At 43.8% G+C, this 72,089-nt stretch overlaps 3 protein-coding genes across 3 annotated transcripts in view; 2 read left to right on the forward strand and 1 right to left on the reverse strand.

Annotated features, from left to right (window-relative positions):
* Positions 1-21,805, reverse strand: part of MYDGF (myeloid derived growth factor) — a 22,321-nt gene extending 516 nt beyond the window's left edge. The window contains exons 1-5 of the mRNA XM_018573367.1: positions 21,661-21,805; positions 16,054-16,104; positions 3,856-3,917; positions 3,675-3,756; positions 3,476-3,530 (exon numbers count right to left, since the gene is read on the reverse strand). Coding sequence (XP_018428869.1) covers positions 3,476-3,530; positions 3,675-3,756; positions 3,856-3,917; positions 16,054-16,104; positions 21,661-21,795 — 385 coding nt within the window. The 5' untranslated portion in view covers positions 21,796-21,805. The remainder of the gene's footprint in view (positions 1-3,475; positions 3,531-3,674; positions 3,757-3,855; positions 3,918-16,053; positions 16,105-21,660) is intronic.
* An 18,242-nt stretch (positions 21,806-40,047) lies between these two features.
* TAF5L (TATA-box binding protein associated factor 5 like) lies at positions 40,048-56,715 on the forward strand. Its single transcript, XM_018573366.1, has 5 exons — positions 40,048-40,115; positions 41,190-41,334; positions 45,887-45,991; positions 54,548-55,275; positions 55,892-56,715. Exons 2-5 carry the CDS (start codon positions 41,193-41,195, stop codon positions 56,693-56,695), a joined length of 1,779 nt encoding a protein of 592 aa, XP_018428868.1. The 5' UTR covers positions 40,048-40,115; positions 41,190-41,192; the 3' UTR covers positions 56,696-56,715.
* Positions 56,716-67,795: 11,080 nt separating this feature from the next.
* URB2 (URB2 ribosome biogenesis 2 homolog (S. cerevisiae)) overlaps positions 67,796-72,089 on the forward strand; it is a 68,336-nt gene continuing 64,042 nt past the window's right edge. The window contains exons 1-2 of the mRNA XM_018573368.1: positions 67,796-67,849; positions 69,793-69,937. Coding sequence (XP_018428870.1) covers positions 69,812-69,937 — 126 coding nt within the window. The 5' untranslated portion in view covers positions 67,796-67,849; positions 69,793-69,811. The remainder of the gene's footprint in view (positions 67,850-69,792; positions 69,938-72,089) is intronic.

A 72,089-nucleotide genomic window follows, 5' to 3' on the forward strand; every position in this document is an offset into this window, starting at 1 on the left:
ATCGTACAGACTGGACAAATCTGGGAATTGCACATTTTTAAAATACTTTTGACATGCATGCAGATTTGCCTGGTTTCAGATCACTCCAGTCATTAACCGCAAAAGACGGCCTGTTAGCCCCACCCACTGGCGGGAGTAGGAAACTGCCCGGATTTAAAAAACAGGCAGCGAAGCCTGTTTACATACAAGCGATCCGCCGGCTATAGAGCAGGCGGATCGCTTGTATAAAGTACCGGTGTGTGCGGGCAGATCTCTGCTTCATCAGCTTCTTTTGGGGGTCCCTAGGTGACATTAGGTATCTTGGAGACCCCTGATGTCTCCATAAAGAGGACCCTTCACATCTCTTTGCCATCACAGGGTGGCATCTTAGCCCCCTATGTGATAACAATAAAGTTAAGTACAAAAAAAATAGGAAAATCAAAAACATTTTTTTTTTAAACTCCACACCCATACATACACGCGTGCAAACATGCGTCGGGTGCGCATACGCGTGAAAACGACGATAGTGCCCATTACGCCGCACATGTTAAATATTGCTGCGAACGGCGCAGTGAGAGTATTAATTCTAGAACCATTAATCACTGATCACACTAAACTGATGAGCGGTAAAAGCTTTTAAAGCATCAACAATGGTCAATTTTGGGTATGGTAGTTTTTTGCGATTTTCGAGGGTGCGTGCAATTTTAAGGCTTGACATGTTTGGTTTCTATTTACCTGACGTGACCCCATCTTTTATATTTTACCAAAAAATTGGGTAATAATAAATGTATTATAACAATGTAAAAACAAAATTATTATTTTTTTACCAAATTTTCAGTAATCTTTCCTTTATAGTAAAAAATAAAAACCCCAGTTGTGATTAAATAACACCAAAAGAAAGCTCTATCTGTCCCCAAAAAATGGTACAAAATGTATTTCAGTACAGCGTTGCATGACGGAATAAATGTCAGTCAAAGTACTGCAGCGTTAAATACTGAAAAATGGCCTGGCCAGGAAGGGAGTGTAAACACCTGGTCTTCAAGTGGTTAAAGCACAAATAAAGCCACCTTTCTTTCTTCGGGTGTTATGCAGTCAGGCTACATAACAAGAATAAGCCATTATCTTTTTTTATTATGCGTTTGTGTTCAACTATACCAAGTTGCTATGTGGCAGCAGCAAGCTGGAGAGTTGCTCTGCAGCTCTCACATACAGTGCGCAATCCCACAGCCCTCTTCTCAGTACTCACTCAAGTCATTGCCTGCAGACTCTCTTCTGGATTCTGAGAGGACCCCGGCACTGGACAGCCTACAGGAAGTGTCCATGTCATGCAGGCATTTATGAGGACTCCAAAAGAAGGAACCCTACTCTTGTACATGAAAGTGAAAAGACTAAGGGCCCGAAATGTGTGGGTTTTTTTTTAGGCGAGTAATAGGGGCTTTTTAGGTAGTTTTTTATGCCAGTGATTAGTTAAAGGCTAGCTAGTGTTAAGTGTGCAACCCCTTCCTAACCGATGACGGGATTATTCTGTCACATTTGCTCAGTTAATTAATGGCCGATGATGGGATAATTCTATCATGCAGTACAATGAGCGCTGCTCCATGGAGGGACCAGCACTCATTGAGTTTTGTTATTGATGGGTCCCTCAGGGTCCGAAGCAGACCCTCAACAGCAGATTAGGTGATCACAGAGCCGTGACAGCCACAAGCCGGCAGCAGCTCATTGTGTTGTGCGGCTGTGTGTTACAAACCGATAAAAAGTATCTCTGAGGAGAATACTGTAATCTCCTCAGATATACTATCAAAGCACCTGTAAATTTAAAAAAAAAATAACCCCTTAGTGCCCCCAAGTTTAAAAAAAAATAAAAACATACCACATTCTAAACTAAAATTGGATTTCACTCCTTGCATTTGTGACCTATAACTCCCAAAATAAAATGAAATCCCAGACATATGATATACCCTATAAAATCAGGACAAATAAAATAATTTATTATGAATTTTTCTGCTAGCTACACTAATTATGTACACATTATTATTGTGGCCAAAGCTGTGAAAAATAGGGATGCACTGATATATCGGCCGCCGAAACATATAAGCCGAAAATGGCACTTTTGGTTAAATGCCGCTCGGCTGCCTATCACAGTGCGGCAGAGCGGTGCGGGGGCGGAGACAGCGCTGTCACAGGAGGCTGAGCCCTCCTCTCGCACCACTCACTCCTGTGACAGCGTGTCAGAGAGGAGAGCAGGCTACAAACACTGATCGCTGCGTGTATTGTACATAATTGAGGATACGGTATGGTTAATATATCCTTAATTATGAATCAATGGGAGTGATCTATATCCACTCCTGTTATTTCATAATTGTGGTTATAGTAAACATACTATATTCTCAAGTTATCAATGAACAGGAACACTCATAGACGATTCCTGTTCATTGATAACAGGGGATACAGAAAAAGAGATTGAGAACTCTGTGTTCTCAATCTCTTTTTCTATTTTAAAAGGGAAATATCAGGGGTCTGTTTAGACCCCTAATATTTCCCTGAAGCCCCTAAAAGTAAAGTAAAAGATTAAAATATTTAATAAAAAATGAATACATATAAAAAAAATTAAAAGTTTATAAAAAATAAATAAAAATTAAATATTTAAAAATGTAAATAAAAACATTTTCGGTATCGGTTTGGCCTGACAATTTTTTCTATTTCAGTTTAGTTTAGTTTTTTTAATTTCTATTTCCGTGCACCTCTAGTGAAAAATGTGTTTGTTTTTTTTCATTTTGTTTGCATTTTTTATTTAAAAAAAAGAATTTATATATGCATATGTCACATCAAAATAAAGTCCATTTTGTCCTTTAAAATGGTATATAAATATGTGTAGGTGCAATAAGTGAAGATGACAATTATGGTTAAACAAACGCATAGCAAAAATGGCAAAATTGCTCTGGTCCCAGGACCGAAAATATTTTCTTATCGGGTTAATTGGGAGCATTTACTGCTAATATGAAAAATTAGGCAAAACAGCACTTAAAGCATCTCTATGCAAAACAGTTTTTGTAGTTTTAGATAGAATGGGGAAGGGTTACAACTGTGCAGTTTTTATTGTTGTTTATGTCCCCAATGGGGAGATTCACCACTCTATATGTACTAGAGACTATTGTCACCCCAACAGAAGGTGAGGGGAAATCCAACATTTTAGAATTGTCCACAGAACAAAAGTTGAAGGGAAATTTTTTAATGTGGGCACTTGTTCCAGGGATACCCATCTAAGAGATCAGAGATGTCTACTAACTTCCTGTTGCCTCTCTGGGACAGGAAGTGAAGGGAAATTTCCCCAATGGTGCACAGAACTCAAAAAACAACCAGTCAATGTTTTGTTTTTAAATCTTCCATACTCTATCAAAAATAAAAAGTTACATGCAATTAAAAGAGTGCTTTAAAGGCTAGAAGGGAACATTAGTATTTTCAATTTTTGTAAAAATAAGTTAAATACAGATCTTACCTGCAGTATCAGTTACATCATATTCAGATTTCTTCAATGGTTTGTTTTCCTGAGACTAAAACAAAATTTAAATTAACTAATTGAGTAATTTATCATGTTTAAATAAAAGTATGTTTTCTGTATTTGACTGCATCACCTAAATCAAAGTTCATGGGTTTGAAAATGTGGTAAAATTATTGTTGTTTTAGGTCAGACTTACATAAGCTTCACAGAACTCTATTCTCCCTCCTGTTACTTCCACTTTGAATTTCAGAAAAAATAAATAGGATGTCCCCAGAGGCCTGAAAAATGACCACAGCAGTTGTGAAAAGCAAAATGTACTTGCAATATACACGGCTATGCTAGCTTGCATAAGATGATGAAGCTGTATTCTTCTTTACCTCCATATTGTGCAGAAGAAATATTGTTTATCCTCATTCATCTCAATAGTCATCTGCCATTTCTGTTGAGAAAAAAAATTACATTCAGAGAAGTACAGACTTCTTAATTATGCTTATTTCTTCAGTGTAAGCATTATGCGTATAAGAGATTTTACTTAAATATACAGGTCCATGTTAAATTTAGCATAATACCAATAGTCACATCCATAAATATTAACATTAAAGGAGAACTATGGGGTTAGGGCTTTTCCCCATAGTTCTCCTTAGGGTAACGGGAGGACACAAACTAGCGTCCTCCCATCACCCTAAGCTCAGTATACCGCGAGCTGTAGCTTGCGGTATACTGAGACGCTGCAGCGGATCCCGACAATCATGTCTGGATCCGCCCAGCTGCGTGAGTGACAGCTGGCTCTGCCTATCTAGAGGCAGAGCCAGCTGTACCAGCCCCCTCCCCCGTCCGTTCAGCCAGTCAGTGCTGGAGGATCGGAGCAAGGAGGGGGGAATCCAGCCCCTCCCGTGTCACGGCAGAGAGCCGTGACAGAATCGAGAAGTGAGCGAACGCCGGTATGCGTTCGCTCACTTCCCAATCTACTAAGCCGACCTGTGACAGTCTCATTGTCACAGGTCGGCTAGAACTATGAGGTGAGTGAAAAGCATAGTTCTCCTTTAAGCGTAGCCTGAAGTGGCCGAACACATTTCTAAGGCAACAGTGATGACTTGTGGTGCCAGCAACTGCCTGTGTTAGTCTTCAGACTAGGCTGCAACCAACTAATCGATAATGAGAATAGTTGTCAACTATTCTCATCATCGATTAGTTGGTTGGATCCCCTAGGTCTCTCCTTCACGCTTGGAGGAGGGCACAGCAGGCATCGGGTGGGTGCAATAGCCAGCCTGCTATTGGCTATTGCAATTTTAAATGGCCAATAGCAGGCTGGCTATTGCACCAGCCCACTACCTGCTGTATTTACATTCAGCTGCCGTCTGCAGAATCTTGACACTGGCAGCTGTCATTCCCTGGCTGAAGCTATTCAAGCGCCATGTGCTTACAACACAATTATTAAAATGATAAAAGGTGGGAAAAATTAATTTTTGGTTTCAGCCTGACAAATTGTGCTGCGGGAGGTGCGTTGCAGTGCCATTCATTTCATTGGACCACAAACGCGCCTCCCACCCACAGTGTGATGGCACGCACTGGAACGCACGGTACCGCAATGCCGTGCGATTGCAAAAAATTGTACATGCAGTTTTATTCTGAAGTAAACTTTATGTTTGCAACACTGCATTTGTGTATTTTATTTTAAATTAAGGATGGTATTAAAACAATAATTTATCCGATTAAATCGAAAAAATTATTGTCCAACGAATCGATTATTAAAATAATCATTAATATGACATTTGCCAGAAAATAAGAAACGGGTGAGGCTTAATCTCAATTTGACTAGAATCACAATCATCGATGAGCCCCAGCCTCGCATTCAAGGTTCTCCTACTGGGACCCATGGATTAATCTGAAGAAACATTTTAGGCTAGTTCACTTAAGAGCGCAAATCTAATATTATAGCATTAACGTTGTGTAAAGTTGTGTTCTCAGAATTAGATAAACATTGTTAACTTCTTTCTTGAAACTCCCTTAAAAAGGGACACCACAATGGTCTTGGATTAATTTTATTTTATTCCCTTTGGAATAAATAAAAAAAAGCTAAGAATCTAAATATAAAAAAAGATTTGTTATTTAACTGCCAAAAGCAGGCATATGCCCCCTTTAGGCTCTTAACATACACTATATTGCCAAAAGTATTGGGACGCCTGCCTTTACACGCACATGAACTTTAATGACATCCCAGTCTTAGTCCGTAGGGTTCAATATTGAGTTGGCCCATCCTTTGCCGCTAGAACAGCTTCAACTCTTCTGGGAAGGCTGTCCACAAGGTTTAGGAATGTGTCTATAGGAATGTATGACCATTCTTCCAGAAGCGCATTTGTGAGGTCAGGTACTGATGTTGGACGAGAAGGCCTGGCTCGCAGTCTCCGCACTAATTCATCCCAAAAGGTGTTCTATTGGATTGAGGTCAGGACTCTGTGCAGGCCAGTCAAGTTCCTCCATCCCAAACTCGCTCATCCATGTCTTTATGGACCTTGCTTTGTGCACTGGTGCGCAGTCATGTTGGAAAAGGAAGGGGCATCCCCAAACTGTTTTACACTTGTCACAATGCAGTCAGGCAAGTACGTTCTCCTGGTAACCACCAAACCCATACACGTCCATCGGATTGCCAGACAGAGAAGCGCGATTCATCACTTCAGAGAACACGTCTCCACTTCTCTAGAGTCCAGTGGCAGCGTGCTTTACACCACTGCATCCGACGCTTTGCATTGTACTTGGTGATGTAATGCTCTGATGCAGCTGCTCGGCCATGGAAACCCATTCTATGAAGCTTTACGCACTGTTGTTGTGCCAATCTGAAGGCCACATGAAGTTTGGAGGTCTGTAGCTATTGACTCTGCAGGCAGTTGGTGACTTCTGCGCACTGTGCTCTTCAGCATGCTCTGACCCCACTCTGTCATTTTACATGGCCTACCACTTCGTGGCTGAGTTGCTGTTCCCAGTTGCTTCCACTTTGTTATAATACCACTAACAGTTCACTGTGGAATATTTAGTAGCCAGAAATTTCACAGAACAACTGAATCCAATGATTCGGAGGGGTGTCCCAATACTTTTGGCAATATAGTGCAAATACCTAATGTTAGAACTTACATTTAGCCATGTCTTGCCAACATTTAAACGTGCAATTGACAAAAAAATATTTTTGCCACAATATTGTTCATAAAGGTTGTCATTAAAGAATAAAACTATAGAAGAGCGCACCTGCATAGTGTAGTGGTTCCATTTATTAAGAAATATCAATTTAAAACAAATTGCACTCAGAAGTGTAGACCTGGCAAACCTGGATATCTCCAGCTTGGTGGCTCAGGAATCCAGCCAACTCCAGGAGTCTGGAAAATCCTACCTTCCTCCATACTGGAAGATTCGTACGACGGATGCCAGCCTGATAGGTATGTGAGGAGTCCTAAACACCCTGACAGCTCAAGGTACTTGGACGCAGGAAGACGATAGTCTTGCCATCAACATTCTGGAGCTCCAATGGATTAACTTGTCCCAGATCAGTATTCAGTCAGACATCACCACAGGATTGTACCTTCTTATCCCATGCAGCCAGAATGTTGAGTTGCAACAGTCTGCAGTGGAACTGGGCAACTCTTATGTAGAAGCAGCGAGTCGGACAGCTGCTGGACTGTAGAGTCTAAATCTGGGAGCGGAAGTCTGTCTGCGTATAAAAACTTCAGATTGAGCAGTATCCCGAATGACACCCATAAACACCAAACGATGGGTTGGTTACAGCACTGACTTCTGAAGAATCAGGGTGAAACCAAACTTGGACCCTGATTCTGGACAGTCCGTTGGACATTGTCTGACAGTTTGTGAGAACTGTCCTCTCAACGGAGGGTCCTTTAGGAATTGTACTATGAGAATGCCCTGGGAGCATAAGAGAAATAGCACCTAGTATCTTTATTAATCACTCGGGTGAAGAAGAGGTAGTGTTGATGTGCTGGAATGATGGGGACATGCAAGTATGCATCCTTCATATCTACAGAGGCTACAAAGTGTCCTTGATGAAGGAGACTATGAAAGACCGGGTAGATTCCAAATAAAATTTTTGCACTTGAATGAACACATTGAGTGCCTTTGACTTTTGAGAACAGTGAATAGGTTTGGTCAGACATTTTTAAACCTTTCTGCTTCTGGAACAATGGCAGCATGGAGGGCTGTTAGCCTCTTCGGAGACAGGTGGGAGGACATGAAGTGGAGTGGAGGCAGAGACTGAAACTCTAGCTTTTAACCCCTGGACACCATTACCTTTACCCATACATCTGGGATGTTGTTGGTCCAGGTGTCTATGTGCCCCAAATTTACAAAAACACTGCACTAATACAACGTGATATCATTCCAACTTCTGTGAAAAAAAAAATAGAGTACAAATCCACTTACAGTAATACAAATATTTGTTTGAGACAAAAACTAAATGCCTAACCCTACAGAATAGATTCCACCCATTGATTGATCATCAAAACACAAACTGGATCCCAGATAATCAGATAATTTTTTTTGTGAGACAATTGGGGTCAGCCACCAGGATTGAGAGGGACCAATTATACTAGGGATGTCCCGATGCCACTAGGAGACTGCCAGATGACACCGCTCGGAGCGCCGCCCACCAGAGCAGCAGTGACGCGACGCTCGGCGAGGTAAGTAAGAAGAAAAAAAAAAACATAGCGCAAGCTTCGGCGCTAGGCATCGGGGGATTTTGACAAGTAGAAGTACTTGTCAAAATGCCCTGTATCGGGCCCGATTCCGATGCTAGCATCGGTATCGGGACATCCCTAAACTATACCCAACAGGGGAGCATCGACAAAGGAGTTTTCAAGAGAGGGGGGTAGAAGGGCGGTATGGAAGGAGGGATTTCACAGGAAGAGAGGATGTAGGGGTGGGAGGAAAGTCAAAAAGGAAACATAAATTTTAGGGACAAGAATTTTTAACTTAAGTTGTTATAAGTGGCCTATAATCTGTGCAATTCATTTAAAATCAAACTGAAATCTTTAAAGGGGGAAAAAGTTGAAAAAAAAACTTACAATAATGTGGCTGTATAAATATGCACACCCTTAAACTAATACTTTGTTGAAGCACCTATTTATATTATGACAGCATTCAGTCTTTTGGAGGAGTCTATCAGCATGGCACATCTTGCCTTGAGAATCTTTGTTCACTCTTCCTTGCAAAAGCTAGGTTGTGAGGGCATCTCCTGTGCACAGCCCTCTTTAGGAGCTCAGCGAAGCTGGCCCCCCTTCAATCGGCACAAACAAAAACTCCAGTGTGTTTCTTTAGTGCTATGTTTGTGCTGTTTTGTGCCGCAAAAATTAACATTTGTGCTGCTTTTATTTTAAAGATAATAGCAATTGTTTGTTTCAAGATGATGACATCACCAGCCCCCCTACAACAGCAAAAAGACATGAAACTTGCTGGATGGTTAGTGCTGGTTTGTGCCATTTAAATCTCCATTGTATCTCCTTTCGTTGTCAAGTTAATAAACATTTATTAAGAGGTCACCAAAGGTCACCCAGCCCCCCACCACAGCCAAAAGACACGAAACCGGGCTGGATGGTTAGTGCTACGTTTGTGCCGTTTAAATCTTCATTCTACCTCCTTTTGTTTTTGAGTTATTAACCATTTATTAAAGGTCACCAAAGGTCACGCAGCCCCCCACCACAGCCAAAAGACATGAAACCGGACTGGTTGGTTAGTGCTACGTTTGTGCTGTAAAAATTAACATCTGTGCTGTTTTTTTTTTAAGATGATGAATTGGTGATGTCATCATTTAAAAAAAAAACAATTGCTATTATCTTACAAATAAGAGCAGCACAGATGTTAATTTTTACAGCACAAACGTAGCACTAACCAACCAGTCCGGTTTCGTGTCTTTTGGCTGTGGTGGGTTGCTGGGTGACCTTTCAATAAATGGTTAATAACTCGAAAACGAAAGGAGATAGAATGAAGATTTAAATGGCACAAACCAGCACTAACCATCCAGCCCGGTTTCGTGCCTTTTGGCTGTGGTGGGGGGCTGTGTGACCTTTGATGACCTTTTAATAAATGGTTAATAACTTGACAACGAAAGGAGATACAATGGAGATTTAAACAGCACAAATGTAGCACTAACCATCCAGCAATTTTCACGTATTTTTGCTGTTGTAGGGGGGCTGGTGATGTCATCATCTTGAAACAAACAATTGCTATTATCTTTAAAATAAAAGCAGCACAAAACAGCACAAACATAGCACTAAAGAAACACACTGGAGTTTTTGTTTGTGCCGATTGAAGGGGGGCCAGCTTCGCTGAGCTCTCTTTAGATCCTCCCACATATTTACAATTGGATTCAGGTCTGGGCTCTGGCTGGGCCATTCCAAAACAATGATCATCTTCTGGTGAAGCCTTTCTTTTGTTGACTTGGAGGTATGCTTTGGGTCGTTGTCATGATGAAAAGTGAAATTCCTCATTTTCTTTTTTTAGCATAGGTTTGAAGGTTTTGTGCCAAAATTGACTGATATTTGGAACTGTTCAACTGTCCCTCCACTTGGCACTCCATAAGCCCTAGTTCCAGCTGTAGAAAAACAGCCCCAAAGAATAATGCTGCCACCACCATACTTCACTGTGTGAGCCTTGTGGGTGTGTGCTGGGCACAGCACACTCTTAATTGTTACGACACACAGGGACTTAGATTACAGGGACGTGTCAGACCAACTCTGGGATGTCCTAAATTATATGTTTTGAGTGTGGAGAAGGAGATTTGTTAATAGGGCGTTGGTCTGACTTGTATGTATTTGCATAATCAAAGAAACTCTGATAAGCTTATTACAATAAAGAGGGTTCACTGTCAGCTGTGGTCACTAGAGGAGATTCGTGTGAGGAGGACTATTAAGGAATAGGTGTTGGTTGACACTGCATTTTTTTGTGAAACACTGGAAAAGACATTTGATTTGACACTGAATATTCTTTTTGACCACTTCAAGACCAGGTGTTTAGACCCCTTTCCTGGCCAGGCCATTTTTCAGTATTTAACGCTGCAGTACTTTGACTGACATTTTGTACCATTTTTTTGAGACAGATAGAGCTTTCTTTTGGTGGTATTTAATCACCACTGGGGTTTTTATTTTTTACTATATTAAGGAAAAATTATTGAAGTTTTTTTGGGGGAAAAAAAAAAAGGTATTTTTTTCATTATGTTAGGAAACAATGATTATTACCCATATTTTTGGTAAAATATAAAAGAAAATATAAACTACCATACCCAAAATTGACCATAGGCGACGCTTTAACCCTTTCCCTGCCAAGACCTCCGGAACATTTTTCAATTCAGCTGGCCAAGCCATTTTCGCAATTTTTCCCATTGATTTGATTTTCTGCTGCGTTGCTAGTGTTTGTAAAAGATCCCCCAAACCATATATTTTCTGAAAGCATAGGCCCGGTAGAATAAAAAGATGGTGAAATTGGTAGGCCTTGTGATAATTGCGCGAATGTTTCTCAAATTAATATTACACCGATAAAAATACACAATTCAATTGATAAAACACACTAAAATCAGTATCCGTCCACAAAAATAAATGTTTGCACATTTGAAATATGCGCCTTTTTGCGAAAAGGTAAAAAAATTAAGGTACGCAAAACTGTAAAAAAGCGACTTATGTTAAAAATAGTCGCTGGTGTTTGTGTTGTGGTAAAATGATACAGGCGTATATTTAATTGCAACACAAGGTATCAGAACGCACACGGCAATGCGTCACAAAGCTTTGCCATGCGCTGCCACAGTTAATTTAATGTTTTTTTTTAAAGAAAAAAAATAAATAAAACAAATCATGCACTGAGTTCTAGAAAGCCTGTTCTAACAATGCACTGCAGCGCATGTGCATGGCATACACCAGAATATGTGTATGTTATGTGGGGGGAGGGAGGGGTTGTGCTTTTTTTATATAATTTTAATAATTTAATTTAAAAAAAACATTATTTTAAATTTCTTTTTTTGTTTTGTTTTACTGTTGGAGGGGGCTACGGTGAAATCTCTGGGGTCTAAACAGACCCCTGACATTTCCCTTTTGAAATAGAAAAAGAAATTGAGGACAGAGTCCTCAATTTTTTTTTCTGCAGCCTCAGCACTCAATGAATGGGAAGCACTCAGTACAGAGGCTTCCCATTCATTCAGACACTGCTGATAGTAAGATATTTACTATCATGCAGTTTATGAATGGGGAGAAGCCTCTATAGTGAGTGCTACTCCCTATTCAGAAATTCATGAATGAATAGGAAGTGATGTAAATCACAGCCTGTTCATTCATAACTTGGGACACATAGTACTATGGGGGTTATTCACAAAGCTGCCGGGTGATCCTTCGGCCCCAGGACCCCTTCAGTTCAGTAGAACCGAAGGGCTGCTGTACGGGCTATTCACTTTAGCCCGTACAGCTCCCGAAGTTGCCCGAGTGGCTCAGTCGAGCCGAAGGCATATGCTTCGGCTTGAATGAGCCGAGGTAAAAGCCGAAGCTGGCCAAGCGGCCGGCCGACAACCTGCTACTGACAGCTTGGTGGAGCCATCCGTCATCTCACGGCTGGCTCTGGCCACTTGCATGCAGAGACTGATCAGCGTCCCTGGTTACCCGGTAATCGGAGCGGGGAGGGGGAATCCAGCCCCTTCCCTGTCACAGCAGAGAGCCGTGACAGGATCGAGAGGTGAGCGAACGCCGGTATCTGTTCGCTCACCTCCCGATCTACTGAGCCGACCTGTGACAGTCTCATTGTCACAGGTCGGCTAGAACTATGAGGTGAGTGGAAATCACTCATCACATAGTTCTCCTTTAAAAATTGTTTTTACACAGTGTTGGTTTTTGTGTTGTGATAAAATGATACAGGCGTATATTTAATTACAACACAAGGTATCACAACGCATGGCAATGCGTCACAAAGCTTTGCCATGCGCTGCCACAGTTATGTTTTTTTAAAAGAAAATAAATAAAATCATGCAATGTGATGCGTTCTAACAACGCACTGCAGCCCATGTGCATGGCGTACACCACAAAATGTGTATGTTATGTGGGGGGGAGGGATTGTGCTTTTTATTAGGTTTTTATTTTACAAATTTTTTTATTAGTTTTTTAAACATTTTTGTAATTATTACTATTTATTTATTTTCTGTTGGGGGGGCTGCGGTGAAATATCTGGGGTTTATCTGGGGTCTGCACCCTGGCTTCTTTTCTGCCATGGTCTTCGGGGTCCCCCCCTCTTGTGGGGGACCTGGGATCAGGCAAATTAGATTAGGTTACAGCACGGAGCTCCGTGTGTGCAGTGATACAGGAATGCAGCCTTCCTACACCCCTGGAATAGTATTGAGTTTGCCACACATCTTTATTCCATACTCCTAGAGTCTGACAAATCGACATGTTAGCCATGACAGATGGCAGAACAGGGTCTGCCAGGGAGCTATTGGCCGAATTTCGGCTGGTTTTTTAATGTACCAGCCAAAATTCGCACAGTGTGTGGGGCTGTCGGCTCTCTTTCAGCCGGCATTCCTCGATCAGCTGATCGAAGGAGCCTCCAGGAAAATGGCGATTCCTCGATCGACACGCTGTTTGTGTTGATGAAGGGATTGCGTCAATTATTTTCGTTCAGCCCACGGATTAAATGAAAAAAAAAAATTATAGGTGTATGGCCAGCCTTAGAAAGGGCTTCCAGTTGCTTGTCAGTCTTTTACCCTTTTGCTGCCAAAGCCATTTTTGCACAAAGTAAAAATTGTAAGCTTGAAAATTAATCAGCACACCAGTTTATGAAAACCAAATATTCCATAAAAAATGCATTCAAATTAATTTTAGTGCACACAAACACAATACAATACCCGATTGTTTGGTAAAAGATAAAATATGAGGTTGTATCAAGTAAACAGGTACCCAACATGTCAAGCCTCAAAACAGAAAAAAAATTCAGCAGCCCAAATTGTCCTTAGGTGACGCTTTTAAAGCCCATACAGTATGTTTCCATTCATATGTTCATGCACACGGAGATTAGGGGGGTACATATTTTAGGGGTTTTTTTAACATTTATTTTATTCAGCTCTAATTTTGTAAAACTTTTTGTACACTTGGAGTAGTATTAAACTCTCAACTTTTTTCAAATCAAATCACTTCTACATGCAAAGCTGACAGCTGCTATTGCAGGCAGGAGTGTGTTACGACCCTGGCAGCAAAAGGGTGACAATTTGAGCTGTGCACTTCTTAATAAAGGTCTCCTTAGACAGATATTGCTCGGCAAAGCATACACACACACACTTCAGGCTGATCTATCTGATATGTTAGGAGTCACTGTGGGTGTAGATTTTAGCTTGAACTTATGAGGGAAATTTATCAGAACTGGAGCAGACAATATCTGGAGCAGTTTCCCATAGCAACCAATCAGCTTCTCTCTTCAGTTTATTCACTTAACCACTTGAAGACCATGGTGTTTCACCCCCTTCCTGGCCAGGCCATTTTTCAATATTCAGCACTGCGGTACTTTGACTGACGTTTATTCCGTCAAGCGAAGCTGTACTGAAACGAATTTCATACCATTTTTTGGGGACAGATAGAGCTTTCTTTTGGTGGTATTTATATTTTTATTTTTTACTATATAACAAAAAAAAGTACCCTATATTTTGAAAAAAAAACATGTTTCCCTGTAAAATGTTAGGAAACATTTATTATCACCCCAATTCTTTGGTAAAATATAAAAAAGACGGGGTCTCGTCGGGTAAATAGACACCAAACATGTCAAGCTTTAAAATTGCGCGCGCCCGCAAAATCGCAGAAAACGAGCGCAACCAAAATTGACCATAGGCGACACTTTAAAAGTTTTTACCGCTCATCAGTTTAGTGTTATCAGTGATTGATGGCCCTAGAATTATTGCTCTCACTCTGACGTTCGCGGCGATATGTATCATGTGCGGCATAATGGCGCAATCGTCGTTTTTGTACTTAAGCGCACCCGACGCATGTTTGCGTGTGTATGTAGGGGGGCGGCGGACTTTAAAACATTTTTTTTATTATTATTTGTGAATATTTTTTTTAGCTTCTTTATTTTTTTAGACAACTTTATTGCTATCACATAGGGGACTAAGAAATCCTTTACGTGATAGCCAGTTCACCAAATAGGTCCTCTTTATGGAGACATCAGGGGTTTCCAAGACCTCTGGTGTCACCTAAGGACCCCTAGAGAAGCTGATGAAGCAGAGATCTGCTTCATCAGCTTCTCTCCGGTGTTCCGCACCGGAGAGTGACACTGAATGCAGGAAGTAATGTAATATACATCACTTCCTGCATTCGGGGACAGGAAAAGAGATCAAAGGGAGATCGAGTACTGATCTGCTGCATCGGCCACAGCGGATCACGGGACCGGCAGCGAGGAGACGGCGGGACAGAAGTAAGGGGGAGGGGGGACCCGCAAGCGATCGGGCGTTTCTAGAGACGCCTGATCGCTTGTATGTAAAGAACCATCGCTGGCTGTTTACACGTCACAGTTTTCTCTCCCGTGTGCACGCTAAGCGCCGCACACGAGAGGGGGGAGGGGCAGGACGTCTTAAGACGCCCTCCTGCTCCTAGCAGACTCCCGTCCGGCCATTCATAAACAGCCATGGATGGAAGGTGGTTAAGATTTAAAAATGACAGAGATAAGCTGATTGGTTGCCCAGCTGCTCCAGATTTTGTCTGCTCCAGTTTGGATAAATTCCCCTCAATGAATGCTATAAATGGCTTTTACATCAAAAGAAGAAAAAGCATGGAAAAAGTAAAAGAAGCTTAAAAGTTCCACCTGCTAGATCCAAAGTAGAAAGCCTAATCAAAATTATTTATTTTATATCTTTTAAATAGCCATAATATAGAATACAGATATGTAAAAAAAACACTATGCATGCTCTTTAGAGCTCCTCCCACTGGACCAGCGTGCCGCTGACTCGTCCCTGCTCTCTCCGTGATGTGATGATCGATCACTGGCACACGGACACAGTGAGTGAGGGCGGGGGTAGAGAGAGAAATTCATTAAGCAATTATATATGTATTGTCTGCACTGTATTAGCAGTATATACTCTATATAGAGTACATACTGCCAATACAGTGCAGAGAATACATTTACAATTATACTAACATGAATGTATTAAATGATCTGTATGTAGCCCTGTACTAGGGATCATTTAACCCATTCATGTTAGCAGAGGATCATTGTAAATGTATTGTTGCAGGCACTCTATATGTACATGTAGTATATACTACATATAGAATGCACTGAACAATAGATTTACAATTATCCTCTGCTAATATGAATGGGTTAAATGATCCGTAGTACATGATATGTAGCCCTGTACCCCCTTTTCCACTTACAGAGCTAGGTTATTTTTCTTTTAAATAAATATTAATGTAATTTTATTGGTATCTATCTACCAGTAGCTGCCTCATTTCCCACCCTCGGCTTATATTCGGGTCAATACTTTTTCCCAGTTTTTTTTGGTAAAATTAGGTACCTCGGCTTATATTCGGGACGGCTTATACTCGAGTATATACGGTAGCCCAAATTCATACCTCATTAGTTCCTCCCTGGGCAGCGTAAGTAAATTTGCATGAAAAGCTTCCCTAGAAAAACAAAAAAACAAGGTAAGTTAGAATAGAAACAAGCACCCTGATGACCACATTTCTGTACATCACAACATTTTACACTGTAAATGCCAAGAATAGGAAATTTGTAGGCGTATAACCAAGTGCTTTATTAAGAGCTTGTTCACACCAGTTACAGTGTGTTCCAGAGCAGTTAGCTGCTGGAACGCACTGTATCACATCCTGGCTGCCTCCCTGTGTTCTGGGGTGAGAGGGGGTGTGGCGGTGCATTCAAGTCAATGGCAACGCAGCCGTGCCCCACCAGTGCGATTGCCAGGACCAGAACACGTGGCACAACAATGCCTGCACCTCCTGCCCCAAAACACAGGGAGCCGGCCAGGATGCGATACAGTGCGTTCCAGCAGCACTGGAATGCACTCTAACTGGTTTGACGAAGCCCTTATAAATGTCAAGAACAGGTGCTAATGATCTCTGACAATGGATATGTGAGCAGAGCAACAAGACACAAGGTCATCAAGCACCAGCAATATCTTTCCTACACAAAAATGTTGTGTAGGAAAGTTATTGAAAAGCATACTGCCATGCACAGGTTGTTCTGCAAAACCTATACAAACCTTCAAGGTTGAGGACTTGCAATAAACAACCATGGACACTAAACACAGCAGATGAGAAACTAATCAACACTGGGTCTGCAGAATAGGGTTGGGCTCGATGTTCGAGTCGAGCATGAGTTCAACTCGAACATCGGCAGTTTGTGTGTTCGGCGAACACACAAACTGTCAGGGCGATCGGCGGGCTATTCGAATACATTATACAGCGGCGCAATGCATGCCAAATACCACCAGCTATAGCGGAATACAACAAATCCCAGCAAATGCTGAATACCGCCAGCTATAATGTACTATTGCTGGGATTTGTTATATTCCTCTATAGCTGGTGGTATTCTGTATTGTGCTGTAATGTATTATTGCTGGGATTTGTAGTCCTCTATAGCCGGTGCCATTCTGCATTGATTGCTGTATAATTTTACACTTTCCATTTCACTATATTGCACACCACACTTTTTTTTTTTTACTTCCACCGCTCCAAGCTTTCTCCCGTGATGGACTACAATCTCAATACAAACTAGTAGTCCATCACTGGAGCCATTTTTTTAAATCCGATTAACCGAATAATCAAACTTAATAATCGGCTAACTAATAGATTTTGAAAATAATCATTAGCTGCAGCCCTACACTTTGCCTGACTAAGGGGTCCTGTGAGGCTCCAAAACATTGCAGTCACATGTCATGCTAAAGGAATATGAATAAAGATGACATTCCAAAGCAGAATGATGTGCGGACAACATATCTTCTAGATTGTATACTGTGGAACCATCCACCAGTTGGTCAAGCACACGTTGAATTCTGAGGTATACCTGAAAGGTGTGCAAAGGGGATATTACAAAGACATATTTTGCTGCACTGACCCTGTTCCTGGGGGTGTTTTGCTGCACTGACAACTGACAGCAACAGTTATTTTAGATGCTGCCACTACAAACCCTGGCTCAAAACTGTGCCGTTTGGACAGTTTAAATTTAGGAGAAAATTTTCCCCTTGAAGTAGATTATGACAAACAAGTTCCAGGAACACTTTTCAGCAAAACACTACCCTAAAGATCTGGTTGAGAGAGCAAACCAGAAAGCAAAGAGTCTAGCCGAAAGTAAATGTCTACCCCCTACAAACAGACAGCTGATAAACCCCACCATTATACTCCAAATTCCATAACTCAACACTGAATGATCCAAAGTATTTTTGAAAAACCGTTGCACCCCACACACTTAAGTCTATTTTTCTTCCTCTTCTTCCAAGTACGAACAATCCTCTCTTTGGGCTTGTTCACACCATCTCCAGAGCAGAATGTTTTTTATCTAGACCAAAAATGCATAAACAGTAATTCCAATGGTAAAAATTAGGGTAGTTCACACCATTGTCCAACATGCTGCATTTTTTCTGGTCTGGAACACATAAAAATGCATGCAAGCGCATACAAAAACACACTGAAACAGGCCTAAAACCCAAGTAAAACCCATTGAGACAAAACAAAAAAGCATAAAAAAAACTGTGAATGACTGCGTTTGCAGGAACGCATCCAGATCTGGTCTACAGATGGTGTGAACAAGCCCTAAAACATTTATGTCTTAGAGGGTTATTCACAAAGCTGCTGAAGGCAGCCGAGTGAATATCCCACCCGAAGTAAAGTGAGCCGAACACTGTTCGGCTATTCACGTCAGGCTTGTACGGCTGATTTCAGCCGGACATCGGCTGAAATCAGCCGGACATCGGCTTGCTTCGGCTGCAGTTCGCTCAGCTGAACATACTTTGCATGTTCAGCTGAGCCGAAGTGCAGAAGGATTTCGACTCAGCCGATCCAACATCTGGATCGGCTGAGCAGAAGCTCCGGCAGCTCACTCGCTGCCGTTCACTCTATTCACATAGGGGCTGAACGGCAGTGAGTGAATAGCCAAATGCCGCCGAGCAGCAGTCAGCTCGGCTGTTCTGCTCGGTACCTCCGTGGTACCAAGCAGAATAGGAACTCAATGAAAAAAGTTGAAAAAACAAAAAGGTTTAAAAATTTAAATAACGAATGTAAAAAAAAATTACAAAAAAATAATAAAAAAACTATTGGGAGGGGCTAGCAGTGACAGCTAGCTTCTTCCAACTGTTTGCTATTGGCCGGGACCTGCTAGAGTCTTCTAGCAGGTCCCAGCCAATGAATAACTGGGGGAGCCTGCCACGAAGTCACAGCCGGCTCCGCCCAGTTGTCATTGTTTAATGACAGTTCAGAATCCCCAGGCCACCTGGGGACGCTGATCTGTCATTGCAACTGGGCGGAGCCAGCCATGAGATCATGGCTGGCTCCTCCCAGCTGTCATTTGCGAGGCGTTCATCCAGCTGTTCACCCTGCTTTGGCTGTCACTTTCGCCGAAGCATATGCATATAGCATATAGTGAATAGCCCGAAGCATAAAGTGAATAGCCCGTACAGTTCGACTGAACCGAAGGGCTCCGGCAGCCGAAGGATCCGCTTGGAGCTACGGCTGATCCTTCAGCTAGCTTTGTGAATAACCCCCTTAATTTTCTTGTTTGCCATTTTGAAAAACCATATCTGGGTTTTTTACCCAATCATTTTTGGCATATAAATTTGTAATGGTCTGCATAAGTGGCAGGCGTGTGTCCATTGCCTAAATACATTGGGGGAATTTATCAAAGAGCAATTGCGACAGTTTTAGCCTCTTAGATCAAAAAAATGTATGTGCAAATCTGTCTTTTAACATGTGCCCTTGTTTTGACCAGAGTTTGCACGTGTTTTGCTCCTGTTTTGACCTGAGCTTGCACTACTTTTTCAACTGCACATTTTTTTCCACCTGTTTTGCGGCAGTCTGAAACTGGAGCATCACCTAACAAAACAATCAGAAATTAAGAAGTCCTCATGACCACTTCTTCAAGAAGCGACAGTTAAGCTTTTTGCCTGGCGTTACAAGTCTTCTTTCCTGGAGTCTATTAGGCCTCATTCACACTGCCGTACAATACGCTACGTATATGCGCGTATTGTCCCATATGCAAATAAATGGCTCCATACACATAGCTGCGTATGGAGCCGTATATTTGCGCTGCATAAAGATGCGCAAAAACAGAATCGACCCGGGCAACGTATTTCTGCGTATTTTATGCGTGGGTATACGCACGTACAGTTCATTAAAATTTCTATTACAAATGATGCATTCTGGGATTGCATATAGTGCGCGCATATACACGTATATACGCAATATACAATTTTGCTCTTGCGTTGTGTGTGCATGAGGCCTAAAACCTCATCTATGAACAACATTACACTAGCATCATAAATCTGGTGCAAAGTGCATCAAATATATTCCGTGCAAGTTCAAACACTCGCAATTGCTATGATAAATTCCCCATTGTGCTGGAAGGTGTCACTTTCTCACTTCAGAAAGTTGGCATGTATATACTTGTGTACAGATACAGATGTATGCTCCTGTCCAGGGACGTACATCCATACCTAAATGCAAGAATACTTTTGGAGCAAAATTCGGATCGCACTGGGAGGGACACAGGGGAGAAATTTTATGGGCTGTGAAAAATTATAGAACAAGCACGCTTGCACGTGGTGCCTAACACGCCTCCAACAGCTGAGACCGCATCACTGGGAGGGACGCAGTCCAGCATTCTTATGACATGCAGAAAAATTAGAGACACCCGAGTTGCCCATCCTTGCCCTAGACAAAAACAAGCGTACCCCCACTTCAAGGGTTAAGAATAACTTTTCCCTATGCTTAAGGCCTCATGCACACTAAGTACCAAAACATTGAGTTCAGGTGCATTTAGAGCTCATTTCTAAACGCACTGGGACTCATTTAATGCTTTTCTCTGACTGAATGCACACCTAGGCGTCCAGCAGCATCTAGGTGCATTCAGTCTAGGTCAGTTCACCCAAAATAGAGATTTCTGCATTCCAGGTCCGCCTAGCCAAGTTTTATGCGGCTAAACGTGTGTAAGTGCGCGTAAATGTGTATGAATGCAACTAAGCCCAGCACAGAAAAAAGTGATCTGGGAAGCATAAAGTTGTTTATTCTTACCAGATAACTTCTGTTGGGCTTAAAGTGACTAAAGCCATCCCCCCCCCTCGTGCTAATGTAAGGACTTACCTTAAATGATGCCTCTTAATCCGTTCTTTCCTGTCGTTTTTTGCTGTCCCTCCAGCGCTGGTGAGGGTCTCCGATCCAGCCTGACTCCTCTGTCCTCCTTTCCTCTGACGTCCCACGGAGTCCGTGCGGGTGTCTCTCCTCGTCTCCCGACCGAACATCTAAGGCCTCGTTCACACCTGAACGTTTTGTAGCGCGTTCTACGCTGGACGAACGCTCTACAAAACGCTCAAACATCTAAATCCCATTGTATTCAATGGGTCTGGTTCACACCTTGGCGTATTTCAGCCCGTCCCTAATGCGCTACAAAACGGCCCACGCCTGAAAAGGTACATGTACTACTTTGGGCCGTTTTTGTTGCGCGTTTCCATTGGGATACAGCCAAGTAGCCCTTGGAAACGCGCGTTTGTCGCGCAATTTTTTTTACCGCGAATAGCATATGCAATACGCCTAGGTGTGAACCAGGCGCATGCGCCCGCCCGAGAAATTTTCAGATGTTTGGACGGGAGCGCGTGGCGGAGACACAGGTAAGTATTAACCCTTTCAAAAAGGTTTTTTTTATCGTTTTGCATATATCTACTGCTTGCTAGCAGTAGATATATGCAAATACAAATGAGGATTTAATAACCCTTTAAACACAGCCTGCTAGTATGCATGAGGACTAAAAGGAAACATTTTTTAAATCAACAATACTTCAGGAAAGGAGATCTCCAGTATATGGTAATACCATGATAGAGGAAGTGATGCCACTTTGACATTTGAACCACATACCTACTATGCTTAGTATGCTGTTTGGTGGACATCTTAGGTGATGCAGTTCAAAATGATAGCACAGATTTCCATTAGTGTTTTAACAATGAAAAGATATCTGACCAGAGTCCGGGTGTATGCGTTCTCCACACCGCCTGGCTTAACGTCAAATTCTTCAATAATCGACGTTTCCTCAGCCCGAGCCCCGACAACACAGAGGAGACCGAGCACAGTCCCTACAAGCACGGGCGGCGCCATATTTACTATCAACCGAAAGACAATGTTACCGCTAGGGGGACCCATAAGCCTTTGCCTTGTGTAACTCGTAGTCTGTTTTCGCTATCATTAGGCATAAATATTATTAATTCTTCTTAACACATAATACATTTAAAAAAAAATTTGTAAGTGATACGCGTGTGCAAACATGTAACGTATAGTTTGTGTAGCGTGGAGCTTGAAGGGAATGTTTTGCCGCCACCATTTTTTAGGAGCCCATACTCTGCGGATTGGCGTATACAGAAGGTAAACGTGGAAGTCTGTGATTTGATGTTTAGAAGTATTGCACACTCTGCGCTTTCCTTCCGAGGACTCAGCAATGTGTAACCGGAAAGAGTGGCTGCTCTAATACGTCTAGTATAACCTTCCTCAACCAGGGTGCCTTTAGATTTTTGCTGAGAGAGGGATCTCTAATGTAAAGGGGGGCTTCTGATGTGAAAGAGGGGAACTCTAATGTGAAAGGGGGACCTCTAATGTCAAAGGGGGGGGGAACTCTAATGTAATGTGTGCTTCTGATGTCAAAGAGGGGACTCTGATGTGAAAGGGGGGCTTCTGATGTGAAGGAGGCGACTCTAATGTAAATGGGGGGCTGCTGATGTGAAAGAGGGGACTCTAGTGTAAAAGGGGGCTTCTGATGTGAAAGGGGGGACTCTAATGTAAAAGGGGGGTTTCTGATGGGAAAGGGGGGAACTTCAATGTAAAGGGGGCTTCTGATGTGAAAGGTGAGGCACTCGAATGTACATGGGGGCTTCTGATGTGAGAGGGAAATCTAATGTAATGGGAGCTTCTGATGTGAAAGGGGTGAACTCTGATGTACAGGGGGCCTTCTGGGGTAGAAGGAGATGCACTCTAATGTGAAAGAGGGGACTCTAATGTAAAGGAGGGACTCGAACTATGAGGCTGAGTGATTTTCACTCACCTCATAGTTCTCCTTTAACTACCTCCAGAGAGCCAAGATTTTGGCATTGCATAGGCATTATTAGAGTGGGAGTGATCCACCAATGTGCAATAACAGAGTTGCTAAAAACAAAAATGTGACCTGTATTGCCCTGTACCAAATTAGCTCAAACAACTGAAAACTATTGCCCTATTGTCCTAAACATATCAACAATATAAATCGTGGATCAGGGAATAAATGTATATGTAATTATCCGGGATTAATTAATAACTATCAGGAATGTGGTTAGGATGGAGCCCAATAGCAGGTATACTCATAGACAGAACTGATGATAAGTATAAACGGATAGGCCTCCTGCTAAGGGAATACTGGATGCGCAGTACAAAAGGGAAATACAGAAGCGTGGTCAGACAGTTCCAAAAGTCAGGGCTGGCAGCTTAGGTTCATAAATGTGATTTTGACTCTCTGTGTTCTGTTATTAATTAATCCCAGATAATTACATATACATTGCGATTATTCTCTGATCCACGATTGTTAAGAGGTTTATAGAATGTAACATTTTAAGAATATTTCCTAAATAATTGTAGAAGAATTTGATTATTTTAGAAAATTTGATTAAATGATCTGAAAGTTTTTATAATATGAGATAATGAAATGTTTTATTAACAGGCAGCATTAAACATAGAAATGTGAATATGATGACATCTAGTGGTTAAATGAGATTATAACACTACAGATATGATGATGTCGGGCTGAGAGAATCAATGGAGTTACACAGGAAAGCGAGGGTATGCATGCCAACCATCAGAGGAAGTCTAGTGACAAAACGCATCAGGCGGGGCATATGATCGCTTCCTGTATGACACGCTGCTACGAGGAGAGAGAGGAGCCAGTTTTCACTTCTTTGATTTGTAAGTTTACTTTGTTTTTTCAATAAATCTTTATAAAAATAATATTACACAATGGGAGATTTTAAAATCTTTCTTGCATGAGTATCTCGCTTTTCAGTATTAGTGGAGGAAGAGGTCAATTACGCACACTGGAAGATTGGAGTGCTTTCTTATTTGCTTTGAGTAAAGAAAAGATTCATAGGAGGAGGAGGAGAAGAAGAAGTAAATCTTTCTTGAGATCCGAAGATCTAAATCTATTTGAGAAATAACACAGAGAAGGGATATTATCTTGCTGATATAAAATGTATATGGCTTATCCTGAATAAAGGTAGCCCTGGAAATCTGGTGAGTGTGATTGGAGACAATAAGGAGCACGGTGGTGCCTGGGAAGATTCACGACACAATTGTTTTGAAGATTGAATCAGTGGTTTAATGTAGATTTGTAAGGAAAAGATTGTAGCCGCATATGCGCGAAAACTTGCATTCCAAAAAACTGGAAAACATGCTCTAGTGCACATGCGCGTGCAACCAGACGTGTGCAGGCAGACGCGCAAATGGCCGACACACAGGAAGTGACATCTTGCCGTAATGGACTGCACTATATAAGCGAGCCTGCCTTTTGCTTCAGTGCTGATGGTCTTCAGCTTGTACCCTGAACCTGCTAAACCTGTGGATTATCTGTTGCCCTGTTCTTTCACCTGGATCTGGATTGTTTGACTCCCTTTCTGCCTGCTGCCTGCCCTTTGACCCTAGCCTGTTTTCCTGGACTTACTCTTGCCTGTCGTTTCTGTGCCTAGCTGGTTCTGACCTCGGCTTCCTCAACCACACTCCTGCCTCACGATTCTGCCACCACGTTGCCTGCCCAGTTTTGACCTCAGCTACGCTGACTACTCTGCTTCTGGACATCTCCAGCATGGTGCCCGGTCTCTCTATTGGCACTCTCGCTGTCCTCCCACACTCTGTCTCAACCCCCAGGGGGTGCAGGACGCAATACGCAAGAGAGGCCTCCTCTTCCACCTGTCTCCTGCCAGGTACGTGACAGTACCATCTGAAAATGTCAGAGACCGAGAGGAGTGCCTTCTCCAAGGAAACACTATACACACATTAATTGCAATTCCTTGTCACGGTAGATTGCAGCAACCTGATTTATTTATACATAGATACATATTTGCACTTTAAAAAAAAATAGATATGGGTAAGCCAAAATATACTTTACCCACTCACATGCACTAATCTTATCGTTGAAAGATAACACACGTTATAGACCAGACATAGGGATTTTCTGATTGGAACACACCAAATATTTGATTGGTTTATCCTAAACCAATAAAAGAAAAACATGTACACCTTGAGTTATATAAATACATTTATAAGAGAAGTTCAAATGTGGAGGTATGTAGGAATTTTGGCCCAAGATCACATTTTTTAGAAATATCCTATCCTCTTTATCCAACAGGTTGATCAACTAGGACTACTACATTATTGGGTTGTGGCCATTCCTACTATACACCTCTTATAGAAATATCCCAGCAAGGTTGGCTGGGCCTTCGCTAAGTTTCCCAAGCACTCCTCCCATTGATGCCCCGGGGTCCCAGGCGTGATGAGGGACAGAGTGTGGTGGTTGGGTGCATCCTAGCCACCTAAGTATTTCGGTCCTCCTAACATCGGTCTTATTCCAGGCACTGCTTGTGTATGGTAAGTACCAAATGCCCACTTCTGGTGGGGCTATCTACCTATGTGGTTAATTGCAAAAAACATGTTCCGTATGTGGATGTCATATATTGTACAGATGCTGGACTATATATTAAGAGAATAATTTTATGCATAATCTCTATTGCTAGATTAATACATGCTGGTCCCCTGAAGAAGCTAACTGCAAAATGCGTCGGGCCGAATCATGTCAGATATGTATTTGGAAAATGTACTTTATGAAAGTTTTTGGAATCATGACTGATGCATTTGGCCTGAGACTGTGCTTACTGGGTGTCAGGGACCCAGGGGGGCCGTTCCTCGTCAGGTTCGCAGGCGCGGGCATCGTGCACAGGTAGCTCCTCCTTCTCCCCCTGGCAGGGCATCTGGTGTGGCCAGTGCGCGTGCGCAAGTCGCGTAGTGCGCCTGCGCCATTCCAAGCCACAGGTGCTACTCAGGCTGGTGGAGGACTTCAGCCTTCACCACTTGCCCTCAGCCTTGTGATTGGACTTTGACTGGGGAAGCTTTCTGGTTGCCCTGGCAGGGGGTGGTCCTGGGTTCCCTGTGTATTTAAAGCTGGTCAGAGCCTTGACTCATTGCTGAGTTATTCTACCCCATGGTGAACACCCAGCTCCCTCCTGTGAACCTGTTGTTTGATCTGACTTCCCGGCTACCGACCCTTCCACTACGTTTCCTGCTGCCCGCCACGACCCGGAACTGGACCTGACTTCCCGATTGGATTATACTTTTGTACTGCACTTTTTGGACATTATTCGTCCCTGCCAAGGGGTTCCACACCTGGCCCATTATTCCAGCCCTGACACTGTGCATATGTAAACTTGAACCCTTGTTTATTGTATTAACTGGATTTGTTTTTATCTCATTTATCTAATATTTGTATGTCTAATACATTTTCATATATATTTTTTACATATGCATTGGTTTTATACCTCTCTACAAGCCCTTCTTCTTTATTTTTTTCTTACTCAAGGAAACACTATGTCAACAATTGGCCTCACTCACCCAAGTCGTAAACAACCTACAGGAAGGCTATTTCCAATTAGAAGGGCGAATAACTGCAATTCCCTGTTCTGTATCATCTCCACCTGCTGCAGCTCAGAGTCACTCACATCCAGAAGCTGCTCCTGTTCTGCCGGTGCCTGCTCCAGAACCGCGAGTACCAGCTCCTGAGCGTTTTTGGGTGAACAACAAAAATTCGGGGCTTTTAAAAACGCATGCTAGCTTTACTTAGTCCTGCAAACATGTACCTTTGCATCAGAGACCACCAATGTGGGGTTCGTAATCTCACTGTTATCTGGAGAACTCCAATCTAGGGCTCATAACTTGCTGGAAAAAGAAAGTCCTGTTCTTCAGCTCTTAACCACCTTTTTTGATGGCATGGCTCAATTATATGATGATTCCCAGTGCTCATCTACTGCAGAGACTGTCCTCCATTCCCTCCAGCAGGGTTGTCACCCTGTGGAAGATTATGTTGTGGATTTTAGAAAATGGGGAGCTGATACTCTACCCCATCAATTCCGCTTAGGTCTGTCAGAAACCCTCAAAGATGAGCTCGCTCGTGTATGGACTCCCAACACTCTCGAGGAGCTCATACAATTAGCCATCCAACTGGACCGCAGAATCAGGGAAAGGCGCTTGGAAAGGGCTGGAGCTACTCACCCTACGTGGGTACTTCCACGAGTCCCATTTTCACCCGCAGCTCTTACCTCTGAACCAGTGGCCAGTGATTCCACCATGGATGCTGAACCCATGCAACTTGGCCTAGTTCAATCTCCACTGTCTCCAGAGGAGCGACAATGCTGTACACAAAACCATCTCTGCCTGTATTGCTGGGAATCCGGCCACTTCCTGCGTTCCTGTCCAGTACGGCCTACTAAGTCCTCTCCGCTCACCCATGCTTCCAGCAGCTCAGTCGGAAATGGACTTTCTCATGTCACTCTTCCTCTCTCTCTACAGGTTCTGGGAAGAAATATCCTGGTGTCAGCCATAGTTGATTCTGGAGCATGCAGTTGCTTCATGGACAAGAAATTTGCCTTAAACTATCAAATTCCTCTGCTGACCAATGATCAACCCCTGATGAGGTCAAACCGTCATTCAGGCCCAATTACCTTAGAAACCTGCCACTACTCCCGCTAATCATCAAGAACATCTACGCTTCGACATCACCATCTCTCCTCTGTTTCCTATCATTTTGCGAATTCCATGGTTACAGGTACACAACCCTCTTGTTGATTAGGAGACAGGTAACTTTACCTTCCCTTCACATTACTGCAGACAACACTGTTCCACCAAAAACGCTGCTGGGATTGCAACCCGAATCCACTGCCACACAAACCATTCTGTTGGAATATCATGAATTCCTTGACGTTTTTGACAAGAAAGGTGCGGATTCTCTACCTCCCTATCAGCCGTATGACTGGCCCATAGAGTTACTACCAGGAGCTGAAATCCCCTTCCGCAGAATCTACCCATTATTAGGGTTGGGCTTGATGTTCGAGCCGAACGTGAGTTCAACTCGAACATCGCTAGTTCGTGTGTTGTGCATTGGAGAGCCCTGATTGGCTAAAGCCTTGCACTTGACCACAGGTCAGGTGCAAGACTTTAGCCAATCAGGGCACAAAGAACTGTGAGAGCCATGACTGTGCAAAGTCATGATGACTCTGCCCAATTATGGCTCACCTGTTACAACTGTAAACAGTTGGGCGGAGCTAGCTGTCACTGCTAGCTCCGCCCAATTGTTTATATGTTCCAGGATCTGTCAAATGCCATTCTGCGGCGGGTGTTCGTCGCAAACGGACAGGACGGCGGTCATTGTTTTTTTATTATTTCTATTTATTGTTTTTTTTTAATTTTGTCGAGTTGTCGTTGTTGTGGACAACACTGGACGTCATGATTGACCCTTGATTACGTCGACTTTAAGGTGGAACCACACACACTTTTTTATTTTTTTTACATGGGTTCCCTACTAAAATTCCTACCAGACCTTAAGGGTGACTATTGGGGGGATCCCCACGCTTTTTTTTTAATGGGGTCCCTCCTAACATTCCTACCAGACCTAAAGGGTCTGGTATTGTTTGGGAGGGAGACCCGCACACTTTAACCACTCGAAGACCAGGTGTTTACACCCCCTTCCTGGCCAGGCCATTTCTCAGTTTTCAGCGCTGTGGTACTTTGATTGACATTTATTCCGTCATGCAACGCGGTACTGAAATTCATTTTATACCATTTTTTGGGGACAGATAGACATTTTGAAAAAAAAAAACCTATGAAATGTTATGAAACATTTATCACCCCAATTTGTTTGTAAAATATAAAAGACGGGGTCATATCGGGTAAATAGACAGCCTACCATTTCCTCCATGCACAATGACATCACAGGAAGTGACAACAGAAAAGGGGAGGGCACCCACGTGCATGAGCAGAGAAGTGCACATGACTCACTAGTGTTAAACAAAGGACTATGATGTGCTGAGTCATGTACACTGCCCCAACCAGCCACATGTATGCACATCCGCCATCTTAGTCAGCATGGACCTTATTCAATACTGCTCAGAGGGACCAGTATCTAGTAAGATCATTCTATTTGTTCGTACAGGTTTGAGACTATCTGCGGGGACATTGCTAACGCTATTGTCAATGCACGGTACCAGTGTACCAACAAGGCAGATATCAATGTCTTGTCGTAAAAGCAGATATGTATCCGCAAAGGGATAGCGCAGCCGCAACAGAAATATAATATGTATCTCTCGTTATTCACCAGGTTATATAGTCTAATATCCAGGAGATTCACCCCTAGTGACTTAAGGTGCCCACACACCTTGCGATAATCGTACGATAATCGCAGAAAATCCCGCGATCGTACGATTATCGCAAGGTGTGTGGCATGTTCGCAAAATAAAAGCCGCAGGCGCACACTGCCCCTTTAGCATTGCGGTAATCTGCCTGTCCAAAGATAGGCAGATCGTATGTTTTTTAAATTACCTTACAACCCTCGCAAGATAAAAGTCTTGCGAGGGTTGTAAGGTGTGTGCCCAGCATTAGAGGGGAGTTGGAGTTTTCGTAGGGCTATTCGTGGGCGTTTCCTCCTCCAAATGAATTTGGAAAAGGCGGTGTGTAATGTGCGAATGTCTTTGTTTGAGAAGAATGGGAATGGTTTGCAGAGGGTACAAAAGCCATGCAAAGCTGATCATCCTTATCAAATGGCATCTTCCCAATACAGAGAAGGGAAGGTCATGCCAGGAGTGGAGTTCCTGAGTAATTTTTTTAATTAGCGGGTGGTAGTTTAAATTATAAAGATCAGTGGCTTTGCTGGAAAGGTGAATACCCAGATATGTTATAGAGCACTTTTGGATCTTAACATATAAATTTGGAGGCCATGTGGTTGTATCTAGGGGAGTATGAGGAGATGTCAGTAGAAGTTCACTTTAATGGAAGTTAATTTTTTATCCCGAAAAAGATAGAGCAAGTTTTACATCATGGGAACCGGCCTGGAAACCAGTAAATAACGGGGACGTGGCTAGGGACCGGGAGAGGGGTTCTATAGCTAAATTAAAAAGTAAGGGGGATAAGGGACAACCCTGTCTTGTTCCCTTGTGCAGAGAAAATGGCTGGGTCATAGCAGTGAATGTGAGAATGCGAACCCTTGGGGAAGAGTACATTGTGGAAATGAAATTTAGAAAGATCCCTGTAAAGCTCATGTGTTGCATTACCAAGAAAAGCCAACGCCAGTTAACATTATCGAAAGCCTTCTCCGCATCCATTGTTAAAAGCGCAAACGGATGCGAGGAAGGCTTAGTAAGGCGATGGCCTTCCAGGGCCAAAATAATTTTCCTCATATTGGCTACTGCAGACCGCCGTGTGACAAAGCCTATCTGGTTTAACGCCTTGAACAAGGAGGTTTTTATGGGTCTCAACTGCCAATAGCTAGTGGGTACTCTATGGTCCCCTGACTGTCAGAGAGGGAATTGATCTGAGTAATTATGAACGATGGTCAGTTGCAGTTTCTCAGGCTTACGCCAATTAGGAGGGAAGGCGTTTGCTGAACTGCTTGCAGTACCACTCACACCCTATAGTAGAAGATCGTTATAGTCTTGGTGCTTGTTCCAGTGGAGCAAATGAGGATAAGGGAAATATAACCAATGGGTAGCGAGTATACCAATAGTTCGTCCCTGGAACATTCACCGTGAATAATAAAATATACTCTGGCTTCACCACGGGGTATTCACTTCATACCTTAGAAGCACTGGAACGCGGTTCCTAAATAATAGATAAGGAATGGAGTAATTATAAGGTATGGCCTGTAACCAATGGGATCGACCTTGTATTCAGGCCTTTCTCGAATTGAATCCGCAGGTTACCAATGGCTGGCATAAGAACGTTTTAACTTAAATGTATTCAAATTCATGGGATTTATAGTTAATTCCCCCGACTAATTATTCCAAACTCCAACACTCTAATTCTGGTAAGCCGTACACATAGAAAGGTGAGCAAGTATTACTAAAGATTTGTTTTAATCAACAATCAGCAATCTGATAGCTGGGATTTGTAGTACCATATTCTGTAACACACAGTAACTTATGATGCCTTCCCTCTGAAACTGATTCCCATGTAACAAGGGGAGATTCGCACAGAAATGGTGAGCAGTTATACTATAAGTCCGTCCTAATACAATGCCTGGCAATTTGATAGCTGGGACTTGCAGTACCACTCACACCCTATAGTAGAAGATCGTTATAGTCTTGGTGCTTGTTCCAGTGGAGCAAATGAGGATAAGGGAAATATAACCAATGGGTAGCGAGTTCGTCCCTGGAACATCAGCACTCAGATAGCTGGGATTTGTAGTACATACATGAGATCAAGTACCCACGGAAGCATTAACAGATTTAAAGAGGAGTTGCCACTAGTACTTGCGGTTTAGGAGGCAGTGTTGATGTATGAGGTCTCCCAGGCTGGGTACAGATGGAATTCAGCGGGTCTTCCAGGGTCCGGATTGCAGCAGCATGAATCGCAGGGTGAGTATGCCTTGAAGTGCCACAGAGTGCTGGGGTGCATAGACAGGCACAGCAGGGGGATTGCTCAGCGTCCAACAACAACAGTAGGACGCTAAGCAATCGAAAAGCCTGTGGCTTTAAGCTCGTGTGTGGGGGGAGGAGCAGTGCGGCGTGGCGGCGCTGGACGGCTACAGACTCCCTCGCTGGATCGCACGGAGGGGAGTCTGTTACACCTGGTCAGGAGAGATAAGCTGCGGTAGCACAGCCGCCAATCTATTAGCCAGTATTTTGGACAGCATTTTGGCATCCGGATTGAGTTGGGATATGGGGCGATATGATCCCGCCTGGAGCTGGTCTTTACCTTTCTTCAGTATGAGACGTATGTAAGCTTCCTGAAAGGTGTCTGGATAAATTTGGCTTGTTAATATATTTTGGTAGAGCGCACCTAATGTGGGGGCTACGGCATCAGATAGCATATGGTAAAAATCAGCCGAGAAGCCATCAGGGCAAGGTGCTTTGGAACGGGGAGAATGTATAATAACCTCAGCTATTTCTCGCGGCGTTATCTCACCATTAAGCATATATTGGTCTTCAGGTGTTAATGTCAGCAGGGATAGGGAGTCCAGAAAGAAGGTTCCTGCTGACACATTGCTATGATATTGTTTATATAGTTTCCGGTAAAATGTACTCAAAATATTACATATGGAAGATGGTTCGGAGTGTAGTACTCCAAGTTCATCTTGCAGTCGCGAAATGTGAGAAGGAGAGCAACGTCCACGGGCTGAATTGGCCAGGAGCTTCTCAGATTTGTTGCCAAATTTATAAAGTTCTAGGTTTTGGAGATCTAAGGCGATCATGTTGATGTAGCCAATGATCACTGGATTGTTTGGCATCCAACCAAGATGACCGATTAGTGGGAGATACTTTATAGGTGAGGTAGGTTTGTCTGACTGCCGTACTAGCTTCCGCATACCGTCTCCTGATTACACATTTCCTAGAGGATGTGTAAGCCAAAATTCTACCTCTTAACACCGCTCTAGCAGTTTCCCAAAATAAAACAGTGTTAGATACATGTGCAGAATTGTCTGACACATATTCATGCCACCACCCGGTGAGCTCCATTTTAAAAGGTATCATCACTGGCTAAGTAGGAGGAAAATCTTCAAATGGTGGGATGACTAGGCGCTCCAATGTTATTATTATAGTCACCAAAACCGGAGCATGGTTGGGGATAATTAGATCCTCAATCTTTATCGAGTCCAACCTGGAAAGCAAAGAGGGAGGTGAAGTCAATACGAGATAGGGAGTTATGGGCATGGGAAAAGTGGTGCGGGAATATTCTTTGTTGAGAAGAAGGATCAGTCCCTTCGACCCTGTATCAATTTTAAGAAACTAAACAAATTTACAGTGAAGAATCGCTACCCTTTGTCCTTAGTACCGGAACTCTTTCAGTGATTCTGATCAGCAAAGATGTTCACCAAATTGGATCTTCGGGGTGCATACAATTTAGACCAAATCAGAGAGGGGGACAAGTGAAAAACGGCCTTCCGTACCCGATTCGGGCACTTTGAGTACCTAGTGATGCCGTTTGGACTTTGTAATGCCCCGTCAACGTTTCAGCATTTCATAGACTTTCACATCTTCACAGACTTTCTAGACCAGGGGTGCCCATTAGGTCGATGGCGCTCTACCAGTCGATCACGTAGTGATCACTGGTAGATCGCAATGTCCTGGGGCTTCTCCTCTACATCCCCGCTGCTCTCCTAGAGGGCTGCAGCGTTTCTTTCACTTCTCCTCGCCTCCCCTGCTGCCTCTGCCCGGGAGAGCAGCGGGGATCCAGAGGAGAAGCTGAGCCCCCGTGTGCGTGGCCAAGCGGCGGAGGATCGGTACATATCAGTGATATGTACCGATCCTCTGTGCAGGACAAATACTAGAACGATCAGCTGATCTATCCAGTGTTTGTAAATAACTGGGGACACATAGTACTATGTGTCCCCAGTTATGAATGAACAGGATGTGATTTACATCACTTCCTGTTCATTCATGAGTTTTTCAATGGCGAGTAGTACAGAGGCTCCTCCCCATTCAGAAACTGGATGATAGTAAATAGTTTCTAAATGAATGGGAAGCCTTATGTGCTTTTCATTCATTTAGAACAGAGGCTGCAGAAAAAGAGATTGAGGACTTTGTGTCCTCAATTTCTTTTTCTATTTTAAAAGGGAAATATCAGGAGGCTGTTTAGGCCCCTAATATTTCCCCGAAGCGTATAAAAAAATAGAAATTAAATAAGAAATAAAATAAAAAATAGTAAGAAATGTAAAAAAATCCTGGAGGCACACGTCACACGCCTGTTGGGAGATGTTTTTTTTTTGCCTCGGGTGCAAAAGGAGCTGGCTACGGCTATGCTCCTGTGGTGCTCGTGCGGCTGCCAGCTGAATGTATCAGACACCGCAGACGGAAAGGGGTGGGACACCTCTCCCCATGTGCAACGTCGGCCACACGAGCACCGCGGGAGGACAGGACTCGGGGCCTCTAGGACGCACTGAAATGCAAGCCGGCCGATTCTCTACGTTCAGGGGCGGGAGGGGGTGTGGGGTTGTATTGAAGTCAATGGCACTGCAGTAATGCCCCCCGCCCACAGTGCAATTGCCCGCACCTGGAACGCAAGCACATTAGTGCCTGCATTACGGTCCAGTGCGATCTGCAAAAATAGTGCTTACTTGTTCCGGGTGCAGGCGATCGCACTGTGGGCGAGGGGCCTGGCTGCGGTGCCATTGACTTCAATGCACCGCCACGCCCGATCCCGCCCTTGAATGCAGGTGTTTTTTCGTTGGTAGATCTCATTGAGCTCGTCATTTGAAAAGTAGATCTCCAGATGAAAAATTGTGGGCACCCCTGTTTTAGACCTTTTTTATGGTTGTCTACTTGGATGATATTCTCATCTTCTCTTCCTCTCTTGATACTCACCTGATTCATGTTTAAAAAAGTTTTGAGGAGATTACGAGAAAATAAGCTCTACGTAAAAGCTGAAAAATGTGAGTTTGGAAACAAAAAGTTACAGCCATCTTGGATTGGCCAATTCCTGGAGATCGCAAGAACGTCCAACGATTCATGGGATTCGCTAACTTTTATTGTAAGTTCATCAAAGGCTTCTCGGTCATTATCAACCCCATTACTCCGTTTTCAGTTGTCTCCTGCAGCTCAGACTGCTTTTGACAAACTTAAGGAACTTAAGGAACACCCGGATCCTGCACTCCCTTATGTTCTTGAAGTTGACGCATACGAAAATGCTGTTGGAGCCATTCTTTCCCAAAGATAAGGTGAAACATCCTTGCTTCACCCTGTGGCCTTCTTCTCACGGAAACTCACTCCTGCCGAGAAAAATTATGATGTGGGAGACAGAGAGCTCTTGGTCATAAAGGCTGCGCTAGATATATGCATACAGAGCGTGCCGGTTACTAGTTAAACCGGCGCGCTGTGTGCAGCTTCTGAGAAGATACAATATTAGGGTAGCAGGAGCGATGCGAAATGCGCAGCCGGCTTCCCCCGCTACGCTAATAGCGTATCTTCTCAGAAGCTGCACACAGCGCGCCGGTTTAAATAGTTGCTGACACGCTCTTTATGCATATTCTGAGAGATGGGAGTCTGCGCTTGTCGGTTGTTCCAGGGATCAGGTGAGTATTAAAGGGTTATTAAACCCTCTGGCTTTTTTGCATATATATCTCCGGCTAGCAAGCAGTAGATATATGCAAAAAGTTGAGGAAAAAAAAAAGCTTTAACAGCGGTTTAAAACTTACACTGTCTTTGCCGCGCGCTCCCGTCCCAAAATCCGAAACTGCTCGGGCAGCCGCAAAGCATCTTGTGACGGGCGCATGCGCAGTTCGGATTTTTGGCCGGCGATTGCTGTGTAACTTACAATCGATCTGGTGTCTGAACAGCCGCTGGATCATTTGTACCGTGTGGCGCGCCCCCCCCCCCCCCTCCCCGCAGCAGCCACTGGGTCGGCGGGTCTCTCTCCTCCGGTCACTGGGCCCGGAAGTGCTGTGTATTACATCACTTCCGGTGTCACTGTACACAGTCTCCGGCTCTTAGAGCCCGGACAAGAAGCTGGGGAAGCAGATCTCGGCTTCCTCAGCTTGTTTGGGGTCTCTAGATGATATTAGGGGTCTAAAAGACCCCTGATGCCTCCATAAAGAGGACCTGTCAAACCCTATCACACAGGGTGCTTGTTAGCCCCCTATGTAATACCAATAGGGTTAGTGTACAAAAAAAAAGTGTTTAAACATTAAACATAAAAAGGGGGCGTGGCCTGAACGTGATGGCGAGCAGACGCGGGTAAGAGGAGCTCCATAGAGTGAAGGAGCATTTATCACAGCTGACGGTACCAGACCCCACTGCACCGAAGTCGCAGACCCCCCCGCCCCCGTGTGCAAGCCCGACTGGACTCGTTTCTGTCCCAACCCGCGGCGAGCACTAGAGCCCGAGGCCTAGCTACGCGGCCCGCAAGTGTCCGGCCACCCACGCGGCCCAGTGTAGTGCCGACACCATCCCCTACGATCAAACACCGGGGCTCGATTGAATTGGAGGCATCAGTCCGGATGGATCCCCCGTGTCCCCCGCAGCATCCCTACCTGATCCAATGCTGGAGCTGGCAGCCCGATTCACGCCGGAGGCACCGCAGACGGCAGGTGGCTCGGGCCTAACAGTCAATGCAGACCTGCACGCCATACTGGCGGCGCTGCCGACGAAAGCTGACATGCAGGCCATGATATCACAACTGATATCCTCCCTGCGTTCAGATCTGACAGAAGTCAGGGCAGGGGTTACCCAGCACGCCATCCGCATAAAGGCGTTAGAGGTGTCTGATCATGCACTGGAATCCCGTGTCTCCCTCCTGGAGGATTCTCTCTCACAACAGAGGGCCCAGATGACTCAATTTCAGCTCCGACTGGAGGACTCTGAAAATCGTAACCGCCGCAACAACCTGCGGTTACGTGGGATCCCGGAGGCCACTGGAGGGGCAGATCTCAGAGCAGCAGTGGCCGCCATTTTCAATGGCCTACTAGATAAGCCCCCAACAGCTGAGATTGAACTCGACAGGGTGCATAGGACCCTTGGTCTGAGAGGGGCTGATCCCAACAGGCCCAGAGTCGAGTGCATTTTTTCAATATCAAGGAGGAGATCCTGCGCAGAGCATGGAGGCAGGGCACAGTAGACTTCGATGGGGCAGATGTCCAGATCCTCCCAGATGTATGCCCTCAAACGCTGTACCGCAGGCGTCTTCTTAAACCGCTCACCTACCTCCTACAATCAAGGCGAATCACTTATCGGTGGGGCTTCCCATTCTCCATGATAATCGGAAGGGGCGACCGGGTCTTCAGGCTCACTCACCCACGTCAGGTGCCGGCCTTAAGATCTTTCCTGGAGTGCGAATCCTTGGACCTCCCTGACTGGCTGGAGGCCTCTTCCGTGGATGGTCTCCCCATGGTGCCCACCCGGTCCCCTAGGCCTGCAAGGAGGCAAAGGCCACGCCGAGGTCATCTACCCGCTCCCCACTGCAGGGCCGACCGGGTGACCCGGAGAGTTGAGCTGTTATAGACTATCCCAATGGTGTACACTGTGGTTGCCCTGCGGGTGTGCCCTAGCCAAGAGTTTTCTTTTGTTGCCCAGCTTCACGGTCGAGACAGATGATGCCTATAGTTGCCTTGGAACTGTCCCGTGCAACTGCCGAGATGTGAGGTGGCTGGTTGGGAGTTCTTTTTGGAGTTTGACTGTGATGGCATTGCGTTATGCCCGTCAGCTAGAAACCCCACCTGAGACAGATTGCCCTCCCCGTGCAGAGCATAAGTTGTAGTGTTCCCTAACTACCGGATTGTTCTGGGGGAGGACAGTATAAATATACCTCTAGCTGTATCGCATAACGACTGCTAGATAGATATTGGGCTGTAACTGTTATATACTATGAGCAGTACTGTATGGTACCTGCAAACTTAGGTTTGAGTTTATGGGGGGAAATGCGGGTGGGGGTGAAGGGGAGGGTTGGGGACGAGTTCCAGCTGTTTGGCTGATATGTTACTCTTAATCCTGTTAGCGGGTCATATTAGGGGTTGCAGTGGAGCAGTGGGAGATATGTGGTACATTGAGATTTTATATGCTGCTTCTGACTCACTCTGTTCGCTGTTGTGTTTAACCGTTTCCCCCAGGTTTCGAGGTGTTTCCTCTCCGGATCGGAGGTGCCCACAGGAACGCCTGCATCGTGTATGTTCTTTTTCCTCACTTTTTTTTCTCACACGGAGGTCAGACGCGCTCTCACCTTCCGTGTGACTGGTGTCCTCTCTCTTTCTTTTTCTTTCCCCCTTGTACGTCAGTTCGTCTGTCTTTGTGTCTAGGTGTATCTCCCTTTGGGGGACTGTATATGTCCGGCTTGTAGACGATACAGGTGAAGGCTCCAACCGCTGCTTCCCGGGCCAGTGCTGTACCGGTGCCTCAGACCAGCGCATCGGTTTGATTAGAAACCTCCCCCTTACTCGGCCAGAGGTTCCACCTGATTGGTAAGCAAGAATATTTGTGATGCTGCTTATCAATATTACCACATTTAATGTTAGGGGCCTCCATACCCCAGAAAAAAGGTCGAGGCTGCTGAACGAGATGTGGCGGTCTAAGACCCATGTCGCGTTCCTCCAGGAGACGCACTTTAAGGGGGAACAGATTCCCAAATTAGGCAACCATCGTTACCCTACATCCTACCATGCTCCCTCGCCTGACTCGAAATCTAGGGGTGTGAGCATTGTCCTTGCCAAATCCATTATGTGGAAATACATAGATCTCTATGCAGACCCGGAGGGAAGAATTTTGATGGTAAAGGGGGACCTGCATGGTCACAGGGTGACCCTCGTCACACTCTATGCCCCTAACTCTGGGCAGGTACACTTCCTAGAGTCCTTCTGGTCCCTGCTGGTACTGTTCACAGAGGGACTCTGGATTATGGGAGGGGATTTCAACCTGGTGTTGGACCCCCTCCTAGACTCCACCAGGGAGTTATCGCAGATCATGCATGCCCAGAGGAAAAGAGTCAAAAGATCGATGTTCGATCTTCAGCTAGTTGACCCCTGGCGCATCAGTGAACCCACGGGTCGGGACTATACTAATTTCTCGGCACCCCACCAATCATTCTCGCATAGACTTTTTTCTAATCCCACATGCGGGTTTGCCCCTGATTGCTAAGGTATCCATTGGTACCTCCTCCCTCTCGGACCACTCCCCAGTCCACATGGGGTGACTATAGGGGAAAACATCCGCTCTCCATTTACCTGGCGTTTAAATGACTCACTATTACAAGATTTTGCAGACCTTGCAGAGCTTAAGACAGAGTTAGCCAACTATTTTAGAGACAATGACTCCCCAACTCAGAATCCGCTCACCCTGTGGGAGGCACATAAGTGTGTAATAAGGGGATCCCTGATCAAGCTGGGGGCACATCGCAAACGCCAACGTATGCAGAGAATAGAGGAGCTATATGACCAGTTGAGGGGTCTGGAACTCCGACACAAGGCAGCCTTGGATAGGGAGACCTTAGGCTCCCTGACAAAAACCCGAGTGGAACTTAATCATCTGCTGTTGGACAGGGTGAAGGCCCAGTTAGTTAGGACGCGCCGTACGTTCTACGAATTCGGGAATAAACCCGGGAAGCTCCTCGCCACAGCCTTAAGGGACACGCGTTCGCGGACCTACATACCCTGCGTTCTTACCCAGGGGGGACAAACACTATCCAGATCGGCAGACATAGCACACCAATTCCACTCCTTCTTTACAGAGCTGTACAACCTACCCCCCGCCACGGGTCAGACTGACCCTGACGCACAGATACAGACGATCAGAGCATACCTGGCGGACTCGGGCATGCCTCGTCTATCAGCGGCTGCGAGCCAAGCCCTGGAACATCCCATCTCTGTAATGGAGTTTGAGGAAGCCCTGAAAGCCATGAAGCCAGGTAAAGCCCCTGGTCCCGATGGTTTTACCCTCACATATTACAAGACTTTCCGTGACCTTCTCGGTAGCCGTTTCACCGGGGCTTTCAACTCCATCCTAAAGGGCAATCCGTTACCTGCCGATTCCCTCCGGGCTCAGATAAAGCTCATTCCGAAAGAAGGGAAGGACCCCTCTCAATGTGCTAGTTATAGGCCCATTTCGCTGCTTAATGTCGACCTCAAGCTGTTTACTCGTATACTCGCCTCTCGTATGCTCCCCCTCCTGGAGGACTGGATTCATTGGACAGGACCAGGTGGGATTTGAGGGGGGTCAGAGAGAGAGAGGGGGCTCAGAGAGAGGGGGGTATACAGGGACAGAGAGAGGAGGGATACAGGGAGAGATGGTATACAGGGCGAGTGTACAGAGAAAAAGGCACAGAGAGGATATGATGTAAAAAGTAGATGGACAGAGGGAGTGAGAGGGGAAGAGAGGGAGACCTACATGAATAAAAACGTGTTATCTGCTTGCAGCCTCTTGCCCACTGTACTGTAGCAGCTCCTATTCATTAGAGTTTACCGGCTACTATTTCCTGCTTACTAGTCACATGTTTCCTGTGACATCACAGGGCAATCTGCAGGATAGGAACTAGCCACTACCCTCAGTTGAAGTGCGGACCAGTAGCCGAGGACCGGAAATGACGTAGGACTGTTTACGAAGACGTCACCTCCGTCCTCCTATCAATGGTCGTTCACGGTGTTCGATAGAACCACTGTTACAGCGGTGCTTGCTTCCGAGTAGCGCGCGTCGCTAGCACCCAGACGCTGGAGAACGGCGAGCATATTCTGAGTATGCCCTTGTCATTGAAAATAAAACTGCACAGACTGTTATTATCGGTCAGAAGGTGAAGATGTTCAGTGAGGGGACTGAAAAAGGCGGAGCTTTATGTTTTACTAGTATCAGTACCTAGGCTGCTTTTATGAAGGAATAGGATACCCTTCCTTGTTAACACAGCATCACTTGCTGGATGCATTGGCACCTCACAGGGGAGCTATGCGATTTGGTTTGTGATCTTGGTTGATATTTTGTATGACCTATTGCCCTGGGAATACATTTGTACTTTCATGCTTGTAATGGACTGGGTCATGTCACTTCATATCTTTGCTTCAAACCCAATGCATATATCTGTAGTGTTGGGGAAAGAAAGATCTGCAGTTGTGAATCCATTTGTACTCATAAAGCCTTCTTTGAGTTAACGCAACAACTGTATTAGAGATGATAATTTTTTTGTTGCTAGCAGAATGTTTAGTAGGATCTGATTTGTTATTGGTGTGCATTTTTGTTTTTAACTAAAAGCTAGCTTGCACCAGCAACTCTTTAAGGACAGTGCTGCTCCTAAAACAGGTCTTATGTTTGAGTATGAAATCAATATTAATTTCCTTGTGCATTTTGCTGGGGGGGGGTTAGCTGTTCTGTATGACCCTATAGCCTGTGAATATGTTAGTATTGAATGTTTAAAGAATAACTCCAGGAAAAAAATGTTATTCCTGGCAGTGGGGCTAAGTGTTACCTGCTCGTTTTTGCTTAGGTTAAAAAAAAAGTTGTACTCACCTGATCCTTGGAGCCGGCTTGTTCTTAGACCGATCCCGGCAGCCTCTCTCCCCTCTACTGCAGTGGTCTAAGGACATGTTTATACACAGTGTATAGATATGAGGAAGCTGAGGAACATTCCAGTGCTGCGGTGGAGGAGGAAACAGGCTGGAGGGAGCTTTGGGTGATTATAACTGTATTTTAGACAAAAACTAGCATTTAACCCTTGCTGTGGGTCTATCCCTGCATTGCAAGGATTAATACAAGTTTTCCTGGAGATCTTTAACTGTTTTGTGAATGCCATAACTTTTTTTTCTGTATATCTTTTTTTAGACCATGAAGCGGGTTCGCACAGAGCAGATTCAGTTGGCAGTAACTTGCTATTTAAAACGCCGCCACTATATAGATATTGAAGGATCCCTAAAGCAAGGGCTGCGGCTTTGTCAGACTGCAGAGGAAATGGCAGCTAATCTAAATGGTAAGCAGATAATCTGTTGCAATAGTTTTGCCACTAAAAAGTTGTATTGGGTTTATTTCCTGAATCTTTCTCCACGGTGGTTGACTGGCAAGGGTTCTGGCCACCTGCAGGAAACACAAGGCTAGAGAGTTTATAAAGGCTCCCAGGAGTGATCTCAGTTATTGTGTTTCAAGTTTACCTAGAAAAACACAATTTCCTGCTCCTGGTTTATTTTTCTTCCCCTAGGGGTCAGCTACAGGGGTCACAGACCCCCCCCCTTCCAGCCTAGGTCTGATACAGAAGGCCAGAGGGTCCTGTGGTCTGGAGGTGAAGAGGCCCCAAGGAAGTATGTTTAGTTGAGGTCAGATGAGCTATTAGCTTCTTTCTCCTTAGTTATCACTTTCCAACCTGGGTAGCTAGTTCTTTAAGAGAGACCTGGTCCCCAGTGCATTAAGTGGCAAACTCTCATCAATTCATAACTAGCTTTTAAAGTAAGGTGTACATGGAAGGACTTCGCACAGTACAATAGCAAACATTTCCCAGCACACTCTCTCCAGTCAGCCTGCAAAAAAAATATGCCACTCCCCGCCCCAGCTGCTTTTCTTTAATTTCTGACATAGGGGGTAGGTCCTGAGAGCTCTTCAATAGGTTCCACGCAGCGGAAGAGAAGCCCATTATTTGCTGCTGCTAAGGGTAGCAGTATGGTGGCCTGAGGTGCATATGCACCTTTGCTCTTCCATGTTGAGAACCTACACTTCCAGTGTACCAGAGCAGGGGTCTTCAGTGAGGTGCCAGAAAGTGACACAGCAGCGACCTCTGCATCATAAGAAGTACAGATTGGTGGACCTGGAGGCCATTCTCGTAAACCCAAAGTCTGATGCTGGCTTCCTGATTAGCTGGACAGCTTGTAAAGACTCGCCACCCGGCTTCCCGATGAGCAAAGAAGCCGTCTCCATGCTTCTTGTCACTATGGCTAGGCATCGAAGCATTTGGGCTAGTACGAGTACTCGCCCAAATACTCTGTATCGGCACCAATACTGATACTAGTATCGGTGCATCCCTAATTTAGACCATAAAAAACCTCCCATTAACACTTTCATGGCAACTTTAGGCATAAAATATACCTATCTTCATGTCCCAATTCACAAAGACCACTAGGAATACCTAAACTTTGCCATCAGGGATTTCAAAAACATATCACTTTCTATTCCAAGCACTTCCTTTTAGGCTAGCCTCAGCACCAAGGCTTTACACTTAAATTCTGTGAAAAAATCTGCAAAGCTGTGGACCAAGGAGGAACCTGACTCAATACTGACTCTGGTGCAAGTATTACTACAGATGCCAGCACCTGGGGATTGGGGGCTCACATTTGGAAAAAGACATTGCCCAAAACTAAGTTACAGTAGGAAAAGCCCTCCACTACTTTAAAACCAGGATTCTAAGAAAACATGCACATAATCACTTGGAAAACACTCTGGTGGTAGCATACATGAACCATTAGGTAGTCTCTGCAGGGGAACCCGGAGCGTCTTATTTATTGAACAGATAGAAACCTGGAAACCCCTGACAGCAACCTGCATCAAGAGTTCAGAAAACTGCACGGTGAACCTCCCTGAGTCAGTGAGTCAGGGAAAGTGGGAAATCCACCCAGAGATCTTCCAGCTCCTAGTCAGATGCTGAGGTCACCCTCAGATAGACTTGCTTGCCACTGCACAGAACAAGAAACTGGAAAGTCCACTAGGTCTGAATGTGCTTGCCTACAACAGCTTCTCCGACACAGCTTTCATAGACAGTGATAATGAAGATCAGCTTGGAACATTGCAGAATCATCCTTAGAGCCTCTCCTTGTCCTAGAATTGCATGGTTCTTGGCTTTCCAGCACAGGAATCCACTAATGTAACTTCCCCTTAGGCCAGAAGTTCTATCCAAACTAAACATCCTACACCCACACATCATAAGGGAGTTACAACTGGCAGTCTGGAAATTCCACAAGAGGACAGAACAATCAGACAAGGTAATCTCAACCCTCCTGCAATGTAGAAAGTCGGTTAGTAATGTAGTATAAGGGTAGATCTGAAGAAAGAATAGCACTTGGACTAGTCACTATGAGATCAAGCCAGCAAATATCAATTCAGTCTCATTTATTATTTTAGTCCGTAGCCTAACTGTTCGCTCTTGAGGGCCTGTTCACACAACGTCCGTTTTCTGTGCTGACCTGATCCGTACGCTCCTGCACTAAAAATGCATCCCAATGTATCCCTATGTGTTTTATGGGCTACAGTTCTCACGTGCGAAGTCCGTTCAGGTTACGACGGAAAAATACTGCATGTCACATTTTGTACGGTCAGGAAACGCAAAACGCATCAAAACGCACTGCACTGCAGCTAACATACTGACAGCCCCACTCCAGCAAAAAAAAAAAAAATTTTTTTTTAAACTGGAACGCATCAAAAACGTGGCAAAACACATAGCACCGCGTCTGCAGATCCGCACCTGATCAGGACATGAAACTTATGTGAACAGGCCCTGAGATCTTCTAATGGTTCTAGACCCTTGGTTCTCAACTGGTGGGTCGTGACCCTGTGTTCAGTGGGTCGCCGCGTGCCTTCCACTTTTCTAGGTGAGAGGCTTTTCAGCTTTCCCCCTAGCGCAGCACTGTCAGTTCTTGCGCCAAGCAGCCATTCATCTGCTGCTCGGTGCAGAATGTCAGCTTAAGGTGTGATAGGATGGAGCAATGGCCGCGAGGGAGCTCCATCCATACGTGCATTGCTTACAGCTTCCTCGCGTGTCCTGTAGAGGTGCCTGGACTGGAGTGATGCCACGTTCTGGCTCCCGGCATCTCTAAAGGGCACGTAAGGGGGATGGTACAAGCAATGCACTTCTGGATGGAACTCCGTCACAGCACAGCAGCCCACACTGGTCCCCAGGCTAAGGATCCCCTCTAGTTCTCGTAAGGTAGGAAGACTTGGTGGATCTTAAAAAAATTATAATTTTGGGGGGGATTGTGTAGGTGTGTGTGTGAGAGATTGTGTCTGTCAGTGTTTTTGAGGGCCTGTTTATGCTAGTACAGTGCATTAATCGAACAGTCCCGTGTTATTAACAAACTGTACCATACAATCGCACCTACTACGCATTCTGGTGTTGGAGGTGCGTTGCGGTGTCATTCATTTGAATGGCACCCCAAACGCACCTCCTTCCCACAGTTTAATCCCCCGCACCTGAACGCGTGGTACTGCAATGCCGTGCGTTCCATTGCACCGCGACTTGGGTCGCAACTTAATGACCAAGGACAAATGTGGGTCCTGAGGTTACACAGATTGAGAACCACTGTTCTAGACAATATGACTTCAGGGCCTTTTCAAACCATTAGAAGAAAATTTAGAAAATACTTGACTCTTAAACTTGCTTTCCTGATGGCTATTAATTTGGCTTGCCGGATCTCCAAACCCCAGGCTTTTTTAATTAAATAACTTTTTCTTACCCTAAGTTGGTCACTGAATTCCACAAAACTGGGTAGTCTTGTCATCATTCTGGAAGAATCCCTAAAGAAGTGGAGTTTGCCTCACGGGATGAATATACCAGAGACTTTAGAATATCCAGTTCCCTATTCATTTTGTTTAATGGCCCCAAAGCCAAAAGCCTGGTGGACATGCATGGTAATCCGTATGACTTATGTCTTTGTCCCCTGAGGATCACATGTCACTCAACCAGAGTATTGTTGACATCTTGGGCTGAAAGGGCCAGTGCCCCAGCTAAGCAGGTGGGTAAAGCTATCTCTAGCCAACCATCCTGGAGGATTCCTAGGAAAGGAATTCGTTTTTTTATGTACAATCCCTTTGGCACTGAAATCTTTTTAGAATGGACTATGTATAAACTTATCAGAGATAATGCAAATGCTTTCAGAAAAGCACTTTTAAAGAGAACTCTCCATGAAATAAATATAAAACTGCTCTGGGTATACAGTGCAGGTACATAGAGGTACGGCAGCCTCTGCTACATTGCTTTTACAACTAAATGCTGGGCCCTTTTTGACAGGTAGTGCTGAAGCTTGCCCATTCTTCCTGACTCTTCTGCAGCAGTATTTCCTAGTGATTGACAAATTGGAATGTGTGGGAGCAGCAGCAGACTTTGCCACTATCTGCAAGTACCAGAGCTTTGACTTTCAGAAAACTCGTTCACATTGAGCGATTTATCGCGCGGTAATTCCCGCGATATCGCGGCAAGTTACCGCGCGATATCGCGCTCCAATGCATTTCAATGGGGCAAAGGGTCCTGCTGTCGCGGGTCGTGTGTCGCTACAGCAGGACCCTTTTTGGAGCGGATTTAGCCGCGATTCAAGCTTGCTCAATGCAAGCTTGAACGGGATATCGCGCGGCAAATCTCGCGATGTCGCGCAATATGCATATCGCGCGACAAACCCGCGATTTGCATATCGCGCAGTGGGAACGGGGCCTAAGTATATAGACTTTGTAACTGCAGCAGATTTTTTTTGTTTTTTTTTAAATTACAGCATCTCTTTAAAAGAAGCCTGTACTGCACTCATGTGTGTGTTTGTTTATTGTATTTTGTTTAGTACATGCAGAATCTAGCTGTGCCAATGCAGTGTCTTCAGCACCCTGCCAGGTTGACCCACAACAATATGAATTGCAGTTTGCACGACTTCGGAATTTCCTTTCAGGTGAGTTGTTTAAATATTCTATGTACTATATAATTGTACTAAAATAAATGTGTGTGTGTTTATGCTAGTGGTGTCTAGGAAGAGAGACATAGATTGCATGATTTAGCTGAAACAGCCCCAAGGAAGTGACAAAAGATGATGGTCCTACAATTAAGAATCCGGTTTGGTACTGCATGTTAAAATCGGCCACTTCCATCTATCCCAGGAACATTTTATTACATCACCTAACTATATTACGTTTGCTGCAGTAGCTGCTATCACTAGCAGTATCTAGATGGAGCAATAGCAGCATGTGTGCTCCCTGCCTAAGGAGTACACATCTCTGTGCAGCTGCTCGTGCTGGCTTGAGATGGAGGACATGTGATCCGCCCTCCTTCCCGCCAACCTGCTATTGATTTCCATTGCATTGATATGTGTGAAGAGAGACCAGCAGAAACTAGATACCAAAGCACATGAGGGATCATGACACAGTAAATGTACTGTGACCCAAAAAAGAACTAAAGCCAAAAAAAGTTTGGCTTTACTTGGTGTTTAAAGGTATCTGTACAAACAGGGTACTTTAACATGTAACTGTTGAAAACATTATATGCTCTTAAATATACTAGGGCTAGTTGGGAACTATTCCCATCATCGATTAGTTGGGAGAGAGAGAGAGCTAGAGAGAATTCTTTTTTTTATACAACCAATCGATTAGTTGAAAAAATAATCTGGCAACTAATCGATTATGAACATAACCGTTAGCTGCAGCCCTAAAATATACAGCATGTTTTAATACAAGGGTTAGATACTGCTTGAACTGAAAAGCTCTCCCAGTATGCCATCTCCTATGTGAGGGGGAAGGGAGGAAGTTGGTGTTGTGAGGCGCAGACAAAAAATGTTTGTATTCTGATGACTGTATGATTACATGCAGGCAAAGCTGCCTAGCACAAGTGACAGTAACAGGGATTTTTTCAAACTATTATACTGACAAAGGGTGCTTACAACAGTCCTTTTATTCAAATCCTTAGTGCTGTAACTAGTTGGAAATAATTAGCAGGAGTTAGGCTTTTATTTGTTTGTCTCTTACTTAGTCTGACTATCGCTTCCAGAGGGTGACAATGCTACATAAAATCGGGCCATGTATTGCTAGCCTTATCCTCCAGCAGTGACACTTAAAGGAGAACTATGGGGTCAGGGCTTTTCCCCATAGTTCTCCTTAGGGTAACGGGAGGACACAAACTAGCGTCCTCCCGTCACCCTAAGCTCAGTATACCGCGAGCTACAGCTCGCGGCATACTGAGACGCCGGAGCGGATCCCGACATCGATGTCGAGATCCGCCCAGCTGTGTGAGTGACAGCTGGCTGGCTATCTAGAGGCAGAGCCAGCTGCACCCGCCCCCTCCCCCGTCCGTTCCGCCAGTCAGCGCTGGTGGATCGGGGAGGGGGGAATCCAGCCCCTCCCCTGTCACGGCAGAGAGCCGTGACAGGATCGAGAAGTGAGCGAACACCGGTATGTGTTCGCTCACTTCCCGATCTACTGAGCCGACCTGTGACAGTCTCATTGTCACAGGTCGGCTAGAACTATGAGGTGAGTGAAAAGCACTCACCTCATAGTTCTCCTTTAAAGTGACATTAAACCCTCAGATTTTTTAACATAAAACAATACTGTAATGTGTGCCTTACTGTAATGCATGGTTGTTTCCCTTCTCTTTGCTGCTCTTCCTTTTAAATCTGTATCTGTTCTCATGCTGGGCAGAACTTCTGTTTTGCAGCAGACTGCCTTGTCTCTGAAATGGATACATGGTGTCTGTGTGTAGGTTTGCAACCGGAGCCAGCACTACAGGAAGAGGCACTCAGCTGCAAAGGGAAGTTCTCCCCCAGCATGAGAAGACATGAGGATTTAAAAGGAAGAGCAGCAAAGAGAAGGGAAACAACCATGGATTATAGTAAGGCACACATTACAGTATTGGTTTATGTTAAAAAATCTGAGCGTTTAATGTCACTTTAACATTCAGTAAGCCAGCCTTTCTCAACCTTTTTACCCTCGAAGAACCCTTAAAATAACTTTCTGATCTACAGCTCACGTGATGTTAGTTTGATCATAATATAGGCATAAATAATACAATTTACATTTCATTGGTGCTCAGCAGAAATAATAGGTGCACTGGCAGTTGAAACGCTAACAATGCATTGGTGGTCAGCTGAAAAACTAACAGTGCATATCGTGTACTGTCGTAATTTTGCAGATTTGTCTATGTGTATGAAGTAATACATATCTGGTACGGTATAACAGTCCAGAGTGTGGAAATTCCCCCCCGCCTGTGAAAAAAAACTACTTGTCTAAAGACTAAAGCGGGGGCCTAATCTACTTATTCCTTATAACAATCTACTTGTCCTGATACAAAAAATAAATTTAACCAAAACTGTATTTAACCGTGCTAAGAATCAGTTCTCATTGGTCAGTGCGGTCAGTGGACCGCGCTGACCAACAAGTGCTTTCAATTTTCAAGCAAAACTCAAAATCCGGGCGCTCCAATCAAAATGGTGCATGGCTGCACTGGACGGCAGTATGGGGTGTAGGTGGTACACCTGTACCAGCGGATCGGAAGGTAAGTATAGCTGTGCTCAATCTCCTGTGACAGCTGAGAGAGGAAGGCTGTGTGAATACAGAGATCTTGTCTCCCTGTTAACACGGAGCAGACCGGAGAACAGCTGTTCTGATCAGCTCCCCATCTTAATGTCATTTTGGCATGGTCCCTGGTTCCCCAGATGAGTAGGGGTACTCCAAAAACCATGGCAGGGAGGCAACAAGTGGGGGGGGCGGACCAGCAGGCTAATCATAAGTGATCTGGACAGCTTGTAAATAATGAGCGACAGCTTCCCCTGCTCTGCATTTAGCCCTACTTGCCTGAAGCAAGGCTGAATGTAGATGAAAGGGAAAAAAAACATGCGCCCGGAACTGCATATCCCGGGTGTTGGGCGATAGGAATTTAACCCCCCTGCAGTCAGTGGTCATGTTATCCTATGTACTTATACTGTGTTCTCTCTGCATTGTGCACATCTCTGACAACAGACACACACAGAATTAATTGCTTAGTAACAAAGATTAGGAAAGAAGTTTTATCACCGTCCAACCATCTCATACTTACCTGAGACAGATAAGCTGCTCTTCTCCTCCCGGCTCACAATCAGGTGCTGTAACTAAAAGTATTCTCAGACTGATATCAATCTACCCAGCAGTACTCAGCCACTGCAGTTCAAGGCGCTGTGCGAAAGATGTGAATCTGGCTCAGTGGTGGCCTGCCCGGGGGTATAATGAAGCCACTGTTGAAGTGGATAGAAATCCACTTCAACAGTTGCAGGACCAAGTTCGAGAAACCCTGCACTAAGCACTGCCTTTTTGTTTACTGAAATTGTAAAATTCCTAAAATGGTAAATTGGAAAGGGGGCCTATGTTCAAATGTTAACCTAAAGCCTTGTTGATAATCTCGCTGATGTGTAAATAAAGAACAATATTCTGCCTGAAATTCCTTTTTTGGAGGCAATGCTATTTTAGACTCCTCCAGTGAGGGTCACATGGTCAAAAGCCAAGGCAATTGGTTTTGTGATTAGCACTGGAGTAATTCCTCTGTAGCAGCAGGAACAACAACATAAAATTCTGCACAGTGGGAACCCAAAGAGATGATCAGTTGCTACTCTCACTGGTTGATCATGTGATCACCAGTGAGTGAATAACCCGTTTTAATCCACTTGCTACTTGGCATCTTCTTCCCTCTCACTCACAGGAGGTTTACTTGTGAGAAGAGAAGATAATGTGGCTGACCGATTCAGTGTAACGCTCACCACACATGTTACACTTTGTACAATTTTTTTTAGATCTACCAACAAGTATGTAGTGCAAGGGCCTGCCTGACTGGATACAAATTGATTAGATAGTTTAGGTAGGTCTTTGTATTAAATTTTTTATCTAAATTTGAGTGTATGGAGATTGTATGGTCAGATTGTACCATGTTTGGTGAACCTAAAGAAGCATTTAAAAAAATGTTTAAATTATTACAGCACAGTCCAAGAAAATGCCTAATACATTGATAACAAATTGCCTAATGAAGGCCATATACAGTATATTAAAAAAAAAAAAGTGTGAAAATAATTTTGGTATGCAAAGTAGTTTAAAAGCTACAGCTTTTAAAATGCAAAAAATCCAAACTGGTCTTGTCAACAAAAGATTTGATGAATCTCTATTATGTAATCTTTAGGAGTCAATCCAATAAAAGCATCTAAAAACAACACAAAAAGCGCACTACAACATAAACTTTAAAGTGTTGACAAGAAAGAAGGCTTATGTTCAATTTTGCAAATATTGACTTTTGTTCTTGAAGTCTCGTTTTCTCATCCACGTCTTCCGCACCTCACTATTGGTCAGTGTCGATGACAATAACTGTTGGATTACTAGCGAGCCACAAAAGAGAGCTAAGTTAAACTTAGGAACTGAATTGGTATTGATTTGAGTACTCAAGCTTTTTTTTGGCTGCCAGGGTTCTTGTATGTGAAGGCATGTACAGACCTTAAGGTGTCTGCTTTTTAATCCTGCTGTTTAACCAGGGGGGGGCTTAATCAATTAGTTTACATGACATAAACTTTTGGTGCTAAAAATAGAATTTAAAAGAACAATTCCTTCTTGATTTTGGAGTTAGTATAATACAGGAGTGTGTTCGTTGTAGGCATATGGAGGTCCCGAACTGGTGTATGCCCCTAACATGCGAATCTTCTAGAAAATAGTTAATGCCAAAATCAACAATAGTATTACAATTGATATTAGAATATAATAAAATGTAATTAAAATTTGATTAAAAACAAATGCCTATTTGCGCATGGGCGAACGCATCTGTGTGTGTGTATCTGGTGTATGAATGCACTCTTATAGAAAGTACTGGGAATGCAACAGACAAATAGAATAATTAAGTGCCGTGGTATATGACATATGGAAAGGGGGACCCTACCCAATTTATAATATAGTGTGAATCTCTATTTCCTCGTTAAGGCCGACTGGTGAAAGGGAGTTTAGTTTGTAAATCCAGAACGTCTCCCTTTTACATAGAGTGTGAAACCGTTCCGATGGTGATAGGTGGTTAGAGATATGCTCAATGGCAAAAACATGGAGATCCTGGGTGTTTTTGTGATGTTTCGAGGTAAAATGTCTGGGGACACTGTGATCCAGATCCCCTTTCTGGATTAGACGTCTGTGGTCGCCAATTCTAGCTCGTAAAGGGCGTATAGTGCGGCCCACATATATAAGTCCGCAGGGGCAAGTCAGTCCATAAACCACATGGTCGTGGGAGCATGTAATGAATTGTTTAATGTAGTATGGTTTCTTGAGGTGGTCGAAGAATTTGGTTTGACCGTGTTGAATAAATTGGCAAGTTAGGCACCTCGGTTTTTTACATTGGAAGATTCCGACCCTGTCGTCAAATAGAAAATTCTTTGATGTAATGTCTGATTCATGAGTTAGACGACTGAGTCCTATCCTATTTTTCACGTTCCTTGACCTTCTGAAATTGATGGTGGGTCTGGGGGGTAGGATTGGGCCTAATCTGGGATCCTTTTTTAGTATATGCCAGTTTTTATTGATGACATTTTGAATGGCCTTAGAACTATTGTTATACGTGGTGATGAACCTAATGTTGTTATTGTTAGTGGTGTCTTTTCTGTGGAATGATCCTAGCTCCTGGCCTGTGGTTTGGTAGAAGGCGGTCCCGGGATTCAAGATGGGGCAGCGGATCCCGGGATTCAAGGTGATGGGGGAGAACCGGCGGCGGCCGCGCAGGGGTGTTATAGGCAGAGCCAGCTGTCACTCACGCAGCTGGGCGGATCCCGTCGTCTAAGTCGGGATCCGCTCCGGCTGCGGCGTCTCAGTATACCGCAAGCTGTAGTTTGCGGTATACTGAGCTTAGGTTAACGGGAGGACGCTAGTTTGTGTCCTCCCGTTACCCTAAGGAGAACTATGGGGAAATACACTGACCCCATAGTTCTCCTTTAACCCTAAAGGGAGCACATATATTTTAAGGTATTATTTCAGTGTTATGCCTTTTAGTGTATTTACACTTTTGCAGCCAAATTGGGATCATGCCTACTTTATATTTGTTACATGTTCTCATTTACGTTGAATAATTAAAAAAAATAAACAAAATGACTGCTTATATTCTTATTGCAATTCCTTTTAACCCTTTCACTGCCAAGCTATGCATTCCACTTTTGACGTGGCCAGACCATTTTTGCAATTTTTCACTTTTTTTTTTTCTTCAACTGCAGCTCCCCCCATACATTTCCTGAATGCACAGGACCAGGAGAATAATTTTGTAGCTTCTTCAGTAATTTGCGCAAATGTTTATCAAATTTAATATTAAACCAATAAAAACACACAATGAAATCGATAAAAGCACACTAAAATCAGTATCTGTACACGCAAAAAAACATAATTTACAAGATTCCAACTAAATCTAAAAGATATTTGTAAATTTTAAATTGCTCATTTTTGTGAAACGTTAAAAAAAATGAAGGAACGCAAAACTAAACAAGCAACTTATGCTAAAAATCTGTTTTGTGGTATCGCCTGCTCTGCAGTGCAGTTTGTGTGCTGTGTTGGTGTGTGTTTTAATAAAATTATGCAGGCATACATTTAATCGTAACACAGCGTATCACAACGCACAGCAATGCGTCAACGCAGTTGAATTAATGTTATATTTAAAAAATCAAATCAAGCACTGCGATGTGTTCTAATAATGCACCGCAGCTCATGCACAATACGGTGCACAATGTTGCACATGTATGTTATGTGTGGGAGGGAATTGTGTTTTCTTTCTTTTTTTTCTTGTGTTTAATTTAGAAATATTCCAAAGAGAAAGCCCCAGCACTGAATGAACAGGAGCACTCAGTACAGAGGCTTCCTATTCATTCACAAACTGAGAAGGCATAGTACTACCCCCAGTTAGGAATAGACAGGAAGCCTCTGTACTGAGTGATCCTATTCATTCATAAACTGAGCACATAGTGATCTTCCTATGTCCCTAGTTATGAATGAACAGATTCATAACTTGTGGGGGGCTGCTCACATTTTTACCTGCTTTAAAATAATACTTAAAGCAGAACTCCAGGAAATTTTTATTAACCCTTGCAGTGGGGCTAACCCGAAACTGCAAGGGTTTAATTCTTCTTTGTGTCTAGGTTTAAAAAAAAAACAAAGATATACTAACCCAAAGCTCTGAGCCGGCTTCTTCTTAGACTGGTCCCTGGAATGTTTCTCTCCCTCCTCTGCTGTGGTCTAAGGTCCAGAAAAACATCACGTTTATACACTGTAGAAAAACAAGAAATAATAGGGTTTCCGGAAAGGTGTAATTGACCAAGCATATATGATTGACTAAAATTAATATCAAAATGTATTTATATACAAACAATAGAAATTAGCAATAAACAGAGGTTAAAATTCGATACAGTTCATATATCATACATTGCCCTACATAAGGTATTTGTATACATATATCCAATGATTACATTCATGTGTATTGATATAGTCAAATATAATCAAAATAACATAATCATGATCGCATAGTTGGCATTGGTATAATTGACCAATAAAGTAGCTTATCTTAATAGGTCTGCTCTGAGCCGGCTTCTTCTTAGACTGGTCCCTGGAATGTCTCTCCCCCTCCTCTGCTGTAGTCTAAGGTCCAGCAAATCATCACGTTTATACACTGTGTATAGCTGTGAGGACACTAAGAAACATTACAATGTGCTGCTAAGGAGGAGATAGGCTGGAGGGAGCGCCGTGACAGCTGGCCGGCTCAGCGCTTCGGGTGAGTATAATTTTATTATTTTAGCACCTAGACAGAAACGAACACTTAACCCTTGCACTGTGAGGCTAGCCTCACTGAAAGGGTTAATTAAGAAAAAAATCATGGAGTTCTTCTTTAAATTCTACCTATCTTTCCCGCTATGCAACGTTAAGGAGGGGGCTGTGGGTAGTTATGTTTACTCTAATTAACCATGTCTGTACTTTGTTGGCAGAGTTCAATATCAGTTATAAACTAGATTTGAACACTGTGTACTAACAAAGGGCTAAAGACTTAGAAATGTTGTATGTTAATGAGAATTAGCTCAGTCCATCCCTCAGTTTGACCCTCTACTTTCACTTTGAAACTGCTCAGAGTAGCTTGGAATCTGCACAAAGGCCTTCACCAAAGAAACATCTAAAAGGTAAGAAATATTTTTGAGAAATAGTTTTTAGGTATGCTGTGTGAATAGGAACACATAAACATATAGTGGGGTTCTCTCAAATTTGACTGCAAAAGTGGATCTACTCTTTTAATTATAGCTAGTAGAAGTCACATTCAACTGAATTTATTCTGTAGTGTTTTCAATAGGACAGGAAGCGAGGATAAATTTATCTAATGGAGCCACATATAGCAGTAGAAACCTTACTTAGAAGGTTTTAATCCTTCCCCACTCTATCCAAGACTAGAATAAACAATTTTGGTTTGACATAAATTCCAGGAATATGTAAATGTATTTATTTTATTGCAGAAGAAAATTGCCCCTACAGCCAAGATGTGTCATCTCTACTATATCCTCTCTTCGTCTACCTCCACCTGGACATGGTCCAAAATAGCCTTAAAAGCATGGTGGATAGCTTCTACAGTCGCTTCCATGGCATGTTTCTTCATCATCCAGCACAGAAAGATATAATCAAACAACTTCAGACTACAATGACCATGCAGGACATTCACTCAAACATCAAACTGAGAGCATTTCTAGATAACAAGTATGTGGTCCACCTGCAAGAGGATAGCTACAACTACCTTCTACGCTACCTTCAAAGTGATAACAACAGTGCCCTTCTCAAGGCCCTCACCATGCACATCCTGCTTGATGTTCAACCAGTCAGACTCACAGAGTACCAGCTGTATGCAAGTGATACCTTTTCTGCAAGAGGGGAGAGCAACAACCTTGACTCACAGGATGTTCCAGCTCCTATTCTGCAAAATGAAGCTGCTCTTGAACAGCTGCAAGACTGCATAAAGAAAGTGAAGGATGGGCCACCTTCATTGACAACTGTGTGTTTTTATGCATTCTACAACACTGAAAACTTGCTGAACACAGCTGAGATTTCCCCTAATGGCAAACTTCTGGCTGCTGGATTTGACAACTCTTCTGTGAAACTGTGGAGTCTGAGGTCAAAAAAACTGAAAACACAACCACACACCGTGAATGTTTCTCACATACGACTAGCTTGTGATATCTTAGAAGAGGAGGTATGATTTTCTGCATGTATAATTAAGTGTCGACGGTTTTATTCTCATCAGGAACTGGTTGTAACTGCAATATCCAGTGAATTACAGTGCATTCCTTATAATTGGTTTCCCATGATGTACTACTTTAGTCTCTTCTGAATGCCCAGTTCTGCACGTCATATTGTGTTACTATGAAAACTAAGTAAGCATTTAGCAGTTAGTTTATTGGATTAAGATTAGGAAAAGCAGTTCAATTAACCAAAAAATAAAATGTCAAAATAATTTAAGTTGTTCTTTGGAAGGTCAGGTTATGTTACCTGTGCAATTTCTTCAGTATAATGATTAATGTCCCTTATGTTTTATGCTACTTTACTCCTGCTGTTTACAATTCCCGTGCGTATTTAAAGATTGTGACAGTGATATTGTCAATTATAAAGAATATTCCCACTGCTGTATTCTGTTAAATTACCCAGGGTAACATAGTTTTGGAATTCTGCAAAGCAAAGCTCTCCAGTTAAAAGCTGTATTTAAAAATGTTCTTTTGAATCTTTGATACAATATGGTGGAGTTGACACAGTCGCATATAATATCTGCATCGTTCATGATATTGACCTTTTGTTGCATTCTCTTTTTGTAGGGTGAAGATGAAGATCAGGCTGGTAGTGAAATGAAGATACTTAGAGGACACTGTGGGCCAGTTTATTGTACCCGTTTCCTTTCCAATAGCTCTGGCCTTTTGTCATGTTCTGAAGATTCATTCATACGCTACTGGGACCTCAAATCCTACACAAATACTGTCCTGTATGAAGGTCATGCGTATCCTGTCTGGGATTTAGATGTTAGTGCCTGTAGTCTTTTTTTTGCAAGTGGGTCTCATGACCGCACTGCCAAGCTGTGGTCATTTGATAGGACATTTCCTCTCAGAATATATGCAGGGCATTTAGCTGATGTTGACTGCATTAAATTTCACCCCAACTCCAATTATCTTGCCACAGGATCTACTGATAAAACAGTTCGATTATGGAGCAGTCAGCAAGGAAACTCTGTAAGACTCTTTACTGGACACCGAGGGCCTGTGCTTGCCCTTGCTTTTTCCCCAAATGGACGGTACTTGGCCTCAGCTGGGGAGGATCAACGTCTTAAACTATGGGATTTGGCATCGGGAACACTCTATAAAGAGCTGAGAGGTCACACTGACAATATTAACAGCCTTGCATTTAGTCCAGACAGCAGCTTAATTGCATCTGCATCTATGGACAACTCTGTCCGTGTATGGGATATTCGAAATACTTATTGCAACGTCCCTTCTGATGGTTCTTCTAGTGAACTAGTTGGTGTATACACAGGGCAGACTAATAATGTGCTGAATGTCCAATTTATGGCATGTAATCTACTTATGGTTACTGGAACTGCACAAGAACAGCAGGAGCATTTATGCTAGTTTCTACTGAGAACATTTAATTTTTTTTTAATTTAAAACGGATAACGTTTATTCTGAGGATAATTTAACTCCTAGGCATTTTCCAACATTCTTAGTATTTTTACACCATTTAAGGCCTTTGGATTTCTAATGTGCTTCAGCTACATACCTGGCATATGTTATAGAAAATGAAAAGGTAGAGGTTTGTTTGGTAGTCCTTGTTTTAGGAGGCTTTCATATAAGAAATGAGCACATGAATCAAAATAAGGGAGAGAATTTACAAAAAAAGATCAGAGTGCACTGACATCTTCCCTGTGCAAATCCAACTGTCACATAAACGTGACTTTCTTTCTCCTTCGAGAGGGACACATAAAGTCTTTCACCTTTGTGTCATACTGCTGCTTACAGGATGATGGGACACTAGCTAATATAAAAAACTATAGGTCAGCCCAGGATAATTCTTCCTACCTGTATGTTTCAGTTTTTGCTAGTGTCCTAGGAGGATGGACATCTTTTCTTCAGCTCTGCTGTGTAAAAGACTAACCTAATTTTGCTAGCACCATTTTATTTTTATTCATCTTCTCTACACTTCAAATACCTTTTGTGACCTTCAAGTACCAGGTTCCCGTGTACAGTGTTTTCCAGGCTCAGTTCTGGTAAAAAGTTAGCCGTGGAATGCTCTCCCAATTCTGAGCTCCTGGTATTGCCTCAGTGCTTATCTTGTCTCTGTGGGACTCGCTTTGTGAGTGGGCTGAGCACTGGGAGCTACCTGAAGTACATAGGTTGCTGGGCACCTTTTTAAAATGACTTGCTTTCCACTGGTTTCCATTGCTGAAGGGGTTGCAGTTGTGGGACCGAGCACTGACATCACTAGCTGATTAGAGTGTTGCGCGTGCAAGTTCCGTGCTCTTTCCGATCATGAATCGTCAAAGAAGCATCTCCATGCTACTGCTATTGCTTTGCAAAAAGCCATGTGGTACATCCATACTTGATCCATTCCTGCTGCCGGCCTTCAGTGACTTTGGTCACCTCCGGCCATCCAATCATCACCTGCTACGAGCTGTCTGAGTTTTCGTGAGCACCTAAGGCTATGCCTTGTACATTGAGCCCTACCCTGCCTGCCAGAGCACCTACTGATGTGGCAAATGTCTGCATCCGGGAATCCTGTTGCTTTCTGTTCTTGGAAACTATTGTGTTTTTGTAGTATTCTTTAGCTCATTTAGGTGTGGCTGGTTCCTCCACCCTCTAGGCAGAGGTTTTTTACTACAGTCATGCAAGACTTTATAGCCCAAATCACCTAATTATTTGCTGACTTTGATTGCAGAGGCCACAAGCACACCTCCATGCCTTCTAAAGATTTTGTATCTGACCTGCCCAGAGTTGGAGAGTTGTATCTGACCTGACCTGCCCAGGGCCATCAGCTACTGAGACTCTGATTTTGTGTTGCTTCAATCTTTACATTATGAGCTTGCCTTGAGAAGTCTCAGTGCAGTTACTTCCAAATTAAAAGAGACTGTTTTTAATTCTCATGCTTATTAATGCGGCGCACACCACTCAAAAATTAGAGGATCAGCCTGGTGCACCCGCGATTGACAACAACCTGATAAGAACTTTTCTCCCCAAGCACTTATTATCCTTGTAGCTGTTTGAGGACTTTGTAAAACAAAAAGTGGCCCCTGCAGTTTCCCACCTTAACAAAGCAACCACCAATGTCAGTGGAGGATGCACATGCCTGTAAAGTGACATGAAAGTGCCATTAAAGTTACATTGCTACATTGCCCTCCCCCAATGCTGCTGCAAGTGATGCCTCTTGATCCGATCATCTTCTTTCCAGTAGTTTTAATGAGTCCCTCCAGCGCTGGTGCTGACTCGTGTCCCACAGTTGCACCTCCACTGTCTCTCCCCTCTTCTCCCTGCCAATGATCTCCACTGTGCATGTGCCTGCACGCATCCTCCTGCACGGCAGCTTGAGAAGCTGGATTTTACAGCCGGGAGCAAGCAGTGGAGACAAGTTTTTTTGTACCTATTTGGTAACTTTTTTTTTTTTTAATTTTTAAAAATGTTTTTGCATATAACGACTGCTTGGCAGCAGTAGATATATGTAAAAACAAATGTGACTTGAATTCTACTTTAAAGACCTAATGGATAAATGGCTGGAAACACTCTCTAGAGCTCTTCTTGTTGGCAGGCCCTGCTTCACCCCCATCTTGACTGTGAGAGATCTTACCTCTGCAGCAGCTGATCCCTTGGTTATAGAACATTAGGAGAAAATTGTTTTAGCTTTAGGCCGCAGTTGTGACTGGCTGCTGGGGGCTTCCCATCTCATCTCACACAAAGGTCTCCTGTCCGTACACATGCCATGGATACTTTGCTTAAAGTGCTGGACTGCAACACCCAAAAGTGTTTCATCCAAAATCTCTTCAGATCTACTCTTGATACCATTTTCAAGGATGCTACTGGTGGCAAGAGTACCAGTCTTCCTCTGCAAAAAAAAAAAGCCTAAGAAACAGTCTTTTCCTTTTATGGTTTAGTAAAGATCCCTTTTTGTTTCTCCACTTTCACACCATCCACAGTCAAACCCCAAGCTTGACTCCCATTCCATCCCTGCAAGGTCTGAGGCTTAAAGTCCACCAAATCCTCAGACAAACCTATCTCGGCATTAAGGTGTACCCCCCCTTTCCAGAAGCCTAGGTGCTGGAGGTGGTATACAGGGGCTAAAAGTTGTTTTACTCCCTGCCCCCTTGGTTCCTCACCTCTTACCTTCCTGTGTCACCACACAGATTAGGATAGAGTAGCAGAATTCCATCAAGATCTAATGGATCAAGTTGTCACTGTCCCAGTTCCCGTGGCAGAATGGTTCTAGGGGTATTACTCCATGTTCACCATTCCCAAACCCAAGGCTCTGTCCGACATCGCTTTGACTGTCCAAACATTTTAGCTATTCGGATGAACCCTGACCTTTAGAAATCATCGCTGGAACTAGGACAAGCGCAGGCCAGAGTCTTTCTTCCACAGGAGAAACTTTAGATTTTCCGATTTTGAGCTTTCCAGTTCAGAAGTCAACTGACTCTCTCTGATTTTGCATCAGAGTCTTAGATCTGATGATAGGCTTCTTCGAAGAAGCCCAGTTTGCCAGGACACTCTAGACCTCTAAATGCAACATTCTGTCATCATAGTATGGTACATGCAAGTCTAGTGCCTGGACATGCTAATTTGCTTCACTCTGTCTCTGGCTTGGTGGCTCAGGAATCTGATTCTGGTACTGATCAAGTTCTCCTTTTTTTTTTTTTTGTCTTGTGGAAAAATCCTTAAACTACAGATAACAGCCTCTCTGGCTTGGGTGCAGTCCTGGGCACTTTGTCAGTGCAGGGTACTTGGTTGTTGGAGGAGTCTCATCTCTAAGCCCTCGTTCACCCCTGAACGTGTTGTAGCGCGTTCTACGCTCGACGAACGCTCTACAAAACGCTCAAAAATATCAATCCCATTGTATTCAATGGCCTCGTTCCCACCTTGCCGTATTTCCGCCCGTCCCTAACGCGCTACAAAACGACCTACGCCTGAAAAGGTACAGGTACTACTTTGGGCCGTTTTGTTGCGCGTTCCCATTGGGCTACAGCCAAGTAGCCTTCGGAAAAGGGCGACGGTCGCGCGACTTTTTTACCGCGAAGCGCGGTAAAAAAACGCGTGACGGTCGCGCATATGCAATACGCCTAGGTGTGAACGAGACCTCAGTGATCATCTTGGAACTCCAGGTGATTTGGCTGTCTCTGCAGCATTTGACCATCCTGCTGGAGGGTCATTCGATCCAGATTCAGTTCTACCACACCATGGCAGCTTACACCTTCTGTGCTTTGCCTCTCTTTAAACTTCTACATCTGCTTTGCAGGATGGAGATGGAGGACATTTAGGTGATCATCATTGCTCTGAAACTAGTAAATGTAGTACACTGACCTGGTAAAGTCTCCTGGCGGACGCCCCGAGGGCTCTGCCAGATCATAAGGACTGATTTACCATCCTGCTTCATGGTTGCTGACTTTAATGGTGTGGCTATTTTAGTGACAGCCAGTTCTGAATGTGTGATTCCTATGGTGCTAAAGGTGGTTAGGAAGGGTACTTTCTGCAAGGTCTATCATTGGATGTGGAAGGCATACTTCACTGTGTTGTACAACCCTTGTCTTTTTGCTAGTGGCCTAGGCCAGAGTTTGGATCTCGGTACTCTTATGAGTCAGGTTTCTGCCCTTTCTAAGACCTTTTTGTCCTTTCACTCTTCTGATTAAGAACTTTGTACAGGGAGTCTCTCAGGTAGCTCCCCCTTTTGGGTTCCCTGCGACTCTGTGAAATCTGAATTTGGTTCTATGTTCTTCACTAATCGCCTCTTGAACCCATCAGAGACATTCCTCTCTCTACTCTTACCCGCAATTATTGAGGTAATTATGCCTGTTATTCCTCATTGTTGCCATTACCTCATTGAGGCGAATATCTGAACTGGTGGTTCTATTCTGCAAGGACTTTTTCTGATTTTACATAGGGACAAGTTGGTGTACAAACAAGACTTCCTACATATCGATTAGGGTAGTGCCTACCTTTAACCTAAATCAGGACACCATTCCTCCATCCGGCTCTAGTTCAACCAAATGAAATTCCCCTCCCTTGTCTGGATAAGGTTTGGACTGTGAAAGTCTCGCTTTTTTTTTTTTTTTTCTTGGGCCTATATGATGTGGTGCCCACCTCTCGATTTAACTACTTTTGGATGCTCCACAGTTGAAATTTTCTTGTGTCCTTCAGTGGATGAGAAAGAGAAAATTATTTTAGTAATCACTGTAAAATCCTTTTTTTGTGGTGTCCATTGAGGGACCTCACCCCTCTGTGTTTATGGTCATGCTCTTGATACTGCTTTGCTACTAAACTGAGGCGTGAAAGACTCAATGTGACCCTCAATTTTGAACCTTACTCAGTTTAAACTTTTAAATATAAATATCCTGCCCAATAGCAGATGCTGCAGGATGCCTGTTATTACCTTTTTAGAAGTCAGAAAAGCCTCTTCTGTGGCCTTTTCTGATTTTTTTTTTTTTGTTTTGTTTTTGTTTCACTTTGCAACTGGGGCCTGACTTTGAGCACTGATGTTTAGCACAGGGTCACCTGTATACAAAATAATACCTGTAAAAGTACATTTTAAAAAAAACACAACAACTTTTCTTTCCCATGGCCAATGTGTTGAACGCTGCTGCTCTCAGGCCGCTGCATGTATTCCACAATTCTGGGTGTGTGGAATACCTGCTCCAACTGCTGCACCACTGCTCCTGCTAGCTCGTATGTCAATACGGTGCACGAGATGGCAAGAGGAAGCACAGCATGTGGTGGTGAAAACCGGTATCGTACCCACCTGAAGGATTGAATAATTACAGTGGCTGGGCACCAGCGAAGCAGTGGCGTCTTAACACACAGGCTGGTTTAAGGGTAAGTATTTTCACTGTTCCTTACATATCTGCTCTGAATACAACTGACCCTGTAGTGACACTTTAAGAACTCCATTTTTAGTTAGTCAAATGTCAGATACCAGAAGCTCAGTAGGTAGTGGCTCTGGCAATTGGCAGCTGAATTACTGGGTTGGGTCTCAGTGCCCAAAAGGGGTGGCAATTGAAACATTTAGGTTCGGACTTTATGCCCAAGGGTCTCCATAGTGAGACCGTGGTTTAGGAATTTGGAGTATTGTTCTTTGATTATGCAGTCCCTGCTTCTGTATTTTTGAGAACCAGAAACATTTGGAATAAATGTATTTAAATTGCATTTTTGAGAGGCTTACTTCTGTTGCATTATAGGAATAATAATAATTGCAGATCTTGGACATAGTCCATGATTATATCTATTCTGCCTACTAATGTTTTTCTGCACAATCGTTTCCTAAATTCTTTACCAATACTTTGTAAAATCTTTGGTTTGCTAATTTGCTCATATATATTGAATGCAGTATGTTATATTTTAAGGCCAGGTGCATCCTGGGACAACGCGTTCGTATGCGGTTGCATACAGCTTTTGCTGCAGCCCCCATTGACTATCAATGGGATTACATATGTGCAGCAATTGCTGAAAAAAGGTACATGTACTTTTTTTAGGCCGTCGCGATTGCACAGGTGGAATAGCGGCGGGAAACCGCGCCATCTGCCTGGTGCGGCGGGGGTGCCATTAGAAAGGAATGGCACCGCCAGCGTTATCAGCGGTGGTGTGATTCCGTGACTGCGGGGCCACGAATCGCACAAGTGTGATCCTGGCCTAAGATATCTGCCCGTTAGTCTCACAATAATGCAGAACTGCAGGCAATAATCAGAATCCTAGTCACAATTTTAAAATCGCAGTCACACTGCAGTGTTGAATGGCTAATGAAGCTTTCCTAAAGTAAAATGCTAATGTTCGCTTTGAACTTTACTAGTCTGCTACATTACATAAGTCACTCTACTGTGATATAATTTTAAGCAGCATACATTGTTGTAAATATTTGGAGATGCGCAAATTATGCAAATGTTGCATTGGGAAAGATTACAGCAAAATGCATTTTGTTTAACTTACTATTTTTCCCCCCCAATAAAAACCAAGGAATTTAAAATCTATGTACCCACATTAGCTATCTAATCTGCAGAACAGATATTGCTGAAACAAACAAAAAAATGCTCTGGGTATCAAGGTGATCTAGGTAGAATAAGGCTACTGAATTTCATCTTCGTATCACATACACTACCCCAGCCTGCTGATTGGACAGGGAAGGAACACCAGCACACAAATGACATAATCCCTGTGGATTACTATTCTGCAAGCAGGGTTGGTGTCTTGGTCACTATACATGGTGGAATTTCAGATTTAGATGCCATCGTTCATGCACAACTGCCCTCTATTCAAACAAAGATTGTTAGACTGCAATTACAGTACAAGTGGATACCATCCTATTTGAGCTGCCCTTCCCTTTACATTCTGGTCTGTTTTTGTGCAGTGCGATCGGTCGAAATTGGCTCCATGTGTACCCAGCTTTACTCCGCAGGAGCTGTGTTCGACTGCTGCAGCAAGGCTCACACAAAATGCAGTAATTTGGCTTCACAGTTGCTGCCTGGCCACAAGAATATTTTGTTTCACAACTTTCTCACACCACACAGAGCTTTAACACAAGGATAAATATCTTTATTTGTAGTCATGGGCCTGTACTTTTCAAATCAACCAAAGACTTGGCAGAAAAGAACCACACCCTATGCTGTTGTGTTTGGTGTCTGTAAAGTGAGCCCATTGTGTGTTTTGTATTGTAAGATAGCAAAAGTGACCACTTGGGCAAAGAAGTAATTTGAGGGCTCCAACAATATACTGGGGTGCAGAGATTATCTCAATGCTACTTGTTCCTTAATGGGAATTATTTTTTCTGTTTGTCAAATAGAGAGGCAAACATCCAATACAGTAACAGGTAGGCTGCTGTCAGGGCCCCTGCTCACGTTGATTTCCTGTATATTCAGGCACCGGGGTTTTCAGTAATGTCTGTGGAGGTGGCTGACCTGCTATGACTTCAATAAATAGTTTTAGGCAGAAACATTGGTTAAAAGGTAAGAAGAGCTTGCCACATCCAGGTGACCTCCAGTGGCCAGATATTAAATAGTTATCAGACAGGAAGCAGGAATAAATCTGCACCTTCCTGAGTTAATAATTTGTATTCACAAGCAGGAAGCAGAGTAGCAGTGAAAGTGGTGGTCCTTTGCAGTATTTTGTATTTAAACAAGCTTATCTGAAAACATGTAACATTAGAAAGGTGTTTCCTTACTGTGTAAATTGGGCATCAAGGATCTGCGATAGTGGAATAGGATGGTAAAGGAAACGGCGAGATCAGTGACAAAAAAATTATATGGGAGATCTGGTGCAGTATATAAAAACTCTAATCCTGCAAGAATCTATCAGACCCTTCTCTCAACACCTGGAGCTCCCATCACTTTCCAGTTCCATCACTTTTTATTAGGGCTGAAACTGATTAACATTTTTGTGTTCGATTAATTGAATTTTTTTTTATCGAGTTGCATATACAGATCCAACTACATTGGCCTATACACATACAGCACAGCAATGAAGTAATAAAATGAACTAGGATCACACTAATCCAGCACGTTATTAATCTCACGTGCCCCACTCAATATGGTCGCCGCTTGAGTGGGGCAAGTCAGAATAATAACGTGCTGGATTAGTGTGATCCTAGTTCATTTTATTACTTAATTTCTGTGCTGTATGTGTATAGGCCAATGCCTTGGCTGGCGCTCGTGCAGAAAGTTTCTTGGGCAAACTCACCGGCCCAAGTGGCTTCGTCGGCTAACAAAAGGAAGGGGGGAGGAGTCGCCGACGTTAGACAACGGAGCCACTTGGGGAAGGGGGGAGGAGTCCGGTGACGTCGATGTCCGTGACTTCACCGGATCTCCGACGGAACTCCCGGAAGCCGGCGGAGAGGTGAGTGTTTTCATTAGCGATCAAAATAATTTTAATCGATCAAAAAGTTTAATCGAGAAATTAATCGTTAATTTCCGCAGCCCTACTTTTTCTCTTCCATTCTACACACAGATGTTTTCCACTGATACCTTACCAGTTCTTGGAGACTCTGTACATTTTCTGTTTCCTTGATTATATAATGACCTCACTACCTCATCTGAGGACTTTACCCCAGCCTACATGGGAAAATGGGAGACTGTCCTAAAAATTATTTCACTGTTCCACAGAGAGAAAAGATTCTCTTGTTTTCTCATACATTGCCAAAGGCAAACACATTTCAGGAGCAGGTGTAAAAGGTACTCTTGCACACAAAACTCCCAGAATGCTGGCATTGTGAGAATGTCTGCAGCTCTATTTTGCATATTTCCTGGGATTGTCCAGCAATTTTGGGAATAAGATATAAACACTACACTGCATCACTGACCTCTCCCTTGGTAATATTCTGGCCCTATATCTCCTCCCAATGTAATAATATAAATCCTCCCTGGGGATCCACCTAATCCGTGCGGCAAGGCCATGCATACCAGCTTTTTGGAAGCAGATCACCGCTCTCTCCCATTCCTTATAGTTTGCGATGGTGCAGGACATTTAGTGTCAGTACTGTCACAGATCTTCATTGCACCTGATCTGTTTCTTGTTTGTGTGTCACAGATCTGCAGCCTCGCTTTCCCTCCGCTCTGGTAGGCCAGTGAGTCATTACCTCCTATACACTATTCCACCGCTGGAGCCGGCTGAAGAGACCGGTCTAGTAGTCAGTCGGCTGCGAGGTTCAGGTGAATAACTACGTAGACAAAAAACGAGCACTTAACCCTTGCAGTGTAGGGGTAGCCCCACTGCAACTTTAAGAAAAAATATGTCCGGAACTCTACTTTAATATGGAGTTAAAGATGAAATTCACCTTTAAATTTACTCTTCAATCCACATCTGAGGACCATTCAACCTGCTTTAACACGGCTAAACACGCTAAATGCAGCTCAACCCTGGAACTTCTAAAAACACAGGAAAAAGTAATCTAGGAAACATAATTGTTTATGGGTAATTGGGGCCCACTGATAGTGGGGGGGAGGTGGCCAGGCTCCAGCAGCAGAGGAGGCTGGGCCCAGGCAGCACTGGTCTGGACGTCGAGGCCCAGCAGCGCAAGCAGGTAAGAGGAGCTGCGTGACCAGCCCACCTGAGACCCGGCAGAGCCTACCATAAAAAGTCTCAGATTGGCTGTGCAGGATCTATGGTGTGCTAGGCAGGGTCACTCTCAGGTGGGCCGTGTGGGGACTCAGGTGGGTCCCAAGTCTGGCGCGTTACCAAACACCGAGTGGAGTGCATTACCAAGCCCTGATTCCAGTGCCTTACCAAGTTCAGTGCATTACTAAGCCCTGAGTCTAGTATGTCACTAAGCCCTGAGCCCAATTCATATACTGTTATGTATTGCTGGGATTTGTAGTCCCCTACAGCCAGTACCATTCTGCATTAGAGTGTAAGCTCCTCTGTACAGACACTAATGTGACTGGCTTAGGCCTTGTTTACACCAAATGCAGAGCAGATCCGGTCAGGTTTCTGCACACGCACGCTAGTCTTTTAGATGCGTTTTTGATGCTGTTTTTTTTAAAAAGTTTAAAATGGGCTTTCAGTGCGTTCCAGGCATTTGCATGCGTTTTTAGATCCAGAGCAGGCAAAATAGGGCCTGTTGCAGTTTTTTCACCTGCTCTGGAACTGCACGCTGCAGTGTGAACTGGAGCAAAAAATACCATTGGAATACATTGGACGCAGTTTTGATCCGGTCTGCAACTGATCTGCTCTGCGCTTGGTGTGAACAAGGCCAATGTATTCCAATGGTATTTTTTGCTGCAGTTCCAGAGCAGATGAAAAAACTGCAGCAGGCCCTATTTTCCCGGCTCTGGATCTGCAAATGCATGCAAATGACTGGAACGCACTGAAAGGCCATTTTAAACTTTAAAAAAAAAAAAAGAATTTTAGCTAAAAACGCATCAAAAAGACTAGTGTGCGTGTGCAGAAACCTGACCGGATCTGCTCTGCATTTGGTGAGAACAAGGCCTTAGTGTTCTCGGTACAGGACTGTGGTATATGTCAGAGTTATACAAATCTATAATAATAGTGTAAGACTGTGGGGGGACCACAAGAGCAAGCATGCCTTTGGCAGGGAACGCACACACCTAGCATAGCCATGTAGGCTGTATGGGGGCCCCATGATTTCTAATGGTGGCCGTTTCCCAGATAACGTTTCCTGTGTTTAACAGGAGGCCCGTATGCATTAGGTATCCTTTTCCTACATACACAATGACAACCCTTCTCATCCCCATGGTGAACTACGTGAAAAAGCAAGAAGGAGCCGCGGGCATAGCTATACCTTGGTAAAAGCATGCAAACACGCAACTCCTGACCTACACGTTCATTATGGTATCATTACACCGCTGTACACCACTAAATAGGCATCTCTAGTCCCGACTCCAAAGCACCAGCTTTACTTTTCTACTAATGACTGTCTAACTAGGAAGAGTACTGAAAGCAACCACCCACTGCCCTGGCATGGCGCTCACTAGACTCCTCCCCTCCTCATACGACTCAGTCACGTGATTGCTATCAGGTCCGTCCTCTCTTCCTGGAGGCCACGTGCAGCTACACTGGGACTCATTTCCGGCATGTGAGTGCTAGTGATATGTAAGTAGTGCAGTGGATACTTATAGACGTGTTCATGTTGTTGTGTGCGTGCTATTAATCAGAAATCAGATTGACATGTATTGCTTGTGCCAGGACTGCAAACGCTGAGTTGTTTTTGTGTGTTCGTTAGGTATAGTTAGCTTCCAGCGTCCCTACTAAGGGATGGTGCACACCATTACATTGAGCTAAAGGCAAAAGTCTTCCTTCTATGATTTTCTTGGATTGTCCGTGTGCTGTTATACTGATTTCTGCCCTCAGAGCGCTTCAGCCATGGACACGAATGCAACTTTTGTATTCCCCTTATGCGGAAAGTCTGCACTGGCGTATACTTGCATACAGCGACACACAGCCATTCATTTCTATGGGCAGCTGTATGCAGCACCTGTGCTTTCAGGGTGAAAATAAAAAAACACCAGAATTCTATATGGTATGGACAAAAGCGTCTGTGTGCATAAAGCCAAATAAAAACATTCCTTCCCCAATTAAAAGAGAACTATAGCCAAACCTTTTTTTTGGCTATAATTCTCTTTTGAGTCACAGGAGTACATTTACTAATATACTTGTGAGACCCAAACTCCACATATAGTGGAATATTGCCTTTTTATATGCTTAAAGCACAGCACGCTGACTGCAGCAGGGAAGGATCCCGACAACATTGTCGGGATCCACCCCTGCTACCTGATTGACAGCTTGCTCTGCCTCTCTAGAGCCAAAGTCAGCTGTTCCCACCCTTCACTTGTCCTTCTCCAATGAACACTGGAGAGATGGGAAGGGGGTAATCCCTGAAGGGAGTGGTGACTTTCAGTCAGCGCACCTTGCAGGCAGAAGCTGTGAGCTGAGCTCACAGCAGTCTGTGATCACTCAGTTCTCGAGCTATAGAGCTGGCATGTGACACCTGACGTGTCACACACTGGCTCTAACTATTGGGAAGAGTATATTTTACTCTCCTAATAGTTCTCTTTTAAAGTGAAAGTAAGGTCCGCAGTGGCAGGTGGGCTCTTGCCATAATATGCAAGTATGCACAGCATAGGACACTTACATGACAAGTGTGCTATCATCCAGCACTGACGGATCTATTCTGTCAGCTGCTGCTCTCTCCACTGCTGCTGTCATAACCCCCAGTTTTTTGAGGATCCCGTCATTCTCTTTGTTCCTTGGATTGCTTGTGATGACATAACTTCAGCGCATTCACACAGGAGTCACATCGTCCTCGGCACCTGTGTTTATTCCAGGCACCCGGGGTAGTACACTGTAAAGTGCATGCTCCAAAACAAGATAAACACTGCCTGAAATTAGAAGCAGCTGTTTTGGGGCAGAAAAAGCTTGGTGCATCTTTTCTGCCAATATAACATGTATAGCAGTTATTTTAATTATTTTTTTTAAGTTTTATTCCACTTTAATTACCAAGTCGCAACAATGGCATTGGATGATCTGGATGACATTTGCGATCACTGTGCAAGCATCAAGTGCTTACATAAGCGAATGCAAATTCATTTTATTCATTATCTATTAACTGTGAAATAGTCACCTTTGTGCTAATTTGTGCCCTTGCCCACCCGACTTAATCTGGCCATGCACTATTTCAATTTCTTTGTTCAACCTGCAGGCTATACAAAGAAAATATAACCGATTCCTCCATCCACGCTCCTCAATCCCCTGTTGTTTTGCATTGTATTTCGACAGTGACCGGAGACTGCTGTCAGAATACCCAAATGGAGCTTGCAGATGATTGGCTGCAAGCCATATTGTTCCTTTTTAATTCTCATGAGGCCCAAAAGTTAATTGGATGCATTTGGCGATAAAGACGTAAACATTAAACAAACATTACATTTTTATTGTATGTAACAATAGGATACAGCTGATGTTTTTTGAGAGTGAAATTGATTGACATCGTAACATATTGATTGAAAAACGACCTTTCAATTATTTCTTTTTACTTTTAGATTGAAAGAGACTTGGAAAATGTCTGCACTCTATTCTGGAATCCACACAAAACTGAAAAATGCCAAAATTCCTTGGGAAGACAAAATAAAATTAGCTCATTTTGCATGGATTTCTCACCAGTGTTTTCTTCCAAATAAGGAACAGGTAACTGCGACTCTTGCCAACAAAATGGATATGCCTTTTTATATAGTCTTGATTTATGCAGCTTTTATATGTATATAGTCTTGATTTATGCAGCTTCCACAACTCTTTCTGTAAGTAAAATTTTTACACGTTTCAGTTCAGGGTGGTGTGATACAATTGCATTTTGCTGTATCATTCAACCTGGTAATTAGTCCAGTAATTCTATGTCGGTGAAAAACAGTGCAGCTTTTTTCCATTAAAATACTGTTGAGAAGTCTGTATAGACTTCTGAATTAGTTGGTGGCAATGTTGTCTCACAATTATTTATGTTTTGTGGACATATAATAGTATACTGTAGATATGAACAAAAAAAGCGCCAAATGGGACTGCTCCACCAGAATAAAAAGTGTGCCATTGAGTGCAAAGTCTGTTTTAAAAGAGAGGGATGTCCTAGAAAATCTGCAGGACGCTGCCCCAAACCAGCCAGGGGGACTGCAAAATCTGGGGAAAAAGCACAAACAAGGGGCGCCTTTCCTGGTGCAGATAAATGTATTTAAGATAAAACCAATAGTGGATGAGAAACATACTCACAAAGGTCGACATGATTAAAGCATTGTAAGTGAATACATGGACCAAAGAAGAAGCCAGTGATAGCTGCACAGCCGTGCCTGTGTGCCAGCAAGGTAGGCTGTGATGATAGTGAATGTTCGGCCACCTTTTTTATGATCTTCCTCTTATGCTCCCCAAATTTGGTCCTCAATGTCCTAATGGTCCGCCCCACGTATAGTTTCCCGCAGGGGCAGATAATGCCGTAGATGACATACTGTGTGGCACAATTAATACATTGTCGGATGGGAAAGCTTTTGCCACTAGGGTTGGAAACTTCCTTCTTTCTGTGCCAGAAGTATGGACAGGCTCCGCAACTATGAACGTTGCATTTGAAGCAGCCAAACAGCCCTTTACCTAAATTAAGATTTCTGGTGGATATGAATTTGCTGGGAGCTAACATACTCAGGAGGTCTTTTAAAAATCACATTGGGAAATTTAGGAAGAGATTTCCTAAAGAGTGGATCCTCCCTGAGAATACACCAGTGGTTTTTAAGGATTCTGGTGATCTTAAAAGCTCTGTCATTGTATTGTGTACAGAAATTGATATTATAGGATTGGCTACCTGCTCGATCTTTCTTGGGTCGGGTAACTTGAGGAGACTTGACAACCTTGAGAGGAGTCTGCTGATCACTGAGCAGGCAGTTAATGGGGTTGATGTGGAGGACTAAGTGAGGATGATCAGGTAGGAAGCTGGGTTACTGTAGCTAGAGGGAGTGGCAGGGGCTCACAGAAGAGGAAGGCCAATCCTGTGTTTGTGCACCCAAACAAATTTGCTAAGTTGGGTGAAGATGTGCGGGTCTCAGACTCAGAATTGGCAGCCCTAGATGTCACTGCTACCCCTAACAGCCGGGAGAGCAGCACATCTAGTCCGGGTGGTGAGGGTATTGAAGGAAGGCCTAGACAGGTTGTGGTAATAGGGGATTCTATAATTCGGAGGACTGATAGAATAGTTTGTCGCTTTGCTGTCTCCCTTGTGCCAGGGTTCGGCATGTGGTGGACCAGGTGGACAAATTACTGGGCATGACCCAGCTGTCTTGGTCCATGTTGGGACGAATGACAGACTATATGGAAGATGGAGGATCCTTAAAAATCAATTTAAAGAACTAGGTTGCAAGCTGAAGGGAAGGACCTCCAAGGTAATATTCTCTGGAATATTGCCTGTGCCATGCGCAATGCAGGACAGACAGCGGGAGCTTAGAGAACTAAATGCATGGCTGAAGACCTGGTGTAGGAGGGAAGGCTTTGGGTTTCTAGAGCACTGGGCTGACTTTTCATTGGGGTACAACCTATATGCTAAAGATGGTCTGCACCTAAATGGAAGGGGGGCTGCTGTGCTAGGGGAGAGGTTCATGGGAGGGTTGGAGGAGTATTTAAACTAGGATCAAGGGGGGAGGGAAAGATGGAATATAATGGGTCAGATATGTCAAACAGGGGTTGGGCTATAATGGAGGGTGGAGCAGGGGAAGATGGGGGGAGGGAAATCAAACTAGATAAGGAAATTCCCATGTTGCACACAAACATTGGCGATGATGGTACTGATTGTACTACAGCAAAAGATACAGCA

The sequence above is a fragment of the Nanorana parkeri genome, unplaced genomic scaffold (genome assembly GCF_000935625.1).
Source record: "Nanorana parkeri isolate BGI_ZX_2015 unplaced genomic scaffold, ASM93562v1 scaffold2349, whole genome shotgun sequence".
NCBI classification, from domain to species: Eukaryota; Metazoa; Chordata; class Amphibia; order Anura; family Dicroglossidae; genus Nanorana; species Nanorana parkeri.

What these genes read in the sequence shown, in the direction of transcription:
- TAF5L (XM_018573366.1), top strand. Translation starts at nt 41,193, where the DNA reads ATGAAGCGGGTTCGCACAGAGCAGATTCAGTTGGCAGTAACTTGCTAT. An exon ending in AATGGCAGCTAATCTAAATG is followed by an intron (nt 41,335 to 45,886) that starts GTAAGCAGATAA and finishes TATTTTGTTTAG; the next exon opens with TACATGCAGAATCTAGCTGT. An exon ending in ACTTCGGAATTTCCTTTCAG is followed by an intron (nt 45,992 to 54,547) that starts GTGAGTTGTTTA and finishes ATTTTATTGCAG; the next exon opens with AAGAAAATTGCCCCTACAGC.